General features: G+C 41.2%; 1 pseudogene; it reads right to left on the reverse strand.

Moving 5' to 3' along the window:
* Positions 1-15,970: 15,970 nt before the first annotated feature.
* LOC138795244 (tigger transposable element-derived protein 1-like) lies at positions 15,971-29,114 on the reverse strand (annotated as a pseudogene).
* Between the last annotated feature and the right edge of the window lie 42,975 nt (positions 29,115-72,089).

Consider the following 72,089-nt stretch of genomic DNA (forward strand, 5'->3'; position numbering starts at 1 on the left):
GATGCTAAGGTTGCCTAAAATACATGGCTTTAACCATTTTTCTGGCAGCCCTACGACTGTATCCATCTTCTCCAGCCACCGGGAGTCAAATGTTGAGAATTCTGCCGAAAGTTACTGTATTTTTGCTCATCTCTAACAAGTTTAAAGAGGACCATAAGAAAAGTAGTGGTTTATTATTTATTTAAAAGCTACACTAAATCTAAATTACCAGTCCATCATATAGAAGTATCAGACAGCACAGCTCTCTTGGTATCATAGTGCCAGTCTATGCGTCTTTGCTTTAGAGCAACAAAGTAGCACCAATATCCCATAGAGGGCAAATGGCACACTAAACATGAGTTCAGTCAATTGCTGTTTATTTTTTTATTGTCTATGTGTGTAAGTACAGTACATAACATTGTGCTATTAGATACATTTTTCACATAATTAATGTTATGGCCTATTCAGGTAGGCAAGTAATCATGGATATCATCAAAACAAGAAAACAGGATTGTTATGTGTGTTCCAACATGCTGCTTATTGCTGTCCCAGAATTGTCTGAGGATCCTACTGTCTTGCTCCCATTGCCCAAAATGTTTACTCAAAAAAATGTACCTGATTGCACAGTGTTGTACTGTATACTTTCACACATGAAAAATTAAGAATAAACAGCAAGTCATTCAACTCATGTTTGGCTCCTTCTGCCTTCTATGGGATACGGATTGTAATGCATTATGGGGTAAGGCGGAAATATAGTCTGGGACTGTATTGCACCACTTCACTCTTAGACACCCAATAGACATGTATGTACTTATGATCATTTGTGATTACATTTAATACTCTGTTAGGCTAGCACTGTGAACATAAACATGAATGAAACTTATTTCCCCCATACCTATTTGGCAGTGATAGCAGTTTGAAGGGGGTTGAGACTGCTGACAGACTCCCTATAAACATCAGCATTCTTCAGCATTCAAGAAATCTGTCAGCTGCAATTCATGTTCCAGATAGCTGACACTGTTAGATCAAGGAGACACATGGTACCTTTCATATATCTGTCTGTGTTTCCAGAGTATAAAAAAATGCTTTTATTTTATATTACAAAAAGTCAAAGAGGCTTTCCTAAGCTCCTGAAGTGCAGCAAGCTATAACACCTCCTTCTTTACCCCAATGCCTGACCTGCTTGGACTCGGCTTCCAGGTGTCAATCAGGCAAGGAGAATAAGAGAGGAGGTATTCCAGCTTTTCATGCAGTGAAAACCACACCAAAACCATTTCTTCCCCAGTTTCTTCCCCGGGTATATGCACATGGAGAAATTCTCGCAGAAAACACTATGCGGCATTCACCGCTTGCTTCCCCGTGATCCCACTTGAAGTTCCGCCCATCACACAGGCTCCATTATATGCTTTGGCGGATTCCTTTGTCTGCCCAAAGAAATGACATGTCAATTCTTTGGGCGACAATGGAATCTGCCCAACCATAGAATGGAGTGTATGGAGCTGGCGGAGAGGGAAGCAAGAGCATGCAAGGAGTTTTCTGCGAGAATTACTCTGTGTGCATATACCCTATAATCCTGGCAACATTGCGTGGCTATTGGGGGAATAAAACAGACACGGTGTGTTGACATCTAAGGAAATCTGAGGAAACCCTTTAAATAAGACAAATATAAAATAATAGCAAACACTGTAGAAGCACTTTCTTTTCCTCAAAATACTACCAAATAAAAGAATGAAATATATTTGAACTACTCATATTTTCACATGTTAATGTTGCTTTCTATTAGGAAAAAGAAGAAGGAGATGACAGCTAAAAAGAGCAGGTAAATTACTGACTGATATCATGAGGCGTACTATTTCCTGATTTCCGGTATCTCGATTCGCTTTCGTGTAAAGACGATAAAGCAGTGATAAGTGAATTACTATGGCTGTCAGGCAAGAAGAAGAGTGTCAGTCTTAAAGATGTAAGGCAACTTTCTGCAATTATAGCCACCTTTTTTACAACCCCCAGAGTCATTTACGTAGCACTTAATGTATTTATGCATAATTGTCCTCATATCTAAATGTTCACACAATTACAGTTTAAATAGAATCTGACAAAGTTAAACGAGCTGCTTCAGTGTAGTAGGAGTAAAAAAGATTTTCTTTTCCTTGCTCTAGCTACACAATAAGGGATTTTGTACCTGTATTGGCTAATTGACTCTTTCTGTAACTTCTGCCTATATGTCTCTATAGTGTACGGGCGCTGAGGTTGAAGGCAAGTTTCTTACCTTCATCCCCGGTGCCGTTTCCATGGTATTAGCAATTTAATCCATATGCCAATTTGGCGTTTTGGTGCAGTAGGGGTGGGACTACCTCCTCCAGTGCACCAATGTTACCCCGCTGCCCCCCACCCCCCCAGATCTACTAAACAAATTCAATCCAATCCTATTGTTTTAGTACAAAGTGAAATGTTAGTACAAAGTGAAACTTTTGTCAGTCACACAATACCTATAGATATGTATGCAGGAAACTTTCCAAGATGTATCCATCACCCAGAGCTAACTCTGACCATAGGCCTGGACTGGTGTATCGCAAATGGGCCTTTGTTCAGTGCTGATAAAGACGAAACTCCTTCTTGTGGCAGAAAAAGTTAGGAACTTTATTCTCGCAGCATGATCTGGAACAGGACAGTGACTTGCTTGTAGCAGTCCTAATCCTGAGCAAGTTCAGGGCAGGAATAAACCTATAAATAGCACTTATAAGATCTATGGGGAGATTTATCAAACATGGTGTAAAGTGAAACTGGCTCAGTTGCCCCTAGCAACCAATCAGATTCCACAAGAGTCTGTGAGGAGTGAAAGCTGGAATCTGATTGGTTGCTAGGGGCGACTGAGCCAGTTTCACTTTACACCATGTTTGATAAATCTCCCCCTGTATGTATGCCTAGAAGAAACTGAGCTAGGAGATGTTACCATGTCATTGGCCAAGGCCAGATTACAAGGAACTGGTTTAGGTCCAGCCCTCTTCTGGTAGAGTAAGCTGGACTAGGGACTCTTGCCTTAGCCTTCACTATACCAACTAACCTGAAACTCCTTTTGCTTATTAGGCCTAGCCAGGACTAACTAAAGTCTACTTAGCAGCAGAGAGTCCAGAGTCGGCAGACTCAACCTCCCATAGGCGTAAAACTTTTTCCTTAATCCTTTGACATATTGACAGTCACTTGTATTGCATTTCCTTACTTATTCTGCTGAAACAAAACGTTTAATAACAGTCTATTGTTACTTTTCCGTGCTCCCCCTGATGTCCTCCTGCATCATCTTCATTTCCCAGCTGAACAATCCTGTCTCCACTTCTGAGGCGCATTCCTCTCGACAGTGACAGCCTGCTCAGCCAATTACTGACTGAGAGAGGACAGTGCAGCCACCAGTGATTGGCTCAGTTAATACCCCTTTAAATATATAACACATCTCAATGGGTATACTGAATCAAGCATGATCTGTGAGTCAAATGGATAGCCCTTGTTTCATGAACTATTAAAAGTACACTTATGCAAGTATATAAATATCTAGTGCTCTTCACATTTAATGTGCACTCATATTAAACATTCATTGCACATTAGATGAGTCACTTTCAATTCTACCTTATTCTGATACAGATAAATATTAAATGGAATTGTGCTCCTCATTTCTTCTTGTATCCAGCCAGCATTAGTAAGATAATGAATTTCATTCTAGAATAGTTAGTGCACACTTGCAAATGGAATTTTCTGCTCAATTAGTGATCTATTAATCTCCGAGCGTGGTTACAATTATACCTCAGCTTTTGCTTTTGAGTGGATTCAGGTTTAGCTGAAAATATTAGCATTCAGCCTGGAGATCAAGACAATGGGGAAAATTTATCAAGGTGAATAATTTTTGGTCTAAGTTCTATTTATGAACCAGTATTCAACAGGTGAATATTTTTTTGATGTGACTTTTTTTTTAATCTGCCTGTGTTGAGTATTCACCAAAAAGTTTGCATAATCTGGGATTAGCGTGCAATTTATCATTTGCAACTTTTTAAAAAGTAGCAAAAACAGGTGCAGGTTTACGTCTGGTCAGTACCAGGTGAATATGCTTGCGCAATTTTTGCGACTTTTTACTTAGATGCATTCACTATGGCAATGCTACATGTTAATAAATTAGTCACACGATATTGAAACAAAATACACACCAATCCCCATTAGAATAGTTGCACATATTTGACTCCTTAGTAAATTTCCCCCAATGTGTCAGTTGGTTTAGGCCATGATCGGTGTCCTGCGGGGGGCTTCATTCCGGTGCTGCAGAGCCGCTCAAATCCTACTTGCATTCACATCACCGATCTTCTCTCTCCATGTCCATGTCGATTAAAGGACAGAAGTCACACTCTCCAATAAATGGGAGAGAATGACTTCCTTCCTTTAATCAACATGGACATGGAGACAGAAGAGGGGTCAGAAGAGCAGTGAATGCGTGCAGGATTTGAACGGCGCTGCAGCCCCGGAATGAAGCCGCGCTGCAGGACACCAATCGGCACTGGTGAGTATACAGGAAAATGTCCCATTGTGTGAAACAAAGAATTTTAATGCACAGATCTTATCCATATAAAGATATGTTCATATCTCATCTGGGCTTTCTGCCTGCTGTTCACATTTGGAGTATTAAAACGTATAGGCATACACTCCTTTGGTGCATTTGTGGGGCCCTATGGATATGATCGGTGTATACATTGGGAGCATTGCTAACACATGCACTGAATGAACACTGCAGTATTAATATCACCCAACCTCTTAGGCTTTGTGCACAAAGGACTTACCAAGAAACTCTGGTTTCCAAATATAAAAATTCATACTAGAGATTCCCACATGCATTTAAGTTGAATGAACCCGCCGATTCAGGTGTATGGGGGCCTACCCACTGTCCACCGACAGATGATGGAGAAAAGTGATGGGCATGATGGATCTTCAATGCCTGACCCTATTTTTTCAGAGGGATAAGATGGTTCTGGCTAAGGCTTACCCCTCTACACAGGGAACACATGAAAGTTCAGCCATGCCAAACATTTGTATATTGTATATGGGGAAGCTGGGAGATATGACTGCCGAATGACAGTTATTGAAAATGTATGGAACCCTTCAAAACAGTCTAGAACTAGTCTAGAAGAGTATAATGTAATAAGAATATAAATTACAGTGCAGATAACAGCTATAATACTTGTTTGTCTATCTTGTTCCTCTGAATATGGCACACAATGTTATTAGCTCATGAATACAGTATCTTCAAAGTACAATGAGCTTGGATTCGATCCCTGAGATGAGAGGAACTAAGACGGAAAGACTCATAAACTTGATGTACAAATAAAAGAGAAGTTTATAACAATGACATCAACACTAAGTAGTGTCACTAACTTATATAGCATATACTGTACTAGATTTGTAGCATGTTTAGCAAATCAATGCGTTTCTGTAGATTGTTAGAGTGTTTATACTATCTAGAAAGGTCCATGCATTTTTTTTTAATAAGACTTTGGGGAGATTTATTAACATCTGCATACTTGTAAGTTGGTCATAAATAAAGCCCTGTCCCCATTTACCTGGCCAGATTTAATAAGAGGCACACTCCTGTTAGTAAATCTGCCAGAACCTGTGACTGCTGCACGGTAGGCACAGAAATCTACGACTGCTTGGGACAGATTCTGTTATCACTTTATAAAGAGCTTCTGTACAAAGTTGTGTTGAATGGAGCCCTAACCTGCTAAATAGATTTATGCTAATTATGGGGTCTCCTGCATTGATTGGACAAGGTGTGCCAAGTACCAACAGCTTTAATTCCTATTGGCTTCCAAGTGCTAGGAGGCAATCTTGCACCTGTGCAATGATTTATATTTATATTAAAGGATTGCAAAGTTGCAAACTCTGATACAGTGAATAAAATTGGTATGTGTTGTGTCTGACAAGTGCATTTAGATTGTGCATGCTGAAATTTACTAGTGGTAGGTATATAGAAATATCATGCATCATAATAAAAACCTAGAAAGAAGAGAAAAGCAACTGATCAGCTCATCTCTGCATTTAGCATTATTAAACAAAATATATTAAAACATAAATACAATGTTTTGCACTGATAAGAAGTACATATGATACATATGATTATTCAGCCCCATAAAATTTATGTTTGAGAGTGCCTTCACACATACTGGATTGCACCGAATTTCACAATCCACTGCGATACCCGGTATACTTCTCCGCTGTGAGAATGTAAAGCCTCTTCCTACTTAACCCACTGCTGCCGGGCTAATACGTTACCCAGCCGCTCTCCAGCTTGCTTCTCAGGCTCCCGGCTCCCTGACATCCTGCTCCACCAATGAGTGGCTGCAGCAAGGCAGTGCAATGGTTGGCTGGGCGGGTAGTCAGAGAGCATGGCTATGTGAAATCCGCTGCGATCTGGTACATGTGAAGCTACCCTAACAGCTCATGCTGGCATAAAAATGAAAAGAAGTCATCCTGCTCCGATCCTCTACTGCTTCTGTCTTGTCATTGCCTGGATCCAGCTGAGCAGCACTCCCTGCTTTCATTTCTATATGCTCAGAAAATTACTGTCCAATGCAGGTCAGTGCTGCCCACTTAGGACAAACAAGGCGAACTTTGGGAAAGTTGGGAAAGCTCTCTCTCTCTCTCTCTCTCTCTCTCTCTCTCTCTCTATATATATATATATATATATATATATATAAACACAAGTCTTGTGGGCCTTGACAATCCTTGTTATGGTTTATGTGCATGTTTGGAGGCATTATCTTATCCGGCTAACTTCATTTCAGCAACTTATCCAGCTAACTTTAGTACAGCTTATCCAGATAACTTCATTTTAATTTTATCAAAATTGTCAAGCTTTGAAATTTAATGCTGGTTTTAGAATGCACATAATAAATGTGCCTCAATGCCCTACTTTCTGTGAGTCATTAAAGGAAACTAATTCATTCTAAATAAACAATTTACATTTATATGATTCATTTTACTTCTGGAAATAAAAGTCATCAAATGATTTAAGCATCAAAACCAACACTATTTATATAACTGCCTGTCTATAATGGCCATCTATCTGACCATCCACCTCTATCAGTCCATCCATCTGGCTATGTATCTGTTTGTTTTTTTTGTTTTTTTTAAAGATAGGAACAGTAGTAGTCCAATAGGCTTTTCTACTTATCATGGGTAATAAAAAATATTTTTTGCTGCCATTCCTAAAGAGAAACTGACAACAGTTTAGAAGAATCTGACCTGCTGTTATGTTCCCATATAGCAGGAGATACTGTAGAAGAAGGTGCTGTGTTTTTCTGCGTATAAGACTACTTTTTAACCCAGGAAAAAGTCAGGGGTGGGTGTCGTCATATAGGACGGGTGATGAAAAACTTAAGAAGTGGACTGGAGAATCTGCGGTCGCCGCATACGGTGGGGGAGCTAAGAAATGGCGCATCTCTGCCGTATGCGGCGACCACATGAAGAGCAGAGCAAGCTGCAGGCGTCCGGGATATGGAAAAAAGAGATACAGTAGAGTGGCACAGTGTCCAGAAAAATATGCCTCTTTTACTCGTCTGGCTGCCCTTGTATCCTGTCGGTATACCTCCTTCTCTGCCTCTCAGATCTCGCTGCTGTCTGATGCTTTGTATTAACTTTTATTTGGTGTGCGTTCGAAGAAGGGTAGTCTTATATGGCAAGTATATCCCAAACTCTACATTTACCTGGAAAAGTTGGGGGTCACCCATTCGTTGTACACGCCAGAAAATTCAGTAGTTTTCTTATTTTCATCCTCAGTGTCGTTTTCCTGCAATCTGCCCTTTTATTAATATGCTAATTAGGCAGTTTGGTGCACTGGGGGGCAGGACTACAAGGGATCCACCTGTTCCTCTTTATTAGTATTGATTGGTGGATGAATATTCATGAGGAGGGACGGGCTGGATTGAACACTGAGGGCTGTAGTATCATCCCAGTGCACCAAACCACCTAATTACCATATTAATAAAATAGAGGATTGCAGGAAAAGGGCACTGAGGATGACAATAAGAAAACATCTCAGCATCTCCGGCCTTATGGAAACAGCAGGTTAGATTCTTCTAACCGTCTGTTAGTGTCCTTTAAAGCTACTGGCCTATTGTATAGAGTATTACTTGTCTAATAAAAATTGATATGCCTTGTATATTGTTGGGAAACTCCATTTAAGTCAAAGCAGGTTCCTCCAGTGATGAAGTTATAATTATTTATTTATAAAGCGCCCTTAATTCCAGAGTGCTATATAATAGATAGGGGTAACAAACAGGAACAATACAAGATCAAAACATTACATGAAGGCAAATGGCAGACTGGTACATTGGGGAAGAAGACACTGCCCACGAGGGCTTACAATCTATAAGGTAATGGGAGACAAACCGGAGGTAAAGTGCAGCCAGTCAAGTGATGCAGAATTATAGCCTACTTTGAGGAGATGGGTTTTCAGGTTACTTTTGAAGGACTTGATGGTGGATGAGAGACGGATGTGTCTGGGTAGTGTGTTCCAGAGTATGAGGGAGGCTCTGGCAAAGTCTTGGAGGTGGTTGTGTAAGGTACGAACAAGGGGGAGTGCAGAAGGAGGCCACTGGAAGATCGAAGGTTGCGTGAGGGACGGTAGCTGGATATCAGGTCAGAGATGTTTGTAAATAGCCTTGTACGTCATGGTCAACAATTTAACCCCTTAGTGACCGCCGCACGTATTTTATCGGCGGCCACTAATGGGCTTTATTCCGATGCGTATGCCTTTTAATGGCGGACGCATCGGAATAAATTACTGCCCGGCGGCGGCAGCAGTGCGGGGGATCAGCGGTCAGTGTGACCTCTGACCCCCCCTGTAACTGCTCAGAGCGGAGGATTCTCCGCTCCGGGCAGTTTAACCCGTTAAATGCCGTTGTTAAATGTATGATAGCAGCATCTAACAGGTCCTGGTGGGTCCCTGATGGCGCAGCGGGTATACTGACGCGATCGCGACGTCCCATGGCGAAGTCCGGTCCCCCGATATTGTCATGGTGATCCCGGGGTCCTAATGAAGGCCCCCGGGCTCACCATTCATATGCCATCCTGCTGACAGGGGTGGCTGTGGCTATTGCCTGTCAGCAGGATGGTCACATAATACAATACACTGTACTGCAGAAGCAGTACAGTGTATTGTATAAGTGATCAGAGTGTTACACTAGTGTACAGTAATGTACACTAGTGTAAAAGTAAAAAAAAAGCGCACCAATCACAATCCCCCCCAGCCCCCCTCCCCTATAATAAAAATGCAATACATTCCCCATACACTATAAAACATTACATAAAAGTGATCAGAAACACAAATCCTATACATATTTGGTATCGTTACGTCCGTAATGACCCAATCTATAAAACTATATCAATAATTATACTGCACGACACACGCTGTAAAAATAAAATAAACAAATAATAAAAAAAAGTACCAGAATAGCTGTATTTTATCAATCCACTTTAGAAAATACGTCATAGAAGAGATCAAAAAGTCATATACATATAAAACTTGGTATCAATAGAAACTACAGATCTTCCCGCAAAAAATAAGCCCAAAACCAGCTCTGTTGCGCAAAAGATAAGAATGCTATGGATCTTGCAATGTGACAACAGTTTTTGTGGGTTTTTGCTAGGAGGATAGTTTCTATTGCGCCAAAGTGGTAATAGTTAAAAAAACCTACACAAATGTGGTATTGCCGTAACCGTAGTGACCCAGAGAATACATGTATTATGCTATTAGTGACCGCCGATACAGATTTGTACGGCGATCACTAATGGGCTCTATTCTGCTGCCATCAGCTCTTTATGGCGATGGCACAGAATAGTGCAGCAGCGCCGGTAATGCCCGCAGCCCCCTCCTCTCAGCTACCGGAGGTAGCTGACGGGTTGGGGCAGAGTGTTGGCCGGTCCCTGCACCGACGATCGCCGTTATTACCAGTATAATGGCGGGCACCGGTAACGGGCATTGCCAGCACAGCTGAACGCTTTCATCTCCTCTCCCCGTGAATCCACAGTGAGAGGAGATGAATACATGCTCCCCCCTGTCCCCCCCAGAATAACCCTCGTGTTCACAGTGATTAATTCCTTAGGGTATAAAAACACTTGCCGTATCCGCAGCGAGTTTGTCCGCAGCCCGCCCCGTTAACCCCCTGGCCGCCGGAGACTATACGTCACCTGATCCCGACTCAGGCTTCCGTCGCTGATTCCCAGCACATCCCACTCGGCCAATCAGTATGCTGCTCCGCCGCAGCGCACCGATTGGCTGAGCGGGCCGTGAAGACCCCCGAAGCAAGCCGGAGAAAGCCGGGATCAGGTGACGTATAGTCTCCGGTGACCAGGGGGTTAACGGGGCGGGCAGCCGGCAAACTCGCAGCAGGGATGTACATCCCTGCTGCGAGTTTGTCTGCCATTGAGTACACAGGGCACGAGTTTTGCTGCGGATACAGCAAGTGTGTTTGTAGCCTTAAGAAAAGATCAAACTCTCATTCTTTCCACCACCAGAGGTGGCGGAGAGCATCGGGCAATGATCGGGGACTAGCCGATGTGGTCCTGGTACAAGTGATCAGCGGTATATAATATATACCACTGATCACTTGTTCCAAATGCTGCCGGCAATTTTTATCCCCGTCACCATAAATCGTTGGTGACGGGATAAAAAGTCAAGTGCCCCAGATTACCTGTAGCCACCTCGCATTACCTGTAACCACCCAGCATTACCTGTAACCACCCCGCATTACCTGTAACCACCCCAGATTACCAGTAACCACCCCGGATTACCTGTAACCACCCCGCATTACCTGCAACCACCCCAGATTATCAGTAACCACCCCGATTACCTGTAACCACCCCGGATTACCTGTAACCACCTCGGATTACCTGTAACCATCTTGGATCACCTGTAACCACCCCATATTACCTGTAACCACCCCGCATTACCTGTAACCACCGCAGATTATTCATAACCACTCCAGTTTACCTGTAACCGCTCAGATTACCGGTAAACACCCCAGATAGCCAGTAAACACCCCCAGATTGCCTGTAACCACTCCAGACTGCCAGAGGCTGCTCATAACCACTACAGATTGCCCCAGGTTGCCCGTAACCACCCCAGATTGCCCATAAACACCCCAGATTGCCACAGACTGCCCGTACCACCCCAGATTGCCCATAAACACCCCAGATTGCCCGTCACCACCCCAGATAGCAAGTAAACACTCCCAGGTGGCCCGTCACCACCTCAGATTACCTGTAATCTCATTTAAAACATTTTTTTTAGTAACTGCGCTATTCTAATAACCGATACTAGCTGCAGTTTTGCTCCAGCAAAATGACACTCCTTTCCTTCTGAGCCCTGCTGTGTGCCCATACAGTGGTTTATGGCCACATATGGGGTACTATTCTACTCAGGAGAACCTGTGTTACAGATTTTCGGGTGTGTTTTCTCTCCCATTCCTTGTAAAGTTGAGAAATTTCAAACTAAACAAACATATTATTGGAAAAATTCTAGTTTTTCATTTTTACTGTAAAATTTTGAATACTTTTCTCAAATACCTGTGGGGCCAAAATGGTCACCACACCCCAAGATGTATTCTTTGAGGGGCTCACTTTCCAAAGTGTGGTGACTTATGGGGGGGGTTCTCTTCTGCGGACACTACAGGGAAACTGCAAACGCACCTGGCGCTCAGAAACTTCTACAGCAAAATCTGCACTGAAAATGCTAATTGGCGCTCCTTCCCTTCTGAGCCCTGCTGTGTGCCCATACAGTTGTTTATGCCCACATTTGGGGTACCTTTCTACTCGGGAGAACCTGCGTTACAGATTTTGGGGTGCCTTTTCTCTCCTGTTCCTTGTGAAATTGAGAAATTTCTAACTAAACAAACATATTATTGGAAAAATTCTAGTTTTTCATTTTTACTGTCTAATTTTGAATACTTTCCTCTAATACCTGTGGGGTCAAAATGCTCACCGCACACCAAGATGTATTCTTTGAGGGGTGCACTTTCCAAAATGGGGTGACTTATGGGGGGGTTCACTCTGCTGACACTACAGGGGCGCTGCAAACGCACCTGGAGCTCAGAAACTTCTACAGCAAAATCTGCACTATAAATGCTAATTGGCGCTCCCTTCCTTCTGAGCGAGCCCTGCTGTGTGCCCATACAGTGGTTTATGGCCACATATGGGGTACTATTCTACTCAGGAGAACCTGTGTTACATATATTGCGGTGCCTTTTCTCTCCTGTTCCTTGTGAAATTGAGAAATTTCAAACTAAACAAAAATATTATTGGAAAAATTCAAGTTTTTCATTTTTACTGTCTAATTTTGAATACTTTCCTCTAATACCTGTGGGGTCAAAATGCTCACCGCTCACCAAGATGTATTCTTTAAAGGGGTGTACTTTCCAAAATGGGGGGACTTTTAAGGGGGGGTTCACTTCACTGGCACTACAGGGGCACTGCAACACACCTGGCGCCTGAAAACTTGTACAGCAAAATCTGCACTTAAAATGCTAATTGGCGCCCCGCTGTGTGCCCATACAGTGGTTTACACCCACATATGGGATACCATTGTACTCGGGAGAACCTTCGTTACAAGTTTTGTGGTGCTTTTTCTCTCCTGTTGCTTGTGAAAATGAGATACTTTAATCTGAACAAACATATTATTTGAAAATTTCTATTTTCCATTTTTTTCCGGCCTAATTGTGAATACTTTCCTCCAGCCCCTGTAGGGTTATACCCCTAGATTAATTCTTTAAGGTGTCTAGTTTCCAAAATGGGGTCACTTATGGGGGTTTCCAGTATACAAGCCTCCTAAATCAACTTAAAAAAGAACTGGTCCCTAAAAAAAATCAGTTTTGGAAATTTCATGAAAACGTGATAATTTGCTGATACATTTCTAAGCCCCGTAACACCCTAAAAAAGTAAAATATGTTCATGAAATGAAGCCACAATAAAGAGGACATATTGGTAATGTGACCTAGTAACTAATTTATGTCATACGACTTTCTTTTTTTAGAAGTAGAGAATTTCAAAGTTTGTAAAGCGCAAATTTTTAAAATTTTTCATGATATTTTTATGTTTTTCACAAAAAACACACAAGATAGTGACCAAATTTTGCCACTAACACAAAGTGCCGTATATGATGAAAAAACAATCTCAGAATCGCTAGCATATGTTAAAGCATCACTGAGCTATAAGCACATAAAGTAAGACATAAAGTCAGATTTTGAAAAATGAGCCTGGTCATTAAGGTCCAAATAGGCTTGGTCCCTAAGGGGTTAAAGTGAATACGTTGGGCAATGGGGAGCCAGTGAAGGGATTGGCAGAGGCTAAGCAAGGGGAAAGGTGGATTAGTCGGGCAGCAGAGTGAGGGATAGACTGGAGGGGAGCAAGGGAGTTAGATGGAAGCCCAGAGAGGAGAATGTTACATTAGTCCAAGTGGGAGATAATGAGAGCATGGACCAGCAGTTTTGTGGAATCAGAGGTGAGAAAAGAGAGGATTCTGGAAATGTTTTTAAGGTGGTAAGGGCCTAAATATGTGGTTTAATTAGACGGCCAGGTGGAGCGTGGTGGGGGAAAGATGATTATTTCTGTTTTGTCCATGTTGAGCTTAAGAAAGTATGAGGAGAAGAAAGAAGATATAGCCGATAGACACTCTGGAATCCTAGATAGCAAAGAGGTGACATCCGGATCAGAGAGGTAGATCTAAGTGTCATCGGCGTAGAGGTGGTACCTAAAGCCGTGGGATTCTATGATATGTCCCAGGCCAGAGTTATAGATGAAGAATAGAAGAGGCCCTAGTACAGAACCTTGGGAAACACCAACAGTGAGGGGACGAGAGAGAAGGTGGTGTGGGAGTGGGAGATACTAAAAGTGCGGTTGGAGAGGTAAGAGGAGATCCAGGAGAGGGCTGAGCAATGGTCAACTGTGTCGAAGGCAAAAGATAGGCCAAGGAGAAGAAGCACAGATTTATTTTTCCCCAGGAAAATGCAATGGTAGAGCAAGAACTTAGCCACAAAAAGGATATTTTACTTCAGGTAATATATGTTTAAAGAGAACCAATCACCTAAAATTAACTGTCCCTATAATAAAAGTTTCTCTCTCCCTAAGTCTATTCCTGAAGATACAGACTGCATTTACAGTCTGTATCTTATACTGTACCCAATCCTGTATAGTAGTAAAAGTATTGCTGGGCGCCGCCATCTTGATGACGTCACTTGCGTTCCAGCAGTGGAACGCAACTGACGTCATGAAGATGGCGGTGCCCGGGAATACTGCACCGCTATACAGGATTAGGTAAAGTATAAGATACAGACTGCAAAGGCAGTCTGTATCTCCATAAGGTCTACTTATAAAGATACAGACTGCCTGTGCAGTCTGTATCTTATACTTTACCTAATCCTATGTAGCAGTGTAGTGAGCCGGGCGCCATCTTGATGACTGGAACGCACCGCTGGAACGCAAATGACGTCATCAAGATGCCGCCCGGCATTACTGCACCGCTACAAAGGAGTAGGTAAAGTATAAGATACAGACTGCAAAGGCAGTCTGTATCTTTATAAGTAGACCTTATGGAGATACAGACTGCCTTTGCAGTCTGTATCTTATACTTTACCTACTCCTATGTAGCGGTGCAGTAATGCCGGGCGCCATCTTGATGACGTCATTTGCGTTCCAGCGGTGCGTTCCAGTCATCAAGATGGCGCCCGGCTTACTACACTGCTACATAGGATTAGGTAAAGTATAAGATACAGACTGCAAATGCAGTCTGTATCTTCATGAGAAAACTAATAGGTTTAATTAGGACAGATATACACAGCGATCTCGCGCTGTATAGCGCGAGATCGCTGTGTATTTACAGAGCGGCGGGCAAAGGCTCATGGGAGCTCTTCCTGCCGCTCTGCATGCCGGGAGCTTCCTGTCACGCGCCGGCTCTTTTGAAAAGAGCCGGCGCGTGACAGTGAAGAGAGACATGAATAAATTAAAAACGCGGACAGAAAATTCCTTAATTCTATTTACAAATATTAATAAAAAAGTAATTTAAATAGAATTAAGGAATAAAAAAAAAAAAAAATCTTCCGTGATTGGTTCTCTTTAAATCTGACATAAGTATAAGCTGCACATTTCAGATTTAGAACATAAATGGCGATCGTACTATTATCCTGCCCCCTCATGTCTCTTATCTTCTTATGTTAAGGGTCATGTTTTATATGTTATAGCTGGTTCTATAATGTTAAGTAGATTATTGCAATTTGACTTTGGAATGTGCTGGGCTATTCCGGTGCCTATGAGATCGGTAAGGTTACATGTATATTAAAAAATATTACACTGAATATCCAAACAATTCACTGGGGATTCGAAGTTGAACTAGTTACTTCATGTAGATGAAAATGAATGTATCATTGCTATGCTGCTGTGCCTGCCCTGAAATCTAAAATAATTCCATGCGCTGTCAGCTTTAGCTTTGAAAAATAGTGATTAGAGTGCGACTTAGTGCAATCAAACTGTAGGGTTCTCGGAAGAAACTGTCAGAAACTCGGAAGGATAAAATCAACTTTGCCTTTGAGAGTTGCCAATTTACTCTGCATAAATCTGAAAGAACGTCCTCATTTGAGGTAATTCAAAATACAATGTAAGCAGTGTGTTTGCATCTGTTACTCAAAACTTGGTTTTATTCTTAAAAACAACAGAATGTTGTTTTTTATATTTACAATAAATGTTTGCATATTTTTTTTTTTTTTACCTGGTATTGAGTGGCTGACAAATGTGTGTTTGCAATTTCCAGAGGCCAGTTTTCAATTTTCAGACTAGATAGGGTATGACAGTTATATAGTAAGGCCCCCTTAACATATATCCGGTGGTCCCGCACAGTTTCCCTCCAGCACACTAGCAAAGGGCTGGAGAGAATCTGATGTTTAAACTGATTTTATTAATTTGAAGGGATAGTTCAAACTATCAGGCGTTTGAATCTAGATGCCGGATCACTGGACACAAAGGATAGAAGAATGTATCTTGCAGCATACTTCCCTCTGTTCTCTCCAACAACTGATGGTAAAAAAAAAGAAAAGGATAAGACACGTGATAAAAACTTCATCAGTTGTCTTCAATTTCTTGTAAAAGAAGGATCTTTGACCACCTGATATATGATATATATTGTCACCATAATAGATTTTATTGGCAGTCAAAATCAGGATCTGCCCATATTTTATTTGGACTATTGACTAGTTGTAGTGTCCCAGCACAAGTTTGGCACTAGGTTTCTTATGCACCTGGGCGAAGTAACTCACTTTCAAAAGGGGATGAAGAAAGTGTATTAGGTTCGCATTAGGTGTCACTGTTGTATTTCTTGTATGTACTGTACTATGGACAGCTGAAGGAAGCATTGGGTTAACTTGTTGTCACATGTTTTTTTGTTTTCCTATCACAGGTGAAGGCCTTCTTCCCTCTTTTTTCTACACTAGCACCTCTGTTCTCTCTTTTATGCACTCAGCCTCACCAATCACAGGTAAGCTAAGTTACCCCAAAAAGAAGCTAGTTCCTAGGGGGAGGGTCTTGGGTTGTCTTTAGTCAGGAGTGTTGGAGAGAGCAAGACACAGTTCCGTACTAATCACGGCCATTGCAACAATGGCCATGATTAGTGCAGAACCTACATTGTGCTGAAGGCTGAGGGAATCCTGGCTGGAGTGTATACACATAGGGGGACATTTATGAGGTCTGGCGTTTTTTACGCCGGGCTTACAAATGTCCTCGCAGCTCCGGAGCTCAGGGGATTTATGTAGAGACGCATTGCCTCCACATATATACTGATCGCACAGAGCCTCTCCGTGCAAAAATTTTGAAATTTCCGCCAGAAAAATGATAAATGTGGCGCATGCAGAGGCCGTGCCCCCTCTGCATGCTGCCGCACCCCCCTCTCTGCCCCTCTCTGCCCCACTGGCGAAGGTGGCGCAGATGGGGCAGATGCGAAAGAAATATTTGCAAAAATACCCTTTGCGAATATTTTTACGATAATCTGCCCCACTGTGCCAAAAAAAGGCATTTTCACCTTTTGATACATGTCCCCCATAGTGTATATACTCCGGCCGAGATCCCTAGCGGCGCCATAGAAAACTGACTTGTCACTGTCACTGCACATTATGGAGCGTGCGGCTCCGGCCACACGCTCCATTGTGTGCAGTGGGGAGTTCCAATGCGGACGCACATGGATGTGCCCGCATCACAAGTAAGCAGCACTAAAGATCATCCAGCCGGTACTGCAGTACTGTCCGGAATGATCTTTTCTAAACCGGCTGGATTTTTACAGTGTCTGAACATGGCCTAAAGTTTTATTATTATCTTCTAATGCACTGAAGATTCTAAGTAAACTGAAGTTATCCTGTTTAAGCTATTGGACTCTGGTCTATCATTCTGCACCTGCACCTACACACCAGGTTAAACTTAAGATATCCAAAAAGATTGTCCAGGGGTGGGTTACAACACTGCTTTGGCCACCGTGCCAAGTGCCCAAGTGACCCTATACCCACTCAGCAGCCACAACACCGCACAAGCTACCCCAGCATACGGCATAGTACCATTAAGGAGTTATTCCCACAAATTGTTAAATTTGATATGTACAGCATACATTTAAGTAAATAAGTACAAATGTGTTGTTTAGGTAAAATTACCTACATCACTGTACTGTTCTTCTCTCCTTAATCACTTCCTGTTGTTGTCATGTAGCAGAACACATATTTACCCACAATCTCCCTTGCTTGTATGCACAGTATAGACTGATGAACAATAGGCAGTTGAACTGATAATAGTCCATCTAAGTGGTTTTCCTAAGATGGTCATAGCCAATGACAACAGGGCAAAGCAAGGAAGACACATGGTGAATTTGTAAATATATCTATCTCTAAAACCGTACATTTTTAAGGAATATGTGTACATTTTAAATATCAAACAAAAAAAGGAAACAGCTCACCTCTGGCATGGTCGTACTAAACAGCTCGGAAATATGGAGGGTGCACGGGCGTTCAGTGTTGGCCAGGCACTTAAATCTCAGAAGCAGCATAAACCATGTGTGTGAATACCAGCACTCCAAGGACTTGGCAGCTAAAATAAAACTTTCATTGTTCCAGGTTAAAGAACATAGGTGCAGACAAGCCGACCAACGTGTTTCATGCAGATGCACTTAATCATGTAGAGCGCGGATCACTGCGTATTTCTAACTGTCCCTGTACTTCTCCCTTCTATTCATGAACATACAGACTGCAAATCCTCTGTATCGGTGCGCTGGAACGCAAGTTACCTCATCAAGATGACAGCGAACAGGCTTACTGCACCGGTACAGAGGTTTAGGTAAAGTATAAGATACAGACTGCAAAGGCAGCCTGTATCTTCATAAATTGACTTCATGAAGACACAAACTGCCTTAACCTACTTAACCTTAATCCTTTGTAAACTTTTATAATAGGGAAAGTTAAATTTAGAATAGGGAAAGTTACATTTAGATGATGGGTTTTCTTTAAGATGGTCAAGGTCAACTTAGATTGTTTGGCTAAAGGAAATACCAAAGCAACTAAACAACAACTAAACAGAACAAATGGCAGCTTACAGCTGTAGATCCACTGCTCGCTCGGGCTCCCACTCCAACAAGTGTAGCAGTACTGAAAGAAACAGACTTGAGTCCAGCGTATGTTAAAAACTCTATCCAAGGCTTTATTTTCTTCTACCGCTACAACAAGCAGAAAGAGGAAGGTGTGGGTTTTGCTGCTCAGTGTCATTAAGTGAATGGAGCAGAACTGTATTACAATTCACAACCTGAGGATAGGGGTGGCGCTGTGTTTGCGAGAAAGTAGCTGTGCTTTTTCCTAATCCTGGAAATCCCCTTTAATGTTTTTTAAGTTGGGAAGGTTTTCGTCTGCTTTTACCCAACTTATGACAGGGTTCAGGTATGGCTCAAGTATGGATGGGTTCTAAATTCGAACAACCTCTTCCAAGGTAAACCCCAGATAACTTTCCAGTTATTGAGAAAAAGTATTATGGCACCCGTTATAGCAGTTCAAAAGGCTTTGCCCTTTGAATTCTCCCTGCTGGGTTTTCATCTCCCCTTTAGCACGAACAAACAAAAAATCAATACTGGCAAATACGTAAATGTATTATCATCATTGACGTCTGCTATAGAAAACTCAGACAATAAGGATGATGATGAAAGAAGGAGATCAATACCTAGATCATTGAAGCCTAGAAGCCTTAAGTCTTTTGTCTTTATTCACCAACTTTAGGTTAGAGGCATCTTAATCTATGTCTTTTCAAGCACCTGGATAGAATGTGAGAACCTACAGGAATGTTGTTAGAATGTCCTAGTGTAGCTACAATAAATTATTTACACGCCACTATTTAACAAGTCATTTGGGTCAAGCAGCATGCGATAAGGATTTCCTTGCTGGAAGCTCACGGTAAAGGCGTTTTTACACAGGCGGATTATCAGTAATGAGCTTTCCTAGCAACACTTTTACTGGATAATCAGCCAGTGTAAAAAGTCTAACATTGGCTGATTGAATCTTATTGTTATCGTCCACCCACCCAAGGGATGTGAGGCTAATAACAATGCACTTAAATGGCCACAGGAACAATCCAGCAATTGGTTGCACGATTAACAGAGCCTTGTAAAGCCTCTGAAAATAGGCACCAATCTTGCTGATGGGCGATCTTTTGCTGCCCTACATTGGGCCATTGACTAATTATTGCAGGTACAGTGGTACCTTGGATTACAAGCATAATTCGTTCCAGGACTATGCTTGTAATTCAAATCACTCTTAAACCAAAGCAAATTTTCCCATAAGAAATAATTGAAATGCAGACAAATGGCTCCAAAACCTCAAAATAATCATTTATTATTCTGAATAACATGTAAAAGAAATGAAACAAACATTCAGAGACAGCAATATATATTTTATTATAAGTTACTGTAAAATATAGCAATCAGCATGTGGTATATAATGTATAGTAAGTGCATAAACCTGATAACACAGCAGCATTTTGTAGATATAGGATGGAACTTTAGATCCCCATAATGCAGTAGTGTAGTGCAACAGGCTAAAATAGAGAAGCAGGGCTGCTGTCAGAGGTCTGTGTGGTCACATGACAGCAATGGGGAAGGGGTGTGTGTTCAGCATGGACCAATCAGGAAGTGAGAATCACAGAGCTGTGCAGCAGGACAGTGACAGAAACTTTTCAATACAACATTATAGCAGCAGTGTGTATAGCTGAGTGTAAGTGCAGGCAGATTATAGCAATAATGGAGAGGGTGAGAAACAAAAGGGCTGATAAAAACTGCAGGGAGCATGAAGAAATGAGCAGGTGTCAGGAATGTGCAGTAAGCCTGGTGTGAACTGGGCCTGTTTTTTACTTTTTGTGTGACACACCCGCTTGCTTTTCAGCTTACTGGCAATGCAGGAGTTACACTACTCGCTGCTAGCCTGCAGCTGGGCAGTGTGGTTTGACGCATGCCTCTGTCTGTCTGGAGTCTTGATCAGAGCGCCGGTCCAATGGGTACCCGGACCAGGCTCTTAATCCTCATAAATGAAAGCTGAGCCTGTCTTTCCCTGCTGGCTATTAAGGTTCATACCCTGATCCCAGCTCCCCCTTTCTATTCCTGGGATCCCCGTTCCTAATTCCTCTGCTTGCTCAACCTGTTACCTGACCTCCCGCCTGACCTTTGACTACCCCATTGTTTCCTGATTTTGTACTGCGTTGTCCGTTTGGTTTTGACTTTGGCTTGTTGACTCTCCTTTTGTGTTTATTTGTCTGTCTCGTTCTGTGTTACACTTATACCAGAGCAGGGACCTCCTTCGTGGTTGTTCGCGGCAGCCTAGGGCCGTTTGAGGCAAGTAGGTAGGGACAGTGTGTAGGTTCAGACCTAGGGCTCACTGTCTCGTCTCATCTCTACCTCCCCGTCATGACAGCAGGGCAGATGTGGGCATATAAATGCAGCATTCTCTGAGCGGGATTGAGGGGCTACAGCTATGAAGTGATTACCTCCACAGTCCTGTCTCCTGGTGTAAGCCCCAACCTGAATTGGATTTGCCATGATTTGGAAGGTGAGGGAGACTTCCTTGGTCAGAGCACAGTGCTGTAGACCACCCAGTGCAGCCCATGCCCCTCCCCCACTCGCCCTCCCACCCAGTACAGGGAGCTCTTAAACCAAAGCAATGCTCTAAAACCAAGTTACAATTTTAAAAACTTTTAGCTCTTCTTGCAAGACGCTCTCAATTGAAGTTACTCTTAAACCAAGGCACCACTGTATAAGCATAAGTAAACTCAAAAATATGACTTTTTACGGTCTGGGTGTTCAGGCACCAGATGGTTAAATCATTGGATCACAAAGTGTATCTGTCAGCAAGGCTGCTGCAGGAGTAGCAGCAATTTCGTCTCTTCATCTGGAAGTTCGGGGCTCCATAGATACAAAGACACATTGAGACCATATTGTGCATGACCTCGTTATTTGTTCCATGATTCAATGGAGATTTTCCCAGCTGTATTTATCAACTAGTGGGGGTTTGAGCCAGACCAATCAAACTTTTGCCCCTAATGCATACGGGAAGTTTTTTTTTTTTTTTTACAGTGCCAATTTAAGCATGGAACAGAGATTATTACTTTTGTTCTGTGGTCATTCTGTTTTGCAGCAGGAATTTTTTTTATAGCCATTAGCGCACTGTTTTTGATTATTACCCTATTCCTCTGAAATTGCTCTGTTTATCATTGGATACAAGGCTTTCCCTCCTCTTTTAAGTGTTGTCACTTGGCTCCACTGCTATTTGTGTTTGTCTTGCAGATTAGTTTTTTATTTGTTTTTTACCAGTCCTGAATAAAATTATCTATTTCCCTTGAAGTCATTTCTCTTCTTTGGTTGTTTATATAGTATTACTGTATACAGTAGTATTATGTTGTTTATACTATAACATTGCACAGTGGGACCCACAACTGCATGATACCACTGGCAGTGTGGGAGCCAGGAAGGTATGTGCCTGTTTTTTTATTATTATTATTTATTTCCTCTGCAATTACATATCTTAAATGTGTCCTGCCTGGACAACGCCTTTAAGTTCTTAAGATACAGTTTTTTTTCAGTAAGTTTTTTGCAATTAAATATTTTGTATTTGTGTAGTGTTAAAAGATGAAATTTTTGTTAAATACCTTGACAAAAGTACCTTGCGCAGATCAGGGAAGTTCCAAAAAGTTGCATAATGCGGGATTAGTGTCCAGTTTGTAATTTTTTACTTTTTAAAAAGTCACACAAACAAGTCCTAGCCTACGTCTGGTCAATACTAGAGATGATCGAACAGCCGAAAATCTTAGGTTTGATCGAACTCGAACCTTGTGGGACCTTTCGCATTTGATTCCTGATGCCTTCCCGGTCCGACAGAAGACAGCCCGGGTACCGCCTGGAATTCAGGGATTCCCCACGGACCAGGAAGGCATCAGGAATCAAATGTGGAAGGTCCCGCAAGGTTAGAGTTTGATCGAACTTAAGATTTTCGGCTGTTCGATCATCTCTAGTATTGACCAGACGTAGATTAGCACCTGTTTGTGTGACTTTTTAAAAAGTAAAAAATTACTAACTGGACGCTAATCCCTGATTATGCGAACTTTTGGGTGAATACTCAAAACAGGCAGATTTTTAAAAAAGTTGCATCTAAAAAAAATATTCACCTGTCGAATACTGGTTCAGAAATAGAACTTAGACCAAAAATGGGTGAAAAATACAATTATTCACCAAAAAATAGGCGTAAAACCATTGATTAATTTACCCTTAAAGTCTTTGTTAAAGAAAGTCTGTTAAAATGACTTTAGTTTTGTTATGCCAGCAGTATTGTTATTTCAGTGATTTAGTTACTTCTGGTCTGTTAAGTAATATTGTTCATCTGGAAAGCAAACTTCTAGGTCTATTTTTAGGGGATCTAAAAATAATCAGGCAGCTAAAGGCAGCCAGCATTAATTTTTAAGCAATTTGTGAAGCAGCTATTCTGTGGGATCGGAGCAGATAGGCTAGTCTAGCTTTGAATCCTTACTGGCATCACTAAGCCTTGGGCTACCATGACCTTGTTGACAATTTACTGATTATCTTGCCACTGTTAGTAGGTACAAACCACACAGAGCACCCGACAAGATAGTATTTTTTTATTATTATTTTTGGTCAGTAATTTAAATGTAATGGTTGACAAGCTTATGTTTTAGTCTATGCAACCTTTTTTGAGTAATATATTATGGCTAATAAGTAGTGTAAAGTAAGCACTAAAATGCTTGAGTGCTAGTAAACCAAGTTAAGTATTTTTCAAGTTCGATTGACGAACCTCATTAAAATAAATGTGAGACTTGAACATTTAACCAGGCGCCTCCTGCTCGGCAGAGCGGAGGGTGCCTAGTTAACCTATTGCTTTTTTTATTTTACTTTTTGTATATTTTGTCCCTTAAAGGGATGTGTAAATAAAATATATATAAAAATTAGAACTTAAATTGACAGCATACCGCCAGAGCTCTAACGTGTCTTGCAGTAATGTATTACATTTTGTATATTCAGGTTGTCCTGTTCCTTGCTCTGATACCAGCTGGTATTGTTAAAATGTGTCAGAATTGACAGCAGTCAGCAACATTCACATTGATCCACATTGAAAACTGCAGTGATAGTTCAAATTTCAGTGTGTGACAGCAGCCTTAGCGTAGGCTTATAAAGGTGTGTTCTTGTTAGAAGTAATAAAAGTAATACTAATATGTGCCAATGACTGTTGGACAAGGCACTATACAGATACATAAAATACAGAGAAGAGAAAAAGGGGTTGCAAAAAATGGACTATAAGAGAAAAAGATCTCAGGGAGACCAGCCAAACGATAACACTGCCGGCTGCTAGTAAAAGCACTCAATGCAGTGAAATTCTAGGTGCATTGCCCCCTTGGAAACATGAATATGCAAAAAAAGAGCCTGTGGAGCCCCATTGAAGAGCCTCTAAACACAGGACTAGCCAGATATCACTCCAGGAAGGACCCAGCCAAGAGGTGGCTCCTGTAAGGTAACCACCAAAACCACCATATTAAGTGGCCCTATAAGTCAATGTAATGACAAGGGAAAAACCAAGGCCAGGTATCCATCCACATACAGCTGTTTCAGGGTTTTGCCCCTCTTCAGTGTGGAGCAGGATTCTGACTGAGAGACAAAAAATGGACTGAGAGACAAAGTTTGGTTGATTTTGGATCGAGTAGTTCATCTTGTTTTTTACTGATCAGACTTGCTGAACTTTTCTCCTTTGGCAACATTCTCCAAACCTGAACGATCGGCATTTGACTCCCAGTGTCTGGAAAAGTTGGAGTCTACCCTAAGGCTTCCAGGAAAACATGCATAGAGCTGTATTTTCCAGGATTACCTTGGACAGCATTCAACTTCTCAAGATGCTGGCAGTCAATTACTTAGCATTCAGGTCTGGAGAATGTTGCCAAACCAGAACAGTCCAGCAAGTCCGCTCAACATTACTGATAAGAAGATGACTTCATACTTTATATACATGTCAGTCTCAGTATTGATTACAAATAAAATTCCTACCCAGTGTACCAGATGGATTATGTGTTTAAATATCTTGTTACTTACGCTCAGCCTGTTATTTCATTGACAGTATTTTTCTTACACAGCTGATCTCCCTTTCATGGCGTTTTTCCATATTTTTTTTAAACACCATCTATAGCTATTTATAGTGGGGAGATAATATTTCTGATAGATGAGCTAAGTGAATTCACTTCTTTGATTAAGTAAATTTTTGCAAGCTTTGTTTCAAAGATTTGTTTAAAAAATGATATGCTCACCTGTCAGCGCTCCCCCAGTGTCCTATTCAGTGTCTTCGGTGTCTTTTGTATGTCCAGTGTCCTCTTCTATGCTGCCTTCTGTGCCGCCTCCAACCTGCTCAACCAATTACTGACTGAGACAGGACATCGGTGGCCAAAGATTGTCAAGATGACTAGTTTGGAAAAAAAAAAAAAAAAAAAGACAATTTTCTGCTGGGAGATGCAGTATGTATACTATACAATTCTATGTGTGGTCACCCAGTTGTTGTGATAAGAGTTGAAGTCTTTTGAAGATTTTTTTTCTAGCAAGTTGCTACTGTATATTGTATGTAGTCTGCATTATGAGATATTGGAGTTCTTAACTAGATTCAAGACAAGGTAAGGATGGCCATTGATAAATGGGATGTCCACGACTGCTTTTTTGTAGAAAGCCTGATAGAGGTTATGCTGCTCCTAGGATGTCCCACTGCAGGGCCCCCCCATTCCTCTACACAAAACAATACCATTACATGTAGCTCATTGAAACCCAACTACTATCTGTGTTTCAGTCAGCAGTTCCCTGACTAGCTCAACCATATTGCCACATATTACACTTCACTGTCAAGGAATTGTCAAGTTTTGATTAAAAAAAAAAAAAGAAAGAAAATGTTTTTCCAAAATGGGACATGCCCTTCTTGATTTATCAGGCTAAGGGATATTCCCATTTGGGCAAATTATGCCCTTTCCACAGTATCCACAAGTGAGGGCATAATGAAGAGATCGCAAGTATGAAAACCCCCGAAATCCCAGCTGAATGGAGCTGTATTTAGTGGCTCCTTAGAAAATGAATAGACTGGGGACACATATGCACAGCTCAGCCAGGATTTCAGGGTCCATGTTCTCCACATTGTGTAAGGGGGCAGTAGTACAACCCCCCACAATCTATTAGTTATGCCCTTTCCAGTCAATACTGTGGATAGGGTATCAGATGGGAATACTGTTTTAATGATTTTTAGAGTACTTTCTATTAAATGGGTTGTCCAGAGAAAATCTTTTTCTTTCAATTCAACTGGTTTCAGAAAGTTATATAGATAATTGTAATTTACTTCTGTATAAAAATCTTAAGTTCTTCCATACTTACCAGCTGCTGCATGTCCTGCAGGAAATGTTGTTTTCTTTTCAGTCTGACACAGTGCTCTCTGCTGACATCTCTGTCCGAGACAGTAACTGTCCAGAGCAGGAGAGGTTTTCTGTTTCATTATATTTTATTGAATTTTTGTCAATAAATTTTTTTGCAAACAAAAGTAAAGTTTGGCAAACAAAAGTATAACAAGAGTACATCGAAAGTACAACAGATAAAACAGTTTTCACAAATGGAATAAGAAATAGAGCTAAGGTAAAGAGGTTTTCAATGGAGATTTGCTTCTGCTCTGGACAGTTCCTGTCTCAGCCAGAGATGTCAGCAGTGAGCATTGTGTCAGACTGAAAAGAATACATTTCCTGCAGGACATACATCAGCTGATAAGTATGGGAAGACTTGCGATTTTTAAATAGAAGAAAACTACAAATCTATATAGCTTTCTGAAACTTGACTTGAAAAAGATTTTCGCTGGACAAGCCCTTTAATTTTATTGAAGAATAATCTCATTATTGTTTTTCATCAACTCTTGTAAATACAGTCTTTCTGATGATTTGGATCTTTTCATAATATATCCAAACGACAAGTCAAAATTAAAAAATTAACATTTTCTCCTGCAGAGGGATAAACTTTATGCACCCATTGGAAATAATACGTCTTTGCAATATAACACTCGTCTCCTTTGTTAAAGTTTCCATGCTATACCGTAATGTGCTGTAGAAGAGGTTCATAATGTCATGATTGCATTGAGTATATATAATAGAGCCTGCAAGCTACAGTTAATAGACATAAAGGTTCTTGGCTCATTCGATCAATAAAATGTAATACAACCTCTCTGCAATTGTTCAAAGTTTCACTTGAAAATAGCATCACAGATATTTTGGTATTAACAAGCAATCCTCCAGACCCTGCCGACTCGGTACTATGAGTAGCTGATATACAGATTGGACGTACCTGGGGCTGAAATGTAACAATGGACATTAGAGCCCTTTATAAATAACCTGCAGGAATTGTCACCTGTTCAGAGCATTGCCAACCTGAATCATGATTTCACAAAAGGACAGAATTTGGAAATAAGCGAAGATAATAAATCATGAACTCAGCACATCTTTTTAATATTATCTCATTTTAGGCCAATTCATTGTATAACATATTTGCACTTTCAAATAGCCCTGCTTCATATAACCACAGAATGATAAAACTCTAGCTGGAGCCTAATACACACTATTTAACAACTACAGTACAGGCGGTCCTCGACTTACGACGTTGATCCGTTCTTGTGCGGCGTCGTAAATCGAATTTTGACGTAAGTTGGATCATACATTCATATAGTACTGTATCATAATAACAGTACTGTGCTGTAAACACTTAGCCTATCCTAACACCTACTGTATGGTAACAGTACCCTACATAAGTATCAATAAACACATAGGTACAGTAAAATGTTGTGCAGTATGTTTAATAATGATAAACAGTGATAAACAGTGTACTGTACTGTACTGTAAGAAAAAAAAATTGTAAAGAGAGAAGAGGCTTATTGGGAGGAAGCTGCAGAAGGTGCTGGAGATACTGGGGCAGGTAAGTCAGGAGGGGCAGCTGAGGTAGAGGGTATAGGATCTGTTGCAGGCCTCTCAGCCGTCTTGAAGTACTGCTGCAGGTTAGTCTGGAAGGAGACCGTCTCTCCATGTTGGGGTCCTCAGCCTCAAACTTAGACAACCCTTCTTCAATCAGGGCAAACCCTCTTGCCAAGCCCTGCCTTGTAAATCTCTTGGGTTCTGGGGTTGGCATGTCTTCCTCTTCCTTTATGATTTGCTTCTCCAGCTGTATAAGGTCCTCAGCAGATAACTCCTCTCCATGAGATGCCAGTAGCTCTGTGACATCCTCCTCCTCCACCTCCAGATTCATTGTCTTACTCATAGCAACAACGTTCTGTATGACACTAGTCACTGACTCTTGAACCTCTGTGACATCAGTCACAAACTGGGGACACAGTTTTTTTCCACACACCATTCATACTGGTCTGCTTCACCTCATCCCAGGAATCAGCAATGTTCTGCACAGCATCAAGGATGTTGTATTTTTTCCAAAAGTCCTTTAGAGTCAAGTCCTTATTCTTTTCAGTTGCTTGTAAAGCATTGCCAATGACCCTTCGGAGGTAGTAGGCCTTGAATGTAGCAATGACTCCTTGGTCCATAGGCTGTATTAGAGCAGTGGTATTAGGTGGAAGGTAAACCACCTTGACATTAGGGTGAAAGTCATCCACATCAGCAGAGTGTCCAGGGGCATTGTCCAGAATGAGCAACACCTTAAAGGGGATATCCTTGGAGGTACAGTACCCCTCCACGCTTGGCACAAAATAGTTGTTGAACCAGTCCTCAAACACTGCAAGTGTCACCCATGCCTTCCTGTTAGACTTCCAGATGACTGGTAGTTGTGCCTTAGAAATGCCCTTGAGTGCCCTGGGATTCTCAGCCTGATACACCAGCATGGGCTTCAGTTTGTAGTCACCAGCAGCATTGCCTCCAAGAAGCAAAGTCAGTCTCTCCTTGCTGACTTTATGACCTGGTGCTGACTTCTCCTCCTTGGAGATGTACGTGCGGTTAGGCAAACGTTTCCAGAACAAGCCTGTCTCATCCACATTAAACACTTGTTGGGCACAGTAATCCCCTTCCGCAATTATCTGAGCCAGTGCTTTAGGAAACTCTCTTGCTGCTTTATCATCACCACTAGCAGCTTCACCTTGCACTTTAATGTTATGGAAATTGACACGCTCCTTAAACCTCATAAACCAACCTCTACTCAACAATCGCCGAGCCTTCTCCTGAATGACCATGAGGCTCACAGGGATACGGCGTTGGTTTTGGTCTCCCAACCACAGCACCAGCAATCTTTCCATCTCAATGATAAGCCCACTGCGCTGCTTTGTTATCACTGTGGCTTTCATAGGAGCAGATCCTTTCACATGTTCAAGGATACGGGGTTTATCCTTAATAATCGTAGCGACAGTCGAACGAGTAAGTCCTAATGACCGACCAATGTCTGTCGCTGTTTCCCCCTTATCATATCTCTTAATGATATCTAATTTCACCTCCATGGTGATGGCCTTCCTTTTCTTTGATGCACTGGCATCAGCAGAGTCTGGCTTAGGTTTGGGAGCCATAATGCAGGGCGTTATAGCAGCCAGGAGACTCGTTTTTCTCAGTCTGGAACCTGTCACTGTATAGTATAGTACAGTACTGTATTCTTCCGCCACTGCACATATTCGACTTACGATGGAACCGCATAGGTCGGAACAAGGCGTCGGAACAAAGCGTCGGAACCACGAAACGTCGTAAGTCGAGACCGTCGTAACCCGAGGACCACCTGTATAAGGGATTGTTAAAGAGATTAGTCAGGATTTTAAAATTCATGGCCTATCCTCATGATAGACCATGAGTATTAGGCCATGTTCACACAACGTATGTTTTACATAAATCACAGCCGTTGTTGCAATTTGCATTAACGGCCGTGATTTATGCAAAACAAAAGTTGCATTTGAATGAATGGAATCCCGGCCAGAGCGTATACACATAGTATACGCTCTGGCCATGATTCCATCGGGCCACACAAAAAACTGACATTCATTTAATAGCGGCCGCAGAGATCCTGTCAGTGCACACAATGTAGCGTCTGGCTCTAGCCACATGTTCCATTGTGTGCAGCAGTAAATTGGGAATTGGGATCATGCAGTACCGGCTGGGATGATCTTCAGTAACACTGGCTGTTCTGGGACTCGGCCGATGTCTGTGTCCTGTTGACGTTAAGGTGACACAGCTGCTAAGACACATAATCCTGAAATGCCCAGCACAGCTGATATGAAAAGTACAGTGTGCCAGTGTGACTGCAAGGAAGGCAATTCTAGTAAGTTTGGATTTAGATATAATCAGGTTGAGTGCCTTGATATACCAGCCTAGCGTAACTTTAAGTGTTTCACCTATTATGTATATTTGTAGGTTTGCTAACTGTCTGTACCCTGTGGAATCATTATGTGTCTGCCCTGCAAGGCCAGAATGTCACCATGATGAAGAGACAGCCCTTGTGACATGGTGGTCTGGCTGGCCAGCCTATGAATGGGTAGGGGATGTGTATAATTTATGTCCTACACCAAAAGGTGGGAAGAGTTTATGACATTCTGCCTCCTTCTCTATAACACCTTTCAGTTGCCCTGTAGCTTGTAGCTTTCTGCTCTTTTGTATTTCTCCGCTGTAAGCCTACACATTGGGCATGTTACTGCATAGAAAGGACTACTTGGCTCAAGAATATAATGGAGAGGACTACTTAGACTGCTTCATTTGTGCCTAACAGCAAAGGAATGCAAGTATATAGAAAGATAAAAACTGCAGATATAGAATCAGCGTTGTATATTCTATGATTGTATAATCTACTGATAATTTAAGAGGACCCCAAACCTACAATTCAGCCTATGATGCTCTTGGCTAACCAGTTATTGATTAGCATATATCTAGAATATGAGGCGGCCTATTGAAAAAAAAAAGAAGGAGGCAACGGTACTTAGTAACACTTCCTGGTCCTATATACAACAGCTAATGACAGGTGCTCTTTAAGTCACTTGCTGCATATGGCTATGTGTCACACGATGGGATTTTGTGGAAGTCATTGTCAAATGTTGTTATAAGACATAAACAAGGCGATTCGCTCTGTACTATACAAGAAAATACAAAATAAGAGTGACGCACATACAATGAAAGTCTTGTTTGATATTTCTGTTGTTATTCTAAATGTTCCATAGTTTTCTATTTTGTGTGATTGAAGTTACATTTGCACCTGCTATGGGAAAATATAATCATAACCAGTTTCTTCCTGAAGCCTGAGTGCTGAAGGATTATACGTATATATAGCAGAGCTGAAACAACCCATTAATCTTAATGCAGCAGACAGCAATTTTATTTTGTAGATGTAGAAAGAGATTGAAAAACATTATTCACATAGTACATTCTGAATGTAAAGGTGCATTGTGTGTAATGGTTTGTTTTATATTTTGCGTTTGCCAGTTTAACCCTATGTGTCTATACACTTTTTTGGAATACCTACAGAGAGTATGTTACCAGTTCTATGTCCTTAAAAGAGAAACTATTAGTAGGTTAAAAATATCTAACCTGCTGTTTTCTCCCCATAGCTCACAGCGCGCTGAAACTACCACCCTTAGTGCCCATTCACACTACAGAATCGGCGCCAAAATTCTGGGCGGAACCCTACCATGTTTTGAATGGTGTGGGTCCAGGTGCTGGAACCCCAACCAAAAGAAAAGCCAGCAGTGGAGCTTGGAGCGGTGTACAGATTCAAAGATAGATTTTCAGCTTAAAGGGGTTATCCAGCGCTACAAAAACATGGCCACTTTTCCCCTACTGTTGTCTCCAGTTCAGGTGCAGTTTGCAATTAAGCTTCATTTACTTCAATGGAGCTGAGTTTCCAAACCCCACCCAAACTGGAGAAAACAGTAGGGGGAAGGTGGTGATGTTTTTGTAGTGCTGGATAACCCCTTTAAATACCTAGCACAGTGACTACATACAGTACAAATAAACAAATGCAACATGTATCTCAGCTGCAACAAAAGGTTTTAGTGAATGGAAAACAGCTGCAATATGAAAAGTTTGTGCTAGTACTTATATAGGAAGGAAAACCTCGGAAAGTAGGCTTTAACCCCTTCACATCAGCAATACGTATATATACGTTCCTGCTGCTGATGCCCCGTACAGTAAGAATGTATATATGTGTTCCTGACTCTCAGAGGGTTTTGATGTGTGTGGAACCGCTGAAGTATGAGCGGCTCCATGCACATCAGTATCCAAGGAGCCAAGGACAAAGAGAGGCAGCTGCAATTTAGCCTGTCATTAACCCCTTAAAAGCTGTGATGCATAGGAAGTCAGTGACAAGTTAAGCACCTGTCACTGACTGATCGGGACTGTTCCCAATCACTTGTACCGACAGGCGGGGGTAAGCCACTTATCTCCTTCCTGTCAGATGGGCGATCTATGTATAGAGTCTGTTCTCAGGCAGGCTCTATGTACAGATCGCCGATAGTACTGATCTTTGCTATGCCTCCTTGCCCATTATAAAAATATGTAAAAATAAATAAGTAAATAAATAAAAATATTATATACCATAGCATGTGGAATTGTACAATCTATTAAAATTTAACAATATTGTTCCCCAACGGTAAACAACGTAAATGGGAAAAAAACACCAGGATTGCTGATTTTTTTTAATTTTATTTCAGAAAAAAAATTATAAAAAGCATTCAAAATATTTCTTTTACACCAGTATGATACTAATAAAACTAGAGATCATGGCACAAAAAAATGACACCTCAAACAGCCCTGTAGGTGGAAAAATAAAAGAGTTATAACTCTTGGAAGACAGGGAGGAAAACTGCATTAATTTAAAACGGACATCTGGGCATCACTGACCTCGGTCATGAAGGGGTTAATGTTCTTACTGTAATGTATTTACTGATTTATAATATAGAGGCCGAGCTCTTGATATACTGGTTTAGTGCCTAAGTGACATAGTGGTCAGGGCTTTTGTTTGAAAGAATCCTCCACCTGGATTGGTGAAAGTGTTCAACCCCACTCAGTGTGGGAACAGTCAGCCGGGGATGAGACACCTTTAATATAGACAAGAGCTAGTCCAGAGCTGGCTGGCGACCTGTTAGGCTCCGTTCACACTGAGAAAACTGGTGGAATTCCATCAGCCTCCGTTTCATACTGGCAGTCAATGGGAGGCACGCGCACCTCCTCTCACTGCGCGGAAGAATTGACATGTCCATTCTTGCGCACGGAGAGAGGAAGCTAAGCTTCCCATAGACTGCCAGTATGAAACGGAGGCTAACGAGATTCTGTGGTGAAGAATTCCATCGTGGAATTCCGCCAGTTTTACACCATGTGAACGGAGCCTATTACACGGGACGATTATTGTGTGAAAAATTGTTATATCCTTCAAATTTAAACAATAATCATTCTGTGTAATAGCAGGCAGCAATTAAAAAATCGTTCATGTGTCGTTGATCGTTGATTTAGATCTGAACCTAAAATCATTGTTAATTGTCGCTAATCATTTGCTAATCGTTCGCTGTAATTCCACATTCGTTCGCTCAAGTTTCACATTTTTTCCCTAATTTCTCAGTGTAATTGCACATTGTTTATTGTTTTGCTGGGATCAGATGGAGTAAACGATCATAGTAACGATCGTAACTAACCACTATCGTTCTGTGTAATATGGTGAACGATTTTAGGTTAACAATAAACAATCTCGTTTGCGATAGTTTATCGTTAGTCATTAATTGTTGAAATTCGCTCCGTGTAATAGGACCCTTACTCATCTTGGGTGTACAAAACTCAGCCTGGTCAAAAGTTGTGTATCATGCAACTTTGTATAGTATATCCTAAACAAACAGTCTCTCAAGATTGTGAAAACTTCTAAGTTGGACAGTACCAGACCCTTGTGTCTGCATTATTGATGCCTTAATAACCATCACCTTACCCAGCCAGGTGTTTCTGGCTTGCCTTTGTCCTGTTCACTGGCAGCCCTCATTACACCAAAACTTTATTTTTAATGTGAATAGTGTCAAAGAGGTGGAGCCTATTGTTCCCTGGGCCCTAGCACTGCTACGCTTCACTGTTGTGTATCCACAGTGCACAGCGCTGAATATACATGGGGTAAGCCTACAGCACAGTGAGACGTAGCAGTGCTAGACCTCAGGGAATAATAGACTCTAGTGACAATTCACAGCCCAAATAAAGGTGTATTCTTAATTAAAATAAAAGCACAGGAACTAGTACCAAAGATATGTTCTGAATGCTTTCATCGATATCTCTGCAGTGAAGCCACCAACTCAATAGGCGGTCACGATTCACATTAAACGTCTATCCTTAGGCCTTCCTATGAAATTTTTATGAATCAATACACTGCTCCATGCAGAGCCAAGGAGTGAAGAGCAGACACAAACTGGGATTGTCCCTAAACAATGAAGGTTTCCATTCATTGACAGCACACAGAAATTATGAAAACTGGGAAGAACAGGTAGAGAAAGTATATTATAAAGTTGCATAAATAAGTTTCACATATTAGGCCATGTTCACACATGGCAAAAGAGCAGCTGTTTTGTGACACGGCCAAGTCACAGAACGGTCGCTGTCTGAGATGTTCAACCTGGCCAATACTGCCCTATTGGCTGGGTGAACATCATTTCAACTTAAAGTGACTGTACCACCAGGCCCAGGCTGAAGCACTGGAGGCGGGCCGACCCACCCTTAGTGGGAGGAAACCCTAGCCCCTCTATGATAGGGTTCCATTGATTCTAATGGAGTCACGTCTTGGAGGGGCAGGAGTTTCTTCCCACTAAGTGTGGGTCGGCCGCCTCCAGTGCTTCAGCCTGGGCCTGGTGGTACAGTCACTTTAATTGGAAAGCGGGCACATTTGGGTGTACCCGCACTCCAATTAGCCATGGCACACAATGTAAAGTATGGCCAGGAGCTGTACTTTACATTGTGTGCACAGTCTATTTGGTGCGGCCGCTGTTAACTGAATAGCGGCCGCACAAAATAGATGTCGCAGTTTTCTGTGCGGGATTCCATAGGGGTTAAAGCGATCGGCGTCTGTGATTAAACAACACCCGTCGTAGCAAACATGCAACAATGGGCATTGTTTAATAAAAAAATACATTGGCCTTAAACTTAATTTGCTAAAATCAATATATCTCCAATGTAATAAACTTTACAGCCCCTTCTATTTTGACTGCAGATACATTGGTTCTATTCCACTTTCACTTAGTATACAATGAAATAATAACAACCACAGAAGAAGCTTTTGTATGCACATTAAAATATTCTTTCCCCCCTCAGTCCTAATAGTTTGGATTGTATTTTTATCCTGAATATTCTGCTTAGCATTGTATTTCCCCCAGTAAATTGCATTTAGCTTCCTTTGTTAAAGTGAATAGTACATAAATGAATGCACAGTATTTGAAGTGAAGCCTACAAGTACATTCTGTAAAGTTGTTAACCTCATTCTTTCATGCACCTTTAGACAAAGCCTATTTAAATTCTATAGAACCATTTCATGTTTGACTTTATGCCGGATAATGAATATACCTAGTAAAATACTGACATCTTTTCATCTAATTAGATTTAGAAAAAACATAAAAGAATTTTCCTGCCTGCCAAAATTATTCTAATAAATTCTGGGAATAATTATTAAAAAGAGGTGTCATAGTTTCAGACAGGTACACAAAACTAGTTTTGTTGGAAGGCCGGAGTATGTGAACACTTTACTTTGTCACTAGTAGTTATGTAAAACTGGGACTATGGGGGAGATTTATCAAACCTGGTGTAAAGTGAAACTGGCTCAGTTGCCCCTAGCAACCAATCAGATTCCACTTTTCATTCCTCACAGACTCTTTGGAAACTGAAAGGTGGAATCTGATTGGTTGCTAGGGGCAACTGAGCCAGTTTCACTTTACACCATGTTTGATAAATCTCCCTCTATGTTCCCACTTAGTTTTATTACTTTTTTTAATCAGTTTTTGAGGGTCATTTTAGTCCTTTTTTTTTTTTTTTAACCAAAATTAAGAGTAGGTTAAAAAAAAAGAGAAATGGTCCAAATCTTTCCATTATAGTTTTTCTTTGTCAAATTTGTCAGATTCCTTATGTAAAGAAAAACCTACATTTATTTTAAGGCTGGGTTCACACTACATTTTTGCAATCCGTTTTTTTCATTCATTTTTTGCAAAAAAAGGATGAAAAACGGATGGAGAAAAAGGATGCAACTGTGTGCATCCGTTTTTCCATTGACTTCTATTATGAAAAAACAAAAAGGATCAAAACGGATCCAGGTTTTTTTGACAGACAATAAACATGGTCGACCCAACTACTCAACTCTCCATACTACTTCTTTATAGTCCCAGTTCCGCTCTGTCACTTAACCTGTAGTTGTGGTCACCCATATTGGGTCAGGTGCCCCTAGAGGAAGCTACAGGGATTTGGGGACAGATAAGGGCTATGCATCTATTCCCCAGTCATGGCCATTATGATTTTTAAGTAGATGACAAGAATCTACATTTTTTTTTCTGCGCACAAAAATTTTTTTTCCTCCAGTTGTTACTAAAGCCCCCCCAAAAAATCTCTATTGTTTGACATTATCTGCAAATTGTATATGGAATGCATGTATGTATTACTAGATATTGAATGCATGTATACATTACCAGATATGCCTCGTGGAATTGAATCCTGGGATTAATTTTTTAGCTGACCTTTTCCATCCGGTATCTTTCCCGCTGGTGACGTTCCTGGCAACATATGCTTAGTATGAAGAGAATATCGTAACAAATTACAGCAGTGGGATAGGGTGACACTGCTTACGCAGCTAGTGGACGCTCATTGTGTATCTGCTTCCTGTAAACCATTTTGTTGGAATTTTTTTTTTTTATAATAATTGGAATTCAGTACAGTTCAACGGTAACTGAATAGCATTCATTCAGGCCAGGACACACAATGTGGAATTGTTTTTATAGGATTTAGTTGTTTTCTATGAAGTGATAATCTTCTGCTACCGCACAATATATGCTGAATTGCATCAGTGCTTCTTTGTGCAAGGAAGCCGTTAGTATTTCCTGGAAGCATATTATCCAGCATGTGAAATGCAGGGCATACTTTCTAAGAATTGAATACCTGAGAATTTTGTGGCCAAGGGCTAAGTGAAAGTCTATAGTGAACAATAAAATTCAGAATGACTTTAAGGGTGCAAACACACACAGCAGATACGCAGCAGATTTGGTGGTGCAGATTTGATGCTGTGTTCAGTTACTTAGATCTTACCTGCTGCGTATCTGCTGCGTATCGCAGCAGTAAATACGCAGCGTATATGCCGTGTGTGTTTGTACCCTAAAGGGTTTTCCAGGCTTAGAAAAACATTGCTGCTTTCTCCCAGAAACAGCACCACTCTGGCTCCAGTTTGGGTGTGGCTCTGCACCTTAGTTCCATTGAAGTAAATGGAGCTTAAAAGGGTTATCCAGTGCTACAAAAACATGGCCACTTTTCCCCCTCTCTTGTCTCCAGATTGGGTGGGGTTTCAAACTGTTCCATTGAAGTAAATGGAGCTTAATTGCAAACCACACCTGAACTGAAGACAAGAGAGGGGGAAAAGCGGCCATGTTTTTGTAGCACTGGATAACCCCTTTTAATTTCAAAATCACAACCAATAAACTGGACACAAGATTTCTGCTATTTCTGGAAGTGGGTATGTTTTTCTAATCCTGGATTATCCCTTTAAATATGGCATTTTCTCCACCTAGTTCCACTAGGTTAAACATTGTTTGACTTATAAATGCTACTGTGTACAAGGGTATACGGTGGGCCCCCAGTTTTATAACCTGCACTAACACTGACTGGCATGTTGTTTCTCACTGGTTCTTCATTGGTGGGTCCCCAGGATCATTTCCTCTGGTAGGCCCCAGATAACCCAGTCCAACATTGGGCAATAACCCCAAACCAGTAGAGTACAAATGGCCTGAAAGTGTCCACATACCTCTATGACACCCAACTCAAGCAGAAATATAACCCATTTGGTCCCACAATGAAAGGCCTCTTACTAGCCAGCCAGCACCCTGCCTTGTACTGATGAGGGACAGTAACCCTAAAACAGCTGTCTATAGATGGGTAATCTCTTTTTCTGGAGAGATCTCTGGCTTGGCATACTGTATATTCCCAGTCATGTGTAAAGACTAATTGGAGTGAGACATTGACTGTAAGGGAAAACTACCTTGAAAAATGAAGTGAGAGTTCCCTCTTTGCATATTTTTGTCTTCCTAGAATTTCCAGTGCAGCATGAATGACCTATACGCCTCTACTACAGCGGACTTGCTGAACTGTTCAGGTTTGGCACACTCCACATTTTACTCCCGGTGGCTGAAGAAGGTAAATACCGCCATAGGGAGTCCTGGAAAACATGGATACAGCCATAGGCTATGTTCACACAACGTAAGTTGTGTATTAACCACGGCTGTTGTTGCCGATGTGCGGAAAGGGGTGATTTGCGAATATTTTATTCGCAAAACGGCCATTTGCAAATAAAATATTCGCAAATCGCCACTTTTCACCGGGTACGCCGGGGGGGCGGGGAGGGGGTGTGGAGGGGGCGGAACGGGGGGTGCGGATTTAGAGTCCGCGCGATTTATCATTTTTTAAACTAAAAGATTTAGGTGGCGTAGGTTTTCGGCTGTGCGCACCGACGCGCACGGGATTTATGTAGAGGCAGTTAGTTCACACAATGGAGCGTGCGGCTCCGGCCTCACGCTCCATTCTGTGCAGTGGCCAATCTGAATTCAGAAGAAATAAAGATCCTACGGCCAGGATAATCTTCAGTAACACTGGCAGTTCTGTGATCCAGCCGGCTCACAAAACGGTCAGTGTTATACTAAATGTGAACATGGCCATAGGCTGTATTTATGTTTTCCTAGCAGCGCTAGGACGGCATCCAACAGGATTCAAATGCAGCATGTGCAGGTTTGGAGAATGTTGCCAAACCCAACCAGTTTGGCAAGTTCCCTTACCACTAGTGTCTACGAGTCTTTCTGATGCTCTGCTTAGGGAGACGCTTAGGGGGAGATTTATCAAAGAGTGTAAAATTTAGACTGGTGCAAACTGGTGCGCATTTTTAATTGTTTCCAAATAAAAAATATGACCTAATATGTTATAAATAAGAACAATTTCACACATAGGAGTTTCTAATTCAGTTGTTTTAACCTAAGCCTGAGTGAATGTCTTCATCAGGCCACTTGGAGGGCATATTGAAGTGAATGACACGGCAAAGGTGTGGCAAAGAAAAAGTAGATAGACATCACTGCTAGATTGCAGTGGTGGTAGTAACCCTACTAGGGCAGCAACCAACTTCTGCAGCCACAGGGAATCAAAGGCTGAGCATTCGGGTCCGTATAACATTGCCAAACCAAAACATTTTGAAAGAGCTACTCAACACTATTTACAACTGTTTGCAGGTGTAAATCATGGCAAATATCTACACCTGCTCCAGAGCTGGTGTAGATTTCTGCACCTGCCTTGCGACAGTCACAGACCTGCCGGATGTACTGAGAGGCATGCCCCATGTGTAGGGGGGCAAAACTTTATGTAATTTACCCCCGTAAGCTATTTAGTATTGAGAATATTTTTTATGTTTTCTTGCTTTCCGACTTAAAGTCGTTGTTCACCAAAAATATTTTTACTGGAAGACTTGAGATTTTTTTTTAAAATAGAAGTGAACTACAAATCTCTGGCACTTTCTGGCACCAGTTGATTTGAAAGAAGATTTTATTGTTTAGTTTTTTTGTTAACTACCCCTTTAATTTGTTGACATGGTACATTTTTATTTCTAGTAAGAAACATTTGCATTCATGAATGCCATATACTGAGGGCATCTATTAACATCTTCCTCTGGGTGACTAATTTAGTTTGTGCTGTATTTAAATGTATACAAAACATTTTCTTGCATTCCGAATAGATGCTCTCTGTCTGACCGGGCTGCCTCTTTCCATATAAATCGCTGTCAGAATTTAATTGAGTTAGCAGATTCACCTCTGTGCTGCTCCTGCTGAGCAAATGAACACAAAATTCTATCACCTGAAAATGATTGTTTTACATCGGCATAACGCATGACATATCTATGTTATATGATTAGTTGAAGATGTAAAGAAGCAAAATATCACTTACAGGGTTGTATATATGGTGTACTAACAAGGGAATAATTGTCAGCGGGCTTCAGAGATCTGAACAGTGTGTTACGCTTCAGACATGCATTACCATGTGAGAATTGTCAATTATTAGAACTAACAACAGTAGTTTCAGTGTTTATCGAAGGCAAAGCTATGAGGGTAGAGAAGAGGCAGTTGTGCCCCCAGAGGGCCCTTCTTACACTGTAAGGCTATGTTCACACAGCAAATGTTTTGTATAAATCACGGCCGTTGTTGCAATTTGCAAACAAATGTTGTATGTGAATGAATGGAATCCTGGTCGGAGCGTATGCACATAGTTACGATCCAGCCAGGATTCCCTCCGGCTGTAGGAAAAACTGACAGTTCAAACAATGGAGTGTGCGGCTCCGGCTGCATGCTCCATTGTGTGTAGCGGTGAGTTGGGAGGCGGGCGCGCACTGGTGTGCCCGCATCCAAATTCACCAGAAATGAAGGTCATCCGGCCAGTACTGCAGTACCTGCTGGGATGATCTTCAGTAACCCCGGCCGTTCTTCGACTCGGACGGTTCACAGAACGGCCGCTGTTATACGTAATGTGAACCCGGCCTAAGGCTGTTCCTACACAGTATTTTTCCTAGTTTTTTTGCAACCAAAACCAGGAGTGGGTTGATAACACAGAAAGGCTATGTTCACACACTGTTGAAATTGAGTGGATGGCTGCCATTTAATGGCAAATTATTGCCATTATTTTAAAACAACGGCTGTTATATGGTGCCCATCCACTTAATTTCAACAGTGTCTGAAAATAGCCTTTCTGTGTTTTCAACCCACTCCTGGTTTTCTGCTTGACATTCCTTGCCTATTCAGCTCTGGTGGAATTTGAGCAGAACTCAAGTGGAATTCAAACAGAAGTCACATCAAGCGGAATGTTAAGCGAAATCTGCAGGGTAGATTCCGCTTCAAGTACCTCCCCAATTCCTCAGTGTGCACACAGCCTTACACATGCTACAGCGTAAGTGGCCCTGTTATAGATGTTGACATAGGGGCTTCAAGTTCTGCTATTAGAATTTATTTTTTAAAACAAATACTATGCTACCAAATCTTTACAAACACATTGTATTTTGGAAAAAAAAACAAAAAACACTTTATTCTATATGATGTTTGTACTGCTGGCTATTTTCCTATTGACTTTAAAGGAGAAGTCCGGTTATTTTTAAAATCTGGCAGCAGACAAGGGCAGGGGAAAATTTTATCAGGAGTACGAACTTACCTCTCCCTTTGCCTGTGGTGAGCAACAGGTTCGGCCCTGGGACCCCTGCCAGAAGGCATTTTTCCCTGAGTTGTGGTGACGTCACGACTCTGGGGAAAAGGCCTGTCCCAGCTGATGGACAGCCCACTCAGCCAATCAGTGAATGGAGCGGCGTCCCTCCCTAGTCACTGATTGACTGACCGGCCAATCCATCAGTCAGGTCGTGACATGTCACTGCTGGAGATCCCGTGGTCAGTCCCGCTAATCACCACGGGCATGGGGACAGGTAAGTTTGTACTCCTCATCAAATTCTCCCCGGCCCCTGCTGGCTGCTAGATTTAAGAAATGGACAAACTTCTCCTTTAATGTAGTGCGCTATTACATTGAAAATTACAGCTGTTTTTAACCTCAGATATACAGCTGCATTTTACCTGTATTTTCTGGTGTGTGAACATAGTATAAAGCTACTAAAAAATTTTGTATTAAAAAGGTTATTTTAAAATGAAGTAACTTGAAGGCATTGTTTCAAATGCTCCTATTATTATTAGCCCAAAATTCATATTAATAACAGATGTGAATTTAAATGTTGGAGTCATCACCCTGCATTTTATCAGCTACTTAGAGTCAGAGTCTATGATGAAACGTCAGTAACTAAGCGCTGTATATGTGCCTAGTACTCACAATTTTCAGCAGAGCTGGTTGCTAGCAATAGAGCAGTTTTACATATAATTGATGTCAGTTCTCTTCTTTTGTGCCTCATAGTGACGCACATACCTTTTATACCTTTTATATCGGATGTATTAGTTCCTCATTCTCTAACTGCTCAATTGAGTTCTGTGTATGAGAAGACAATTGGTATATGCTCTGCCTTAGCGTAAACAATATAAATAGGTAATACATAATATAGCACATTGAGAGGGATCCTGTACATCACTTTTGCCTATTAGGTGCCATTATATTATGAAGTGCGTACATGAATGGGAAAACTTGAAGCCTTTCTTTGGGACTATACCATTTATGAAAAGTTTTTTTGTACACCAATAAATAGTTTGGGCATCGGTTTTTGCACCATTATCTTTAGTTTATATTAATATATTTTTTTTTTCTTCTAAAAGATAATGTGACAAAAAAAATCTGCAATCTTTGCCTTTTTTCCTCTTTTCCTTTACAATGTTCACTGTGCAGAAATGATATTGTTATATTTTACTAGATTGGACAATTACGTATGCTACGATATATATGTTTATTTTCATACGTTTTTTGTTATCGGAAAGGGGAGTGATTTAGACTTATTGGGGGAGGGGGTATTTTTTTTTTACACTTTACAAATCTAGGGGACTATTACATACAATAGTTGGATTGCATATACTGCTCAATCCTAAGGCATTGCATATCATTAATCAGTATTATCATAGTCTGTCTGAATCAGTCACACAAACTGATTGGGACAGCAAACACATTGCAGCGGTCCTGATCAGACAGTGACAGGATCGCAGCTGACAGTTAAATGCTGCAAGGGGTTAATGATGGGTGGCCGTGCGATTGTGGCAGGCCATCATTAAAGGAGAAGTATGGCAAAAAAAAATTATGAAAGTATTGTATTGCCCCCTAAAAGTTATACAAATCACCAATATACACCAATTACGGGAAAATGCTTATAAATGTTTTTTTTTCCTGCACTTACTGCTGCATCAAGGCTTCACTTCCTGGATAAAATGGTGATGTCCCGACTCCCAGAGCTGTGCGGGCTGTGGCTGCTGGAGAGGATGATGGCGGGGGGACACTGAGGGACACAGGGTACGGGGTGGGGGGGGGGGCACTGAGCATCCCCCTGCCATCATCCTCTCCAGCAGCCACCGCCGTAGGGAAGCAGAAGTAGGGAAGTGGGGGGGGGGAGGTGTCCTGGAGACAAAAATTTGGCTAGAGAGCAACGCAGGCTCCAACAGTGTCACAGTCTTGTCTCTCTGAAACTGTCAGCAGAAATAAAGAAGCCTTTTACAAAAGTAAAGAAACGGACAAACTATTGAAAGGTACTAAAAGAATGCTTGCTCCACATGTAACCAGTAGTATACATCTTTTAACTTTCCCCTTAAAGAAGAATAGAAGAATATTTTCTGATACTAACGAAACCAAAGACACACTTAGGGCTCCTTCCAGGTACTGGTTTGCAATAACGATACTAAGACACAGCTTGGGGGTAGGGGATTATAAGACATACAGATTCTTTAACATAAGTGCCAGCAGCAATTAAAAAAAAGGATTGTCTATCAATTTCCAAAACCTGGATAACTCATTTTAAAGTGTATCTGTTATTTCAGTAAAGGTTTAAGATGTCATTAAGACTTGTCAAGAGTTTTCATCGGTGGAGTTTGGGTGCTGAGTTGCAGCTGAGCGCTGTCTCTCCTCACTGTCTCTCCTCACTGTCACTCCTCACTGTCACACACTCACTGAAGATGAGCGCCATAGACTTGGCACATGCTCCTGCTTTTTCTTGCTGGGTTTAACAAATGATGTGTCGGAAGCTTTTTGACATTACATTTACACTTTAAGGTTTACAGTCCCAAATCTACACTATATAAAGTTTTGTTACAATTATTAGGCAATGACTATTTTCCTGAACTATCTTACTATTGACCAGATGCACCACAATCAGAAAATAATTGAAAATACATAGTGGGACATTTATTAAGTCCGACGTTTTTGACGCCGGACTTAAAAATGTCCCCGCATCTCCAGCGCTCCGGGGATTTATGTAGAGGCGGACTGCCTCTACATAAATCCTGTGCGCTTCGGTGCACACAGCTGAAAACCTAAGCCAGCTGAGGACTGGAGTAGGTTTTTGGTGTATCTTCAAAATACAAAAATAATGAATCGCGCGGACTATGATTCCGCGCCCCCCGTTCCTCCCCCTACACACCCCCGCCCCCCCCCCCCCGGCGTACCCGTCGGAAAGTGCCGATTTGCGAGTATTTTATCATTCGCAAACAGGCCCTTTCCGCCGAAAAACCACATTTTGCCGCATAATACTGTACATGTCCCCCTTTCTCTTTTCCAGAATAATAGCACCTGAAATCTAAGCAACTAGATTACATTTTTTCTCCTGTAAAGTTTTTTATGTGTGTTGAGGGCTGTGTGGTAGGCAAGATATGTGTGTGCATTGGGGAGGCTAAAAATGATCAAACTATTAAAATATAACAATATTTATCCCCCACAGCCCCCCCCCCCAAAAAAAAAAAAAAAACATGCATTGAAATTCAATAAAATAATTACATTTGCCTCTGCAATGCATTATACTATAAAATGAAGGTTACCATATGGATTAGTTGACGGAAAAAATTAGGGACCACAAACCGTTAGTGCTGTCTTGAAAAATTTCTGCTGTGGGAAGGGTTTAAATGGGCACTGTCCTTACTAATAAATAATAATGAATCAGCAGGGGAGGCGATATACTGTACTACAGTTTTCCAATTTACTTCATTTATTTTACTGCCTGTTTTAAATGCTATAAATTTAGCCACTAAGGTGTCTCACTTACAGGAAAACTGCAGTCGAGGTTCCGTCGCTAATGCCATTTGGTCCTTAGTAATACCAAAAAGGAGTCCAAACGCAGGAAGATTATGTCAGTTGTTCCTCTGCTATACTTAGACTGGCCCAGTGAAGATGCTGTTTGGCCAGCAGTGTTATAGCCTATGTACTGTACCTCCAGAGGTGTTATATCAGAGGAACAGCCGGTCACTTGCTAGGTGTTGTGGTGTGACACCACTCCAGTGGTGGATGGCCAAGCTACAGCCAGACCTTAATGGGTTGTCACGTGACGCCAGTGCCTGCTTTTAGAGTGTAAGGTCAGTTGTATCCTTTTCCCCTGTGGTCGGTATCCTGCCAGGTTGCTACCAGGTCCCTTGGGATTATGTCACAGATGATGTAGTCACAGGTAACCAGAGCTGTATAATGACCCTCCCGGATAGTAGGGCCCGCCACCCACAGAAAGGGGAAGTGTCCCAAGGTTGCGGTGTGTATGCTGTGTAGGTAGTGATGAATGACCACAGACTCTTGGAGTAAGGTTGAGTTAATTTACTACTTGTAAATTTGCAACTGGTTATACAGAAGGTCTCTGATACACTTGATAAAAGTTCCAATAAAGACTTGAACATACAGTAGGACAACCAGATCTGTAGGATAAGTGCAGTGTAGGAAAGTAGCAGAGAGGAGGATGCCGTGGGAGTCTCAACCCATGTAATAATGTGCTTTGCCGGGATGTTGGAGGATAAGGTAGAAGAATAAGAAGACTTCAGTCTTCACACCACCTTATGCTTACTAGCGTTGGCCGAACCGTACTAATGGGTGACACAGGCCCCAGACCTTGTTACCTGGGTTAAGCGAAATGCTGAGGGTTCCCTGCTGACACCCACGCTGCGAGACAGAGTTTGTAGGCTACTGCAACTTTGCTCTGTCCGGACCAATTCCTGGCTCTGTGGCTCTATAGTGGATACTGTCCTGCTCTGTGACTTCTCCTTGTCTATGGCATGGGTTGAGGTTATCTTTTGGCTAGTCCTCTCCTGAGAGGTTTAACACTGCATAGTTCTTGGTGTAGGTACTTGTGAGAAGGTTGGTAACTGTGTACTGTCCTGCGTCCTACCCATCCAGGGTTCTGGCTAAGACTGACAACTTGGGGACCTGGCAGAGGGCCAGGGCCCAGATAGGACCACTGTGGAGAGCTGTCTAGTTTGCGTCCTTTCTCCACACCATCCCGAACAGAAGACTCTTGCTACTCCCCCACCCATGGGACTAACTTCCTCTACAGCCTGTAGGGTGCGCTGTGATTGGGTAAAAAGAGTGCAATAGAAGAACACAGAGGAAAGGTGATAGGAAAGAAGAAAGCAGAAATCCTACTGGTCTACAGATTCTGGTAACACATAAACACAAAAACGCTTTGCGATCCTTCGGGCTGTGCAGCTTCTATACACTTATACACAATACAGCGACATCTAGTGGCCTACTCTTAAAACTAATTTCATCATACGAAGACTACAAAAAGTACAGACTTTTGCGAAGGGTGTATGTAACACCAACACCCCTAGTGGAACACCACACCTTTGAAGGGTTTGGGGGTACTGCTATTTCAGTGGAAATATATAAATAACAGTGTATTCATTTTGAAGGTCACTATGGTTTGGCATGAGTAAAATGTCATTGTAAAAATATATGATCAGAATACTGTTGTGACATTGATAGCTAGATGCAGTTATCTCTAAACCAGAAATGCAAGATACACACAGACAACAGCAGTAAAAAAAAAAAAAAAAAACAATAGCAACACTGCTGATAGCTAACTCTCCATGGCAGCAAACAGGTGGGGGGTTAGCCATGGAAAAAACTGTAAAAAAAAATATATATTTTTTAAATATGATCAAGGCTGTAAATGAGTCAATAAAATCCCTGACAGTGCATTAAGGTTGACTAGTGTAAATAATAAATGAATGATTTTATTTTATTTTTAACCCTGGGTTTGCTTGTGCTGGTTGTAGTGGTTGTAGTTACTGTAATGGGAGTATATTGATGTTCTAAACTATAGCAATATATCACATGCAATATTTAGGAGTCGTATCTGGCTTTCTAACGTTTCCAGCCGTCCAGTGGCTGACTCTTGTAGGTTTCTGAATGATAAAATATCAGGAATAATGTGTCCATGTCACTGCAGCAACAATGCAACAATGCACTACAAATCGCTTTCTGTAGTTGACGTATTTGCCAACCATTAATTTGCCCTATTGGGTTTGTACTTTGCAGTCTACAGTATCTGTCTGTCACATTGCCTACATGTGATTTGTGCGCTGTGAATATTACTGGGATCTATTGTCTATTTTGTATCTGAGCATGTGACTGTACGCATATACCAGTTAGACCCCACACCAGAATGTAAAACCCTAGAAAGTGGGAGCTTCTCAGGCTCCTTTCTCCTTCCAGGCCTGTAGGTAGTAGTGTGGAGCATTGGGAGCCAAAGGGAGAGAAAACCCTGGATAGTATGGGGTAAAAGCCTAGTGGGGACCAGGGTTCTAACTAAAGGGGTTCTACATTCAACCAAATGGTGTGAATCATCATAACTAGAAATCAGTGAATCTACAATAGGAAAGAAGCGAATCGCTTAATTCCTATCTGAATTCTGCCCATCAGACTGGATCCATCTTTTCCCAGCACCTGGGGAGGAACGGTAGATAGCAGAGCAAACTTCAAAGCCCGCAGCCTGATGAGCAGAATGCAGATAGGCAGAAAGTGACTATAGATTCATTTATCTCTAATCAGAACTCTATATGTTGGAGAGTTTTACAGGACAATTTATATCCAAGTAAACGTATAGACTGAGCTGGAGAAAGTAAGGGACCCCAACAACACACCCCAAACTAGCCACAGGGTGTTCCCTTGTTCTAATCACATATTCTGAACCCAATGCTTCCAGACTGTGAGTTACGGTATCTAATGTTTTATCTAAATTAAGTAGAAGAGAAGAAACTGTACTTATTTATTACCAACTTCTGTGTGTCCTGCAGGTTTTTTCTCTATTACCTCGCCACCTCCGTCTTTGTTTCCCATTTGGAGTCCTGCTACAGCCATCACAAATAAGGTAACCTTTGGGGACCCCCCTCAAGCCTGTGCTTGAGATTGGCCATGGCACAACAAGACCTGACCTGCCGCAGGTAACCCTGACATAGCTTCTGTACCTTTTACCATGTCCTAGACAAACATATAAGGCTATCCAACATCCTGCACAAAGTCTGGAATTACAAAAGAAAAAAAAAAAAACTCTGGTCTCAGGGGAGTGGCTCATTCTGAACAGAGATCTTGAGACAACGCCGCTCCCTTTGAATTACTGGGATATTAATCCTTTCAAGACCTGGGGTCATTAATGCCTCAATGCCCAGGTTGTGTTTGGCCATCAGCTTATGGGATCATAATGATCCCATAAGTTGATGTCCATTTCTTTGCCCCTCTCCTCTGTCCCCTGCCGCTGTTACTATCTTGATCACATCCCAGAGCCCCAATGGACACCAGAGAGAGAATTCTCCCTCTTTAGAGGGAGTATTCTCTATCTGGAGCCATATAGATGCTGCGGTTGTGCTGACCGTGGTATCTATAGGGTTAACTCTCAGCACTGGATTGCGGCTGCGGTGCTTAGAGTTGCGGCGGGTTTTGAGGTTGATGCATTCGCTTGAAAGTATACGATATACGCCCGCACAATGCGCACTATGTATGAGCTTACGACCGGATTGTATACGGTGCCGTAAAAAATGAACAAGACCATTGTTTGAGGACGGAAATGTTCCAACTCACGGCTGTGGATTTCCATGCGGTCCCGTACAAAGTACTTATTTCAGCCAAATTGAACTTGATTTTTCGATCCAAAAGGTTCTGTGTGGTTTACGGGGCTGGGCGAAGATTTCCAAGTAAATGACCTGTTTCAGATCGCTTCGAAACAAGCTAGGGAAGCATAACTCTACTACGGGCGTATGTTCGTGGTTCGTACGCATCCGGCCGCATGTCTATTTTTCCCACGCCCGTAGTTTCAGCTGCACATGTACGGCGGTGTATGAAATGCGGCCGCACTCATACGCAGTGTGAACATAGCCTAAAACAGAAAGAAATAATAAATGAAATTGTGCTCAAAAGTTTACCTACCCCAGCAGAGTTTTTGATTTCTTGTTTTGTTTCTGTTTGTTTTTCAGAGAATTATAACATAAACCTTTTTCCAACTCATGGTTAGTGGTTGGGTGAAGCCATTTATTGATAAACTACTGTCTTTATAAATTATAATGACAACCAAAAACATCCAAATGGCCCTGAGCAAAAGTTTACATACCCAAGTTCTTAATACTGTGTATTAATCAATGATAGCCTGAAGTTGCCTCTGTTGCTCCATATAGTAAAAGTGCCCTCTGTGCCTCCATATAGTAGTTAGATCACCCCTGCGTCCCCATATAGTACTTAGGCCCCTAGTAAGTAGTGTAAACCACGCAGCTGTGTCAATACACTAGGGCGCTCTTTCAAACAGTATTGGAGCTGCTTACATTATAATTAACCATGATGCTGGGAGCTCTGAGGCCCACTCCACAGGACCATTAGCCGTAACTGAATTGTGTTCCCTTGTCTATTATTCCTTATGCCTTTATTCATATAATATTTGAATCCACTGATAGAAGTTGTATTATATTCCTTTTAAATATAAAAGGTATAATGGGTTGACTGAATAAAAGAACAATGTTATTACAAAGCCTGGGTCAGGGTGGCTATGGATTCATGTATAGTGTGCTAAAAGGAAAATGCTCCACAAGATGTTTTTTTTTGGACTCTGTTTATATATCTCTCCAGAAAATCTCTTTAGTCTGTCAGGGCCACAGACGACTGCCATACATATTGCTGTAAATAGTAACTGGACTTCATTGTCTATCTGCTGTCTATGGAATTTGTGAACCTTTTTTAATGAGTAAAGAATACGATTAAAGCTTTCACGTCACAGAGACAATGTACTAGAAGATGCAAAATTTTTCTATTTATAGGAGTATGTGTGTCATGACATCAAATGGATTTTACCATTTCCCTAATGTAACACTAATATAATATCCTGTCTTTTCAGTGGAACATTGTTGATATGAATGTTACGTAGACAATCACAACACATTGTGTTATTTCCTATGTAAACACATAGACGTATTTTATTGCTGACGCAGAAGTCAATTTTGCTCACAAACAGAAAGTATCATATTTCACAGGGACAGATACTTTTCATGAGTCCCTTCTTAAGGCTGGTTGCCAGGGAATCATAAAAGGCTTTTTGCGGTTTAGTCACATGTAGATAAGATACTAATGTACTAGAGATGTGGGGATATTATATCAATGGTATCCACTCCAACTAACTGTCTTCCTGATGGCTTATAGTATATTCGTCCCGACCCCCGACTTCCACCTACTATTCAAGAGTGACTGTAGACACGCGTCAAAAGACCGTACTATCCACATAGACCTACAGTATATTGATTCATGCATCACTCCGCTCCCCCAGTAGATCTCTAATGGTGCCCAGCTGTTAAGCCACTTGAGTATATTTATTTACCCCATGCAGGACTCCGATGCGTTGCCGGACCCTCTGTCCAGGCCACAGATTCAGTACACAGCCACGGCTGCCTGCTTGCTCTAGACAGCCTGCGATACAGCAGCCACAGTGCCCAGCTTTCTTCTAAGCCATTGGTTCCCCACAACACACCCTTCCTTTGGATTGGCTCCCACTCCAGCCACGTAACCCAATACACTCCCCTACATCCCCACGAGTATATTACATAGCTTGTATGACAGCGGTCTTCCTCAAAGCATATCCAATCATGTAACAGATCGGGATCATCTGTACAACAGAAGCATATTTGTAATCCCCTACTGTACCCATTATGTATATATACTGTATATGCAGCTCCACTCCATTACGTTCTGTCCGCACACATTTCTCAGTGTTTACATTTTGCATGTACCCCCTCCTTGTGGGTGGACTTGGTGCCTGTATCCCGTTATCTGGTACAAGTAGGTAGTAGCCCTCCTTACGACAAAGGGCACCCCCTGCCTATTGGGGTTATACGCACAAAGCCCTAAGGGCAATAAGGTGAGAACTCACCTATATCATCATCCTGAACCTCTAAACACCAAACATTATTACACAAGGCGCCATTCTCCTTATCTTTTTCTCTCTCCCTGGAAATTACTGTTGTCATAATACACTCATGTGTTATCTAAGATACTACAGATATTAAAGCAGTTTTCAAATCAAATTGGTGTTAAATACAATACAAATTTGTAACTGTCTTCTATTTACAAGTCTCAAGTCTTCCAGCACTTATCAGCTGCTGTATGTCCAGCAGAAAGTGGTGTTTTCTTTTCAGTCTGACACAGTGCTCTCTACTGCCACCCCTGTCTGAGACAGGAACTGCCCAGAGTAGTAGGAAATCCCTATAGAAAACATCTCCTGCTTTAAACAGCTCCTGTCACCAACAGAGGTGGCGGCATAGAGCACCATGTCAGACTGGAAAGAAACCACCACTTCCTGTAGGGCATACAGCGACTGATATAAAACATTCAAAAACAAAAATCTCAGATTGCAGGTATGTCATCCATTGCACCTTTACAAGTTCGAGAATATTTTATATGTGTTTTTTTTTTTTTTTTTTGTTCTGGTTTAGATTTTTTTACTATTATATTGAAGATTTTAGGTATTATAATAGATAGAACATCAAGCAAGTATGTGAACCAAAAAAAGCACCCTATTAGATCATTCTATCTGGAAGTCCTGGCACAGCCATTAATCCCTCAATCAAGTGTGTTGATTTGCATAGGCATCATGCAATTTTTTCTTCCTCCCATAGTAATGCTGGAGGGGAATTAGGCAACTGAACAACTACTGATGGGTTCCCTCTCTGCTGGGGATGACATCCTGTATTATACTCTGTCTGTAACTCAGTCTTTAATTTTTATGTTCTGAAAATATTATGTATTTTATGGTGTAAACTTTAACTTTTAACTGGTAATCAGTTAATTTTTATATGCACAATGTGCCTTATTCACACTGTTTACTTGTGGAATGTCACGAATCAGTTATGTTTTTTATGTCTGATCATTTCTGTTTGAAGCTTTTGAAGTTGGTCTGTAGAGGATAGCAACAAAATGACATCAATAAGAATAAAATATCAAATGCATTCCCCACACATCATGAGCATTTAGAAATCCAAAAGGTGCAGATCTTTGTCCAATTCATGTTGTTCCACTGTCAGTCTTTAAACACTGCCATGCAAATGTTATATGTTTATTCCAATTGTGTCCTGCAGCATAATAGAAGAAAATTATTATTAACACCTTGCTGCAGGTATGGTTTATAGCTACATACACATAGCATCTACCTGGACGCATCAGGCAATGATAAAAGATTTGTCCAGAACACCTCTTTAGTTTTATTCGACCTTTAAGATACAGGCAATTGGCCTCATATATCAAGAGAACAAAAAAGTAAACATATTTGGTATTCTCTTTTGCGGTATTGTCCAAATTATTAAAATATAATGTTTATGATCCTGGACTGTGAACAGCGTTAACTAAAGAAAATGCTGAACCCCAGGATTGCTGATTTTTGATAATATCACATGTCAGAATAAACATTATTAAAAAGGAATCAAAAAGTCCCAAGTCCAAGTTATGGAAGTCACAAAAGAGCAATTTTTAAGTACTGTATATTTATATTTAAAAAAAATTAATAAATAAAGTAAATTGGGCCTCATTATATTCTTAATGGCTTATAGAATAAGGCTATGTTCTCACAACATATTTTTTTGTGAAATAACGGTCCTTGATTTTACAACAGCTGTTTTTCGATTAAAAAAGATGTTGTGTGAACATAGAAAGATAACATGTCAGTTATACCATAGAGTACACTTTGTAAAAACCAACCCCCTTAAAAGTTCACCAGTACTTTCCTGTTGGTTTTAGTATAAACTTTATGGTTTCATTCCTATGTACAATTAGTCCTGCCAAAGCTATTAATTCATTTATTAAGAAACAAAAAATGGTCTAATATAAAAATGTAAAAGCTAATAAACAACCAATCAACAATTACAATAGTGTGAGAATTAGCAGAGTGCTAAAAACGGTAAAGAAAGAAGTAAAAAAAAAAAAAAAACACTTAAATATTGTTGGCTGGTCATTGTGGGTGTGACTTTAATGTATAAAATTTATATATAAAACGGACATGGAGGATTTCTCCACGGGTAGAAAGAGCAGATATAGACTAAGGGAGATAAAAAGAAAGGAAGGAGGCACAAAGAAAGGGAGGGGGGAGAAAGATGGTGTTTTTAGGAGAGGCGAGTGTACAGATTTTGTGTCACAAATATAATGTTTTGTGGGGTAGTTGGACAGAAATGTATATTAGTCAAGGAAAACACAAATAAATGTATTTTTGGTGTCTGCTAAAATGGACGAAAAAATGTAATTGGCATTCATCAGGTAATACATAAGATAACCCTATACTTCACTTTCAAAAGGACTAAATGCATTAACCAAAATATTATTGGCCATTAAAGGGGTGTTAAAGCGGCACAATCCCCATTTTTGCACCATGACCAGGTAGGGAGTGAGTGAAAAAAAATAACATATACTTACCTCTATGTCTGCCATGCTGCTGCCATGGGACGTTTTTACTTTTACTTTTGACTCGATTGATTCGATTTGGTGTGAACATCTAGAGAAATCTATCTATATAGAACAATTTTGAAGGGTTCAAAAAATTTTAAGCCCCACTGTATGTGACCCATTTAATCTCTATAAAATAGCTTCGGTGGGCATCTTTTCCTAACCTCCTTTGTTTATGTGTTTGTTTAAGTCTTGCAATGATAGAACTGGAAAAGTAGGTTATTAGTTGGTGTTGCCATTATGTAGCCGTAAAAAAATGGAGTCATGAAGTCTACAGTTTCCACATGTTGTCATTTATTCTTTTAAAGGAAATATATTTTTTTGCCAAAAATCTGTGATAATGTTACAGTGGTCTCAGGTGATGAATTAGATAAAAAATGCCGCTATATAGGACAATAACATTTTTTGTTTGTAAGGCTTTTCAGAATTCAATTGCATCCTGTGTGTGGGCTGTGTGGTCATGTCATATATTTCCATCTGTGCTTTTACCATTAACCTTCACCTTGAACAAATTCAAGAAAGCCTGATCTACTATCGGCATAGAGACAATGCACCCAGAAACTAAAGCAAATAACTTAACAAAGCAAAGAGTACAAGCTGAAATATTCGGCAAGAGGGTGCATTGAAAATGTCATTGTATTCGTAATTATCTTTTTTGTCGCGGCTGAAGAGAGAGTAAGAGAGAGAATTAAAACATACATTTAAATCACTTGATTGTACTTAATAAGAAAATCTGATTTAATAAGCTTTAATTCTCAGACTAGTTACATTATCCATATAGAATAAACAGCTTCATCTGAATAAGCCACTGTAAAAGACTATTATTTCATGCACAGCCATTCAATCTACTCATACAGGTATATTACTATTGTACTAATGGAACACCGAACATTCAAATTTTAATGTTGAGGTTAAAGCAAAACCTGCAATCTCTCTAATAGGCAATGTTCCCACTTTAGTGGCCGTTTATTTAAAAAAGTGGCTGCCTTGCTTATTGGGAAGATAGTCCTATACAATATATATATATATATATATATATATATATATATATATATATATATATTTTTTTTTTTTTTTTTTTTTTTTTTTTTTTTTTTTTGCATTATTACATACATAGCCAGAAGAACTGCTGTATATACAGTAGATACAATGTTGCTACTTTTTGTTCCATTAAACATTCTTGAATATCTTTCCTGGGCACCAGGAACCAGAACAGCACACAGTACAGACAAACCAGTGGTAAATAGATATGGGTAGCTATCGCTATACTGGTTAATTCTCCTACTCCCGAGGATTTGCATTAACTGACCATACTTATATTTTCACCCAATTATTAAACTATAATTATCTTTGTTCTAAAAGATGGATGTAGCCCAGAATAGCATGGCAAGCCACATGTCCATACAAACAGATCGTAGCTTGGCACCAGTCATTTCATTGCTGGGAAGAATATTGACCTTAGCACCTAGTAGGCCTTTGAAATCAGGACTTATAAAACTTATTAAGAGTTAGAGGCCATCAGTCTCCACTTTCCTATTTAGTTCTGTGGTCAAAATGGCATCTTATCAGGTCAGGGCCAATATTTTAGCTTTTCTGCTGCCAACATTGAAATGGCATCTCCATTGGAATTCTTAACCCCTTCAAGACCCAGCTGATTTTGGCCTTAAAGGCTGTCCAATGCGATAAATGTGTCTGGCACCCTCTGCAGAGGGAGTGGTGATTATTATCAGCACTCAAATAAGTATCAAAACTGTACAATAAAAACGCCTATCAACACTACGCCAGTGTCCCACTGTCAGTATCTGGGGATGACAAACCAAAATCGTGTAAGGATAAAGATAGCTGTCCCTAATATCCACTACTCTAGTTCCCTAAACCCAGGCGGAGCTGTCGCCCTAATAAGAGCAGAGCTACTAGTACTAGGGTCCCTAGGCTTAGGTTCCAAAAAGAACGACCACTCCGCCTAGGTTTAGGGGACTAGAGTAGGGGATATTAGGGACAGCTATCTTTGTCCTGAGTTCTATAAGAGCCCCCTACTGAGCCAATTACACGGTTTGGTTTGTCATTCCCCAGATACTGAGGCTGAGTAGTGTAGTGCTAGTATCCGGTTTTTATTGCACAGTTTTGCTACTTATATGAGGCATTTTATCTATATTTATTAAACATTAAGTCTTACTTATCTCTGCTTACATCACATTACATGCACCCAGGACACACATACACATCACATGCACCCAGGACACAAATACACATTACATGCACCCAGGACACATATACACATTACATGCACCCAGGACACATATACACATTACATGCACCCAGAAACACATACACATCACATGCACCCAGAGACACATACACATCACATGCACCCAGAAACACATACACATCACATGCACCCAGGAACACATTTATATCACTTGCACCCAGGAACACATACACAATACATCACATGCACCCAGGAACACAGACACATCACATGCACCCAGGATCACATACACATCACATGCACCCAGGATCACATACACATCACATGCACCCAGGGACACATACACTTTACATGCACCCAGGAACACATCACATGCACCCAGGAACACATACACATCACAGGCACCCAGGACACACATACACATCACATGCACCCAGGACACATACACATCCTATGCACCCAAGACACACATACACATCACATGCACCCAGGACACATATACACATTACATGCACCCAGGAACACATACACATCACATGCACCCAGCATACAAATGCACATCACATGCACCCAGGAACACATACACATCATATGCACCCAGGGACACATACACAATACATCACATGCACCCAGGAACACATACACATCACTTGCACACCCAGGAACACATACACATTACATGCACTCAGGAACACATACACATTACATGCACCCAGGAACACATACACATTACAAGCACCCAAGAACACATACACAATACATCACATGCACCCAGGAACACATACATAATATATTACATGCACCCAGGAACACATATATTATACATTACATGCACAAAGGAACTTATTTACAATACATTACATGCACCCAGGAACACATATACAATACATGCACCCAGGAACACATACACAATACATCACATGCACCTAGGAACATACACATTACATGCACCCAGGAACACATACACATTACATGCACCAAGGAACACATACACAATACATTACATGCACCCAGGAACACATACACATTACATGCACCCTTGAACACATATACAATACATCACATGCACCCAGCATTACATACACATCACATGCACACAGCCCAGCATCCAGACCAACCCCACCCCCTCCCCTCCACTGGTCAGTCACCCATTAGACAGCCCAGCACCACCCCCTGAATGCTGCTAGCAGCGCATTGCGCCCCCCTCTACCAAGGCCGGCATTAACATAGTCATAGTTACTGGCGTTGTTCCCGTTGCTACCTTCTCCATGCATCCTGGCACAGGAATCATGTGCGTCGAGATGCAGGAACAAGCAAGCAACGGGTACAATGCTGTGACTATGACCATGTGGCACATCACACAGCCCAGAACCAGTGTCAGCATAGAGGACTGTACTGTCTATCACTATAAAATAGTCATAGATACCAAATAGCACTTTGCAAAAAACAGTTATCACCATACATATTCCCATCATATTGGTAATGCATAAAATCAAGTATCTCATGACCAATATTAACAAGAATAACACAAGTAACAATGTAGTCAACACGGTGCAGTTAAATTTAGTGACTCACAGATAACGTTTTCTCTGGTCTGAGTCTTTCTATTTGCCTATTTTCTACAGCCAATTAAGCCCACCATGATGACTTTTTCCAGCCATGACTTGTCACCACAGAATTTACTTTTATCGCACCATCCTCACCTTTGCCCCACCCATAGTGACCCAAATGGTAATAATTACCCCCTTGGGAGGTAGGTGCCATCAGTAGGAAGATAGATGCCCCTAGGTAAGTAAAGAGTTACCCTCCAGCAGGTGGAGCTGCCTTTTAGCAGGGACAGAGTTCCCCTGAAAGATATAGTTTTCTCCCAGTAAGTAGAGCTGCCCACTAGTAAGTATAGAATTGCACCGCAGTAAGTAAAGAGCTGCCACTAATAAGTATAGAGTTCCCCTAATAGGTATATTTTCCTCCAGTGGTAGAACTGGCTCCAGTTGGTATAGTTTCCCCAGTACATAGAGCTGCTCAAAGTAGGTATACAGTTGCACCCAGTAAGTATAGAGCTGCCCTTAGTAGGTAAATCATTGCACCCCAGTTAGAAAAGAGCTGCCTCTAGTAGGTATACTGTTCCCCTATTAGGTATAGTTCCCACCCCAGTAAGTAGGGCTGCCACCAATTGGTATAGTTTCCCAGTACTTAGAGCTGCTTTCAATTGGTATAGTTGCCCCAGTGTACAGCACTGCCCCAATTGGTATAGTTGCCCCAGTAGGTACAACTCCCTCCTAGTAGGTATAGAGCTGCCTCAATAGGTAAAAGTAAGAAAACCTCTCCCTAAAATATTGACAAACATACAGTAATGTACTCTACACAGCGTAGATTCATCTCTACCCCAACACTCTCATACTGAGTAACTATAGAAAACTTTCAGAACAGTCTTACTGAAACATTTATGATTTACTGATCTGTCATTTATTTCTGTCTCTGTTTTTAGAAAACATCTTGTCATTTTATGAAATATTTATTGTATACATTCTGAAAGCCAGCCTTGAAGTAACATGTAAAATGAATATTTTCTAACACTTAATTCATTGATCGACGGCTCATAGCAGCTTCACAGTGGAAAGCAGAAGCTGCCGTTTCTATCTTCTGGCTAAGGAGTCACCTAGAGATTTGCGCTGTTCTGTGTTTATCTTAGACATCCTTTTGATTTGATGAGCCGCAAGCTGAGAAGCACTATGTAAGATGTATTAAGAGGGACAGAAAGCTATTTCAGTCATCTTTTCTGAGTTCCACTGTCTATAAATAGATGTTGTTATTATGAGACTATCCTAGGGGCATTACATTATTGATGTGCTTTGATGTCCTGCTTACTTACATTTGTGCCCAACTACTGAATTATATATTTATAGCACTTGCCACGTATTATATGGTATATTTACATAACGATTTCACTAATTAAATGAACTGAGAAAAGGCAATATACAATATTGATACCCATCTGATGTATAGCGTGACTTCAGGCAGCAGAGCTAACAAACATCTTAAGATCTTAAGAAAAATATCCATCCTCCCTATTGCAAAGATCTTTTGGTCATCGTGGACTAAATTTTGAATTCTGAATCAATTAATTTGACAAAAATTACTTTTTACCATAAATAAACAGCTGTAAGGTCTTAGCTATGGTGACGCAGGGGTCTAGATGTTACTTGATGCTGATGTTGGGGTACTGCTCCGCCACTTGTCACTGGGCTTGGAGTGGTAGTAGCTCCCCCTAGGTACCTATCTTCCCAATGCCCCCTCTTTGATGTAGTGTACAATAGAGGGAAGCACAGGCTCCAGGATTACTTAAACAGTAGAAATGTTTACTTGACAGTCTCTTAAAGGTACAGAACTGTGTGTTTTCAAAGATTGCGTTTTATCCTTGAGAGTTTGTTTTACCAGCAAGTTCCCTATAAGAGGTTCTTGAGAACATACTGCTCTAGCAGTTTGACGGTGAATAGATAATGTGGAGTCCTACCATGGGTGTTACAGATATATACACCCTTTGCAAAAATTATTATGGTGATGAAGAAGTACTAAAGTTTGCCACTAGATGTCGCTGTATTATGTAGCTGTATATGGAAGCTGCACAGCTGAAGGATTGTAAAGGGTTATTGTTTTCCTGTTTGTCACCTGAATCTGTAGACCAGTAGGAGTCTTGTTATCTTCTTTCCTATCATCTCCCTCCTCTCTTCTTCTGTTGCACTTTTTCACCCACTCACATCACTCTTTACATGCTGGGAGGAAGTGAGTCACGCGGGAGAGAGGAAGAGCAGTTCAGTCATAGAACTCCGTATGGGAAGGAAACAAGACAGCATGCCTCTCAAAACTTTTTCACAAGTAATACTATACAGCACTATGCACTGTTAAACTCCTCTTAGGAGAGGATAAGCCAGAGATAACCTCAACCCAAGCCGTGGACTAGGAGAAGTAACACAGCAGGACAGTATCCACAAAAGAGCCAAAGAGCTAGGAAAAGGACAGAGCAAAGTTGCAGTAAGCCTAGGAACTCTTTCTCTTACAGCGCAGGTGTCAGCAGTGAACCCTCAGGATTCCGCTCAACCCAGTTAACAAGGTATGGGGCCTGTGTCTAATGGGCATAAGGTGATGTGAAGACTAATTCAAGGTCAATACACGGGCACAGGTGTTGTTGTTCTTCTTCTTCTAAGTATTGTACCTCATGCTCCAAAGTAAAGAAGCATGGAGACAGCACTTTCCAAAAGAATGTGGGTTTAATGCACACCAGTGCGCGACGTTTCGGCTCTATTGTAGCCTTTTTCAAGCAGGTGATACAACATAGTGCAAACACAAGGTATATATGCAGTGAATCATGTGGCAATTAATCAATTCATTACAAGAAATCATTAGCAAAAATATTGTAAAAATGGTGTAAAGACAGCGTGGTCCATAAGTGTAAATTCATGTGAACAAAAATATATACATAATACATGAAATCATTATTATATGTCATACATGATGATGTGTACAAAGTGATACTCGCTGTGTATAACTGATTAAACAATTACAACCTCCCAGGTGTACTCATATAAAATGCAAATGACATAAAACATAAACAAACCAGATACGGGTATACATACATCATGAACGCAGGTCCCGGGAACTGTGTGATGTCAGACAGGATCGACATACGTCACCCCCGCGCGCCGATCTGCACTGCGCACGCGCCAGCAAGCCAGCAAGCCGAATCACGTGACCGCCCCAACTCCACGTGACCCAACTCGTCATCAGCCGCACAGCGCGTGCGCAGCACACGCCGGCCGCGCAGAGCGGACGCACGCGTGCCACTGATACACCAAGCGCCATATTGGAGAAGGGCAAAAATTGCCCATAGTTGAAAAAAATGGACAGTGTAATATCACAAAGATGCAAGAGATCTACTATATTATGTAAGGGGAATATAGTAGATCTCTTGCATCTTTGTGATATTACACTGTCCATTTTTTTCAACTATGGGCAATTTTTGCCCTTCTCCAATATGGCGCTTGGTGTATCAGTGGCACGCGTGCGTCCGCTCTGCGCGGCCGGCGTGTGCTGCGCACGCGCTTTGCGGCTGATGACGAGTTGGGTCACGTGGAGTTGGGGCGGTCACGTGATTTGGCTTGCTGGCTTGCTGGCGCGTGCGCAGTGCAGATCGGCGCGCGGGGGTGACGTATGTCGATCCTGTCTGACATCACACAGTTCCCGGGACCTGCGTTCATGATGTATGTATACCCGTATCTGGTTTGTTTATGTTTTATGTCATTTGCATTTTATATGAGTACACCTGGGAGGTTGTAATTGTTTAATCAGTTATACACAGCGAGTATCACTTTGTACACATCATCATGTATGACATATAATAATGATTTCATGTATTATGTATATATTTTTGTTCACATGAATTTACACTTATGGACCACGCTGTCTTTACACCATTTTTACAATATTTTTGCTAATGATTTCTTGTAATGAATTGATTAATTGCCACATGATTCACTGCATATATACCTTGTGTTTGCACTATGTTGTATCACCTGCTTGAAAAAGGCTACAATAGAGCCGAAACGTCGCGCACTGGTGTGCATTAAACCCACATTCTTTTGGAAAGTGCTGTCTCCATGCTTCTTTACTTTGGATTGTATCCAGACCTGGGTCCGGTTTGGTGAGGCGGGCACCCACTCTCTTTTGATAAGTTGTGCTGCTGCAAAAACATTTTTTTGTACCTCATCCTCCAACATCCCGGCAGAGCACAGTACTACATGGGTTTAGACTCTCACATCATCCTCCTCTCTGCTACTCTGCCTCTTGTATCACTCAGCACAACTTAACCAACACAACTATATCCTACACTGCACTTTTACTACAGAACAGGTCGTTGTATTGTCAAGTATTTATTGGAACTTTTGTCAAGTGTGTTTCAAGTGCTTTATTTAACCTCTTAAGGACATAGGACGTACCGGTACGTCCTATGTCCTCACTTGCACTTCAAAGCGGGGCCGCCGCTTTGAAGTGCCGCGATCCCGGGTGCCGCGTGTAGCCCGGGACCGCCGCTATTAGCGGGCACGGTCTGATCGCCGTGCCCGCTAATTAGCTAATCGGAGGCAGCTGTCAAAGTTGACAGCTGCCTCCGATTACCGGAGGCAACGTTTCCCTGGTGTCTAGGGGGGGAGATCGCTCCTCCGGGACCTTGTCCCGGAGGAGCGATCTCCGTTACTGATGCCGGCCGGGGACGCGTCCAAGATGGCGCCGTCCTCGGCTCGGCACTCGTTTACTTCCGGCTGCAGCAGCCGAAAGCAAACGAGTGCCGATCTCATGGATCTCTGCAGCATATCTATGCTGCAGAGATCTCAATGAGAGATCCAAGTGTATATACTAGAAGTCCCCCAGGGGGGCTTCTAGTATATGTGTAAAAAAAAAAAAAAAAGTGTTGTTAATAGTAAAAAGCCCCCTCCCCTAATAAAAGTCTGAATCACCCCCCTTTTCCCAGGTTTTAAATAAAAGTAAACAAATAAATAAATAAATAAACATGTTTGCTATCGCCGCGTGCGTAATCGCCCGAACTATTAATTAATCACATTCCTGATCTCGTACGGTAAACGGCGTCAGCGCAAAAAAATCCCAAAGTGCAAAATTGCGCATTTTTGGTCGCATCAAATCCAGAAAAAATGTAATAAAAAGCGATCAAAAAGTCGTATATGCGCAATCAAGGTACCGATAGAAAGATCAAATCATGGCGCAAAAAATGACACCTCGCACAGCCCCATAGACCAAAGGATAAAAGCGCTATAAGCCTGGGAATGGAGCGATTTTAAGGAACGTATATTGGTTAACAACGGTTTGAATTTTTTACAGGCCATCAGATACAATATAAGTTATACATGTTATATATCGTTTTAATCGTAACGACTTGAGGAACATGCATAACAAGTCAGTTTTACCCCAGGGCGAATGGCGTAAAAACACATTTCCCCCAAATAAAAGAAATGCGTTTATTTTTTCAATTTCACCACACTTCGAATTTTTTTCTGGTTTCGCAGTGTACTTTATGCAAAAATTCAGCCTGTAATTGCAAAGTACAATTAGTGACGCAAAAAATAAGGGGTCATGTGGGTTTCTAGGTGGAAAAATGCAAGTGCTATGACCTTTTAAACACAAGGAGGAAAAACCGAAAACGTAAAAACGAAAATGGGCCATGTCCTTAAAGGGTTAAATAAACCTCATATTGTTGAAGCTGTATTACCTGCTGCATATTTACAAGTAGTAAACCGACTCAACTATATTCAAAAGACTCTGATTGCTCTCAACCCACCGACACAGCACACACCGCAACCTTGGGACCTTTTAACTTTCTGTGGGAGGCGGTTCCTATCATCTGGGAGGGTCACTTACCACTCTGGCTATCCGTAATATTAACACAAGGGACCCGGAAGCAACCCGGCAGGACACCGACCACAGGGGAAAAGGGTACAACCGGCCTTCACAACTAAAAGCAGGCGTGCTATTACACCTGCATGCCCTAAATGCACTGGTGTCATGGGACAAGACTACAAGGTCCAGCTGTATCTCGGGCCAACCACCACCGGAGTGGAGTCACACCTGAACACCTAGCAAGTTACCGGCCGCTCCTCCAATATAACATCACACTGGGGGTACACCACAATAATACTTTGCAAAATAGTAGTAGTTTTGCAAAGTCTATGATAGGTTAAGAGATGATTTGTACATGTGGTGAGGGAGATATCTGGAGGGAACCTGTCCATACACGCACAGCACTCTGTTCGAGGCATTCTGACAACTTTGGCTACAGTTGTTATACACTTTAAACTTAGAAGAATAACCATAACCCGTACTTACGGCTATGACTGATCTGTCAATGCTGGACAGGTACACGGAGTGTCAGGTCTAGTAATATGGGCCCCAGGTTTACACGACTGGGCTGAGCTATCTTCTTAACATTAGCTGAGGGAACAGAGTAGAAGACAGCAGAGCTTGTCGGCTAGCAGCACTTCTCCAACCACTTGAAAGGATTCCTTGTTCAGACTTACAAACTTTAGTGTAAAAATCTCCTGCAACGCAAACATGTGTGATCCCCTCACCGGTGGTAGTTGAGCCTTGTTGGCATTAATAGGACATAGCATGGCTTTCAGAAACTTGTAGATAAATAAGGAGCAGTTCAGGAGCATACGGTGCATTTCTTCACTACACTGATACAGAGCTAAGATGAGCACATGGCCCTCTCCACCAGACTTATAAGTAAGAGCCGGGACTTGTTTCCTATTAGTGGAGCAGGTTCTGTGGTACCTCAACATCTGATAGGGCAGCTGATAGGCACCTTTACATTGTGATAATATTCTCTTATGGCATTGGCCTGTCCACCACAATGTAAAACAGGTTTATGAATGGTTTTGTTTTGTTTTGGGAAAAAGGACTGTTGTGAAGGTATTTTGAAAGTATTTATTTGTCTGCTATGGTGCTAAAGTGCTATGTAGATATGCCACCCCCTCCCTTCGCCAAAAAGCCCAATCTATGGAGGCCCAACCTTGTAATTACAGAACTTTAAGAATATACTACTAAAAATCTTGTTGCCACATACCACAGTACACCATCAGAGGTCTTATATAGTCCACATCTCCCTGGTCAGGGCTGTTGTGACAAATAAAAGACAATATCCGTTATCACAATACACAATCTCAGTTTTATTGTCATGGGTTATCTTTCTAAGTGTATCTCATACGCAATGCGTGTATCTCATACGCAATGTGCAATTCTTTAGTTTCTATTAGATTGGTAACCTTGTGCCAAAGCTTATATTATTACATAGATGCTAACGTCAGATAAGTCAGTGGCTTTGAATTCCATTGACGCATTCTTTCATTAACGAAAGAATAAAATAAGCAAGTGCCGCCTTCTGCGTATAATATGACCAGATATGTTGATGTCAATCGGCTTATTTATAGAAGATTACATTACTTTAAGTATTTCACAGTCTATAGTCATCAATCCTTTCCCACCCCCCAAGATTTATTGATTTCCTAATGTAATTATTTAATGATGATTCTAGATGATAGCTAGATAATCCCCATGCAGCTATACATGCGTATGGCGCAATGACCGTCTTTACCCAGGTAGCATTATGTAATAATGCGATGAGCGTCTAGAAGTAGAGGAAGTATATTGAGCACAGAAAAGAAGTAATATGATATCTTCATTTCACTCACATCTCAAGGAGCTGGTTCTTCTAAACTACATTATTTTGGACAATTTAGGAATTAGGCCCCTAAAATAATTATTCACTTGAAATAATATGGTTATTTTTACGAGCACATCCTAACTACACCTCTAAGGTGCACTACAATTTTTCTTGATCATTCTGCTCCTTTTCAGCCCATTAGTCTAAATGGAATGGACATATTTATCCACCAAAAATGACAGGTACAAATGCTGGCTGAATTTTGCGTATATATTCTTTATGCATAGTTAGGCAAACAGATTTCACTTAAAGGGGTTGTCCTGTGAAAATCTTTTTCTTTCAAATCAACAGATATCAGAATGTTGTATAAATTTGTAATTTACTTTTATTAAAAAATCTCGTCTTCCCATAGTTATCAGCTGCTGTATGTCCTGCAGGAAATGTTTTATTTTCAGTCTGACACAGTGCTCTCTGCTGATATCTCTGGCCGAGACAGGCTGTCTCCATTTTCTATGAAGCCCCATAGAAAACCTCTCCTGCTCTGGACAGTTCCTGTCTCTGTCAGAGATGTCAGCAGAGAGCACTGTCAGTCTGAAAATAAAATAATAATAATAATAATAATATTTTATTTTCAGTCTGACATTTTTGGTGGATGAATGTGTCCATTCCTCTTAGACTAACATTTCCTGTATGGAAAGACTTGAGTTTTTTTAAAAGAAGTAAATTACAAATCTATATAACTTTCTGACACCAGTTGATTTGAAAGAAAAATATTTTCGTTGGACAACCCCTTTAACCCTTCAAGGACTAGTTAAATTAAAGGGGTTGTCTAGCCTGAGAAAAATTCTGCTGCTGTTATATAGAAAAAAATATGAAGCCTATGCTTACCTCTTTGCGCTCCCTCAGTATCCTGCTGAGGCTTTTCCGGTGTCCCTCCCTGACTGTAGCTTAGCCATTTCCGAGGCTGGACAACCCCTTTAATTTACCCGGTCCTTGAAGGGTTAAATGAAATCTACTTGCCAAACTATGCATACAGAATAGCGAACGTGCCATCAAGCTTTAAGTGTTGCACATGAATAGAACAGTGCAGACGCTGCGACCAACTTTTTGAACCGTGGCCCTGATGGTACATTCGTTTTAAGCCTACAAAAGCCTATTTTTATTATTTTTGCTAATCACATACCAGAAACCATTGCCATTGTATAACAATAGGAATAGCATTAAACATTCCCTTACTGTTCCCTTGACCATGTTTTGTCAGTCATCTGCTGGTCTCTTTTCACCTGTGTCAACATGACGAATGCTCTACAGCCAATCACTGTCCACAACAATGACCAAAGTGGTGGGGACAAGTCACAGCTACAGGAATCTCTGGTCGACACACCACGTTATTGCCGGCATCTTGAAAACAGGACCAAGCATTGGAACAGGAGAAGCGGCGGACCAGGCATCGGAACAGGAAAAGAGGGGTTGGTTAAGTGAGTACTACTCATTTTCATTACAACATTGTAAGTGCTATGTGAAATACAAATCATAGGACTGGAGAATCTATTGTTAAAATGGATAAAATGCAGAATTAATCTCTTTTTTTTTTTTAATGTTGTACCACCTAAACACTCTATTTCATAAAGGCATGGTAATATGTAGGGATGACGGAAGCAGCTGGAAATTCGTTTCGTGAGTTTCACAAACTTTGGGTCAAACTTTCGGTTAAGATTCGCGAATCGAATTTTAATGAATTTCATTAAAGCAACCAAAACTATAGTAGCTACAATACTGGAATTATTACAGCATGTTGTTGTAAATGTGTCAACAATCAGAATGTTAATCAGCCAGTCAATCCTGGGATTTGAACCCAGGACTCCAGTGCTAACCACTGAGCCACCGTGCAGCCCCCTATATCACTCTGTTAGTCTTTCCCTGCTCTGCCTTAACTGCCTGCAGCCGTCCTGCTCTCTCCTCCACACACAGCTGACTGGCCACCCCGTTACCAAACCGCCTTATAAAGAGGGGGAGGTGCTGACGTCACAGAGGGGCCTGCAGTTGATTGGACGGGCACTAGGCATTATGGTTAATCCCTTTCTCCTGCCTAGTGATGCTCCAGACAGCATGTGCGGCCACCATTTTGTTTGTTTTTTCCCTTAATAAATCATCAGGAATTGACATTGTGATTCGCGGTGAATCTTGATTCGCCAGATTTGCTTCGCTCATCTCTAGTAATATGTCCTCCACCACACTGTTGGTTGTATGTTTTGAGTTGCATTTTTTTTTTCAGTTTGTAAATTTACATGAAATGCTTTATGGGAGCTTTGTTTGCACTGGGGGAGGGACTTCATTGTGATTTGTGATTTTATGTTGTGATAAAGCCTTTAGCATGCACGCACAATAATTGTACAAATTTAAATCCCATGGACTATAGTTTATTAATTCAAACTGCTTAATGAATGTATTCAATATATTTCCATAGCAGAAATGTAAAATTCACCTTGATATAAGGTCTAAGTAAAACCCAAGCAGTTCACACGTAATGTGCAAGTACTTACTTGAATTCATTACCTCCTTCACATTGAGTACAATAGATTAATCGTCTAATCAAATACATATACACATACTTTACTTTCAAGGGATATTACAGTTTGCTAACAACATGTTCGTTTAGTTGTCTTGGAAACACTGATTGAAGGTCATGCAAATCACATAGGGAAAAGAGATAAGACGCCATATAAAACCTGACTACTATTGCAAATAGCATCTATGCCAGGTACTTTATTTCAGAATCCTCTCGATACATGTATGATAATCTCTGGAAGCTGAATTAAATTTAATAAGATAGAGGAACTTAATATCATCTATAAAATGTATTTCTGTCACACAGCATCCCCCATCCTCCCTCTCCTCCAGCATTTTGCCACTATTCTCTTGTCTTGCACCATTTGGCTTTAGAATTTTACCACATTTACACACAATTTTACCACATTTATCCAATGCCCGGGTGCCCTAGACTATACACTGGTCCCTCAACATATAATTTTACTTAGTTCCAGGACGACCATGTTAAAACCCTTGTATGTTGGGACCAAAACTCTATGGAAAACTGGTAATTGGTTCTGAATCCCCCAAAATGTCATCCCGAAAGATTAAAATTTAAAGGAAAATAAGGATACATAATATTGATGAAGCAAATCCTTACATACAGCAGTCAGAAAAAGCTACTAGAGACTGTAAATTACCTTCTATGTAGAGGACTGGAGCATTTTCAGGGTCCTGTACAGATCAAACGGGGTCCCAGGGTGTTGGGTGCCCAAAGGAGCGACTCATCCTGGTCCAGAGCAGTACACTCACACTATACTCTAGAGAGGAGATACTGGACAGCCAATCACTATATGCACTTCAGTAATACTGAGGTTCTACCAGTAAAATGGCCACTTTCATTGGTCGATCATCTAGTTATTCTTATGTGCTGCAGATCCTGACTGTCTGTAGCTTTGTATGTTGAGTCTGGTCTCAAGTTACGATGGTCCAGAAAGGAACATTGCATGTTGAAAATATTGTGTCTTGATCCATTTTAAGTTGAGGGACCACTGTACATACAGGACTATTTGGTTCTTGCTGTTTGCCAAGATGTTTCTTTTTGATTCTTCTGTTACCAGTCCAGTTAGAATATTTTACCTTGTTTACCTATCTGTTGCCTGTCCTAACCTTAACTGGCGTACATTACACAACCAAACTTTAGCCACACTGTGTAAAGGGAATCTGTCAGGTCCATACTAGCTACAGAGCTGCAAACACAGGCAGATAAGTGATAGGGAAATAAAACAAATGACGCCTGGGTCTTTGTTGATGGCCATTTGCAAAGTAATACATTTTTTTCTTGAAAGCTGAAGTGCCACACCTATCTGCAACTCTGGACCTGGTAGAACCCTGACAGATCCTCTTTAACAATGATTCTTGTCTTGGTAGTGTGCTCTATGTCTACTTTCCATGTCAGCTGCTCCTAAAGTAGACTACTCCGTGAGTAGTGAATGGCCTAGGTATTCCGTGTGGGAAGACCATATACACTTGTTGGGTTTAATGGTAAAGAACTCACAAGAACTCCTTACCCTACCCTAACTCTGACAGAGACCCAGTCAGTCCATGTCTCCACCAGCCTGTTGTTACAGTTTGCTCCGGTTGCTCAAGTTGGTACTGAAATTACACAGTAGCATTCCCATCAGATCACAGCCCTGCCATTCATCTGCCCATACTTTTTAACCCTCAAGGTTCTCATAAACCTCTAAGAGCCTACCTATGACTGAACTCCTAAATGACTCTCAATCTATGAACTGTTAGACTATGATTGCTTCTGTCTGCTACCATCATAAAAAAATTGATATCTACTTCTTCTCCACACATTGATCATTAACAAGGTATTCCAGATGTAGTACTGGGGGTTCCTTGTTATTAAGGGGTGTCTTCCAGTAGGCTATGCCTGCATTTAGCAATTATTATGACAAACCTGGGAACTGTATAATGTATAACCAACAGTTATCTTACAATTAGGGAAATAATTGCAAAAATGGAACTATAAATATTGATTTGCAGAGATGTTACCATGATCACAATAATTACTATGAGTGCATTTAGTTATCTTACATTTAAGATAAAAATCATAGCTCTAATGGCTGTGGTCAGTACAATGAGAGTAATAGAAGAGTTTCTGTATTGTGGCATATTGAATAAAATTTTTTTTTTCCTTTCCCATCAATTCAAAATATCCCTGTTAGTAAATGCAAAGCTAGGACCGGCATTCAGCTAATGATCTGGACGGCTGTTTAATTAAAGCTAAATTTACATTTTATAGCTACGGCCATATTCATTAAACCATATTCATATTTATGCATGCCTGTAATCTAACACGTACTGACGCATCAATGTTTTACATACACTTGCCAAAGGGAGAAATCATCATATATGAGCAAAATTAAGATAATTACTTACAAATTGCTCTTGTTTGTCCCAATTCACTCTGTAGGGTGTGTTTTCTTCTATACAATTTTTTGAAAAAGAAGCCCGAAATGGATTATAAATGGAGAAATATATTTCATATATATAACACCATGTATCTTGACTTTAAACCGCTGTTCACCGAACAACAGCCGTACAAAATAGACCTGTAAATTATTTAGTAATTTAGCTGTAGTGTATTCCGTGTGTACAGCTGTAGTGTATTCCGTGTGTATACACTACGGCCGTTATTCCATACAATGTAATTTCATAGATCGTCGTCAATAAACAATGGTTGTTGTTGCAGCATGAAACAATGGCTGTTGTTTATTGCTAAAATACAACATGTGAATGTGGCCTTAGACCACAGAACAGTAGCTGAAACATGGCTGCTGTGCATTCAAACACATGCTTATCGCTTTAAAATGAATTGTTATTGTCAGTGCAGTTTTGTAGGTTAAAAAGGGGTTGGCCACTTTATAGTAAATGAATTCAGTGTACAGTATTAGTAAGTGTGATCACTGTATATACTGACAGCAGCTCCCTGTGTACCTCATAGAGCTAAAATCAGACTCCCCTCCTCCAGGCTGGGCTGCCCTGCTCTGTGGTAAGTCTTTACATAAGATGGCCGACATGGAGGAGCATGCGACTATGCCCCGCCCCCGGTGTCCACCACTGAGCCTGTATAAGCCTGTGAAGGACCCATAAGGCAGGGAATGGTCACATGCTTCTCCATGTCAGCTGTCTTATGGACAGACTTACCACAGAGCAGGACAGCACAGCCCGGAGGAGGGGAATCTAATTTTAGCTCTATGAGGTACACAGGGAGCTGCTGTCAGTATATACAGTGAGTATACTTACTAAGACTGGGTTCACACACAGTATATTTCAGTCAGTATTTAGTCAGTATTTTGCAACCTCATCCAAGAGTGGATTGAAAACACAGAAAAGCTCTGTTCACACAATGTTGAAATTGGGTGGATGGCCGTCATATAACAGTAAATAACTGCCATTATTTCAATATAACAGCCGTTGTTTGAAAATAACAGCAAATATTTGCCATTAAATGGCGGCCATCCATTCAATTTCAACATTGTGTGAACAGAGCCTTTCTGTGTTTTCAATCCATTCCTGGTTTTCGTTGCAATATGACTGACTGAAATAGTGTGTGTGAACCCAGCCTAATACTGTACACGGAACTATTTTACTATAAAGTGGCTAACCCCTTTAAGAGTTCACACTGCTTTAAGCAATATCAGTCAAGGGAACAGTGAGTTACAAAACTTGTGCACCTTAGTGTAAGACGGGTTTAAATGTTATGGCTGATTGGTGTATATATAAAATGACGTATTACTTGATTAACCCCTTAAGGACGGGGCCAATTTTCGTTTTTGCGTTTTCGGTTTTTCCTCCTTGTGTTTAAAAGGCCATAGCACTTGCATTTTTCCACCTAGAAACCCACATGAGCCCTTATTTTTTGCGTCACTAATTGTACTTTGCAATGACAGGCTGAAATTTAGCATAAAGTACACTGCGAAACCAGAAAAAAATTCAAAGTGTGGTGAAATTGAAAAAAAAAAACAACGTATTTCTATTATTTGGGGGGTATTTGTTTTTACGCCATTCGCTGTGTCATTTTTTGCGCCATGATGTGTTCTTTCTATCGGTACCTTGATTGCGCATATACGACTTTTTGATCGCTTTTTATTTCATTTTTTCTGGATTTGATGCAACCAAAAATGCGCAATTTTCCACTTTGGGATTTTTTGCGCTGACGCCGTATACCATGCGAGATCAGGAATGTGATAAATTAATAGTTCAGGCGATTACGTGTGCGGCGATAGCAAACATGTTTATTTATTTATTTGTTAGTTTACTTTTATTTAAAACCTGGGAAAAGGGGGGTGATTCAGACTTTTATTATTAGGGGAGGGGGCTTTTTACTATTAACAACACTTTATTTTTTCTTTTTACACATATACTAGAAGCCCCCCTGGGGAACTTCTAGTATATACACTTTGATCTCTCATTGAGATCTTTGCTGTATAGATATACAGCAAAGATCAATGAGATCGGCACTCGTTTGCTTCCGGAGCGATCTCCCCCACTAGACACCAGGAAACGGTTGCCTCCGGTAATCGGAGGCAGCTGTCAACTTTGACAGCTGCCTCCGATTAGCTAATTAGCGGGCACGGCGATCAGACCGTGCCCGCTATTAGCGACGGTCCCGGGCTACACACGGCACCCGGGACTGTGGCGCTTCAAAGCGGGGTCGCCGCGTTGCCCCACTTTGAAGTGCTCTAGAGGACATATGACGTACGGGTACGTCATATGTCCTTAAGAGGTTAAGTGCCAAAATATATGGCAAAGGCAATCAATATATGCCAAATGGAAATTTGGATTTCCAGTAAACAATTGCTGCTGTTCGATTGGGCAGATTTATTAAGAAATACATGACTATGAATGTAACATAAATTATAGTAAATCTCCCAGGAGAGACCTCATCACCTTTTCAAAGAG

The sequence above is a fragment of the Dendropsophus ebraccatus genome, chromosome 6 (assembly GCF_027789765.1).
Source record: "Dendropsophus ebraccatus isolate aDenEbr1 chromosome 6, aDenEbr1.pat, whole genome shotgun sequence".
In the NCBI taxonomy this organism is placed as follows: domain Eukaryota; kingdom Metazoa; phylum Chordata; class Amphibia; order Anura; family Hylidae; genus Dendropsophus; species Dendropsophus ebraccatus.